Consider the following 52,348-nt stretch of genomic DNA (forward strand, 5'->3'; position numbering starts at 1 on the left):
GAGCGTGCTACATGTTTGGGAGGGGCTATGCACGACAGACAAATAATCCCTGGTGGGCAGTGTGGAACTGTTGTTCCTCCCTGTATCAATCCACTGCTGGGTGAAGGCCTTCACCCCCCTGTGGTAGTGATAGGGATTGTTTGAGCATACTTCACTACGCAGCTTAATGCATTTTGGTGAATGAGAGGGGGTGTGGGTGGGCTGTCGGAGGTGCGCCAGATGGAGGGGGTGGTAGGACCTGCTCTCAATGATGTAAAATGTGGCTGCGAATAGCAACAACGGTGCGCCCCACCGCTCCACAATATTTCACACGGTATAAATTTTCCGTACATGTAAATATAATTACATTTTAAGTAGGAGGCATTGTACATGTTCCGTTGCTTTGTGCACTCTCCGGGCTATGATGCTGGAATAGAACTAATCGGTGTGTTATGGTCATAAGAAGCACAGTTCCATCTCCTCACTGTAGCCTCTAAGCCTCGGTCAAAATAAAGAGACATACTGTCTTTTGTAAAGCTAGAAATGGTAAAAGTGGAGAACACAATCTGACCTAGCCAATTAGACCAACCCCACCTACACAATTGCTGTTCTCTTTCAGTCCCTCAAATTCACCATTCTAACAACACCAATTAAAACAAGAATGATCACGACGAGGTAGACTATGGAGCTGCACTTCATCGCATGCATAATACTTTGCTCACTTTGAATGAGTAATTGCTTTGTACCAAAGACGGCAGATGAATGTGTCGTGTATAATTTGCACAAAGGCTGTGAAGCTGCAGTAAAGACATCACGAAACTGTTAATTTGTTTCCAATATTCTAGCGAGAAAATTTGTATTAAATACCTGCCTAAGTTTCTATTTAAAGCTTTCGTGACTGCAGGGATTAATCTTCTTGGTTCTTTCGGTAAAGTCACGTAGAAGGGAAGTAATAAAATAATAAAAACTAAAACATAATAAAATAAAATTTCTCACGACGTTTCGGCCACAACACAAGCAGCCGTCCTCAGGTAACGAAACAGAGCTGTCGGAAAGACAGCACTCCAATGAACACCGCTAAGCTTGGCAGCGTATTGTTTCTTCACCTGAGGACGGCTGCTTATGTTGTGGCCGAAACGTCGTGAGAAATTTTATTCTATTATTTTTATTTTTATTATTTTATTATTTCCCTTCTACGTGACTTTACCTGAAAGAACCAAGAAGATGAATACCCGCATAAGATTAATGTATATGAGCATAGCACAAAATGCTCTTAGCCTCATATATATTCACACCTCCGGTGCGACAGAAGTTCAACAACATACATACAAAGTACACACACCAAAAAGAACCACTTCTTATTTAAGTCACCCACTTTCACAATGCGTTATTCTTGTAATTCCTGAAGTTTTTTTTTTATACCCTCCAAAAATAACTTTTCCTTCTTCCCATTCAGGTTTCCTTGCACAAGCCTCCTTCAGCTTATCATCACCCTCATCAAAAAAAGCGATCCACACAGATGCTCATTCAATTTGGGAAACAGGCAAAAGTCACTAGGTGTTAGATCCTGAGAAAACATAGCATGCAGAAGTACCTTTGAGTGGCATTCTACCGACTTGCCTGGTGTCGTAGGCAAGAGTCACTCATGGAAATCGCAAGTCATTAGAGTACAAAATAACAATCTACTAAGACAGTGCATATTAACTATAATTCAAGACGGTCGCGAATTAATATGAATGCCAGGAATGTGACTGTACTTCACGCTGGTCCGCAAGGTTTTGTGAAGATACTTGCCATACAAGTTAGCCCACCACGACCACCGCAGCAGCCCCCAGGATGGCAGCCAGAGTAGAACGAAACACAAAGGACACAATCACCGTGGAGATGGAGTGATGGAATAAGCTCAAATACGGGAGTTGGTTGGATTGTGGCATCTTGGGACCAAGTGATATTTTAATGACATGGCGAGGTCTTCATCTAGAGGTGGGTTGATAATTTAAATTATCCGTAAAAATGATTATTGAGGATGACAATGTGGAGTTGCTTATGTGCTGAGCTGTGCTTGAACAAAACTGCAGCAAGGCATTAACCAAGAGCATGATAAAGATCTCAGCGATTCAAAAACGTCTGTCTGTCCTATCAGCGAAATATTGATCAAATGACCATCGAGGCAGTTTTCATCTCCTGTATACACCCCTGAGCGAGTGGTACAAACTCCATATTCCTGACAAATGCGAGTCTCTTCCAAAGGATACCAATTGACTGTTCCAGTCAACTGGAGCAGTCATTTTTATCAACCCCAGAGAGATGATGAGCAGTTAACTTGCAACCAGGATTTGAACTCAACTCTGATTGCGAGCCACCCACTGAGGTTGAAACGCCTGCCACTGTAACACGTGCAATGCATCTGAACTCAAAATGTAATAAGGGAATAAATCACGAATGAAGAAGGAATTTCATGCCCTTGACCCAAAATGTATTTGTAAAATCTAAGCCGCACCTTGCATAACAAATATATATATACCCTTTCTCTAAAATGTAATCTTTTTAGGATTTTATGCACACCATTAATATAATGTATTGGGACAATACCGAATGTATTTCATAATGAAGATGCACTTTTATATGAATGATTAAGAGTAAGTGGCAGGATAACGTATGATGGGGGAAATTTTTTTTTTCCAAAAAATATATTTTTTGAGGCGAAGCTAAAATGTAGGTCAATAAGAACGGAGGATTGCTGCATTAAACATTGTAGGTATCTGGTAACCGCTGATAACACTAATTACATGCCAAAACGAATCTCTTTTTATTGTTAGCATAGTTTACACATTACACCAATAAAAAACGGAACACAGAAACATCAGTTGAAACGCAATGTATCTCTTTGTGTTGACATGTTTTATTGGTTTTATTACATGCACACACAAAAACAAACACCCCTACTCTTGCATATGTATCATACGAAATATCGACAATGGGTGCAACTCTCATGTCTGATGTTATTTGGGTTTGTGCGACACCAAATACTGGTTAAAACATTTTAATTGCCCTGATATCCATGAGGTGAACGCAAACTCAATGTGTTTCACAGCTCTGCCAGTGGAGGCGAAAGGATGTTTGTGATCCGCCAACTGTGTTGCTACCGCAAAGGGCATGCCCTCATCCAAACTCAAATCTTCATTTATGGCTTGCAAATCTTAAAATAATGTTTCAAAGCATCACTTGGCTGAAAATATAGCATTCTCAGGGTAGAATGATGCAAGTCAAGCTGCAATTTAAATCATGAAAAGCCATAAGGTGGCTGACAGACCACGGTACTCAGGTGTAATTTTAAGCTTAAATAGTAAGCCGTAACTAGCTATCCAGCAGAAAAGTAGCAGTGTTAGACCACTGTGAGGAGAGAGCAGTGAAAATAGAACACAGGGCAGTGAACAGAAAGACTACTCGTAGAGAGAGCACACGAATAGCAGACAGCGAGAGTAAATATACCAGAGAAGCAAAACAAAAGATGAAGACGGCAACGAGAATTGCATTAAAAAAACCCATGTTTGTCCTTCATATACAGATTCACAATAATATGGTAAAGGAGTTGCTCTGCAATTCTTGCCCACATCACTGACAGAAAAGCCTCCCTCCACGACAACCCCTATAGGGGGTATGTTGGCCTACTCTTCCATGATGGCCATGCGTTTGGGAGTATCCACACTTTGTCCTACCACACATTTATACTGAGTGAACAGAAAGGGTGGGGGGGGTAAAAACCTGCTCCATTGTTTCAGCTGTCACGCTGAGAGATGACGCCAGCAACCACTAAATTCAGCACAGTGTACTAACCATTACCCCCACAGGAATAAATAGATGTAATTGCGATAAATATGGTATCGTAGTGACGGTGAAATGGCTTCCCTGATGAGGCACATTACCCAAAACGGCTTGTTTTGCACCTCTCTCGTGGGCTTCTTCCAATGTGAAGTGTCGGCACCCTCCGACTCTAATCCTGTCCAACCCACAGCCCTTGACGGTTGCAGTTTTGCAAATCTCTAGTGGATATCCGAGATGCGAACTTGATAAAGTAGCCTCGATAGGAATCAGCCTATTTATGCTAAGTATTTGTTATAGCCACTAGAAAGTGAATCTTACGCAATTTCAATAACTATTAGATTCACTTTCTCTTGTTCAACCTTTTACCATGTATTGCAGTCAAACACTTTAGAGGATTCCGCTAAAGTTATTCATGGAATTTAGAAAAAACACATCTCACGAATGCAAAATAATAATTGTATTCAAACTCCGCAAAAGGGGTCATTCACACAAGACACTAAAAAGCAGTGAAACTGTGAAGGTTTATCTTCTACAATCTTTTGCATAAGACTAATCCACACAACTGGAACACTTGTACCGAACCTGAACTGTAATGATTATGAAAATAAGATGTGAGGTGCTAAAGCACCGACTGCATAAAAGGGATATTTGGAGGGAGGCAAGGACGGTCACAAATCACGAGGGCACTAATCACTGTTACATACCTGTTAACTCAAACGGTTTATCCGTATTCTTGTACAGGGAAATTGAGTGTTCAGGTCTATACGGCGTGTGGTCGCTCCTCAACGAGGCCTACCAACCTGTCCCGGATCTTCCTCTTCACGAGGTAGCCGTTCTGGGAAACGTGCATTTTTCAGGGACATTAAGTCTCGGTTTTGAGTGAGCTGCTTAAAAATACACGACTCAATTAAATGCATTTACATGTAGTTATTTCCTATTTTAGTGCTGCGAGATGTCTTCCCGTGACGTTATTCAACACGAGCAGAACCCTTGGCGTGTCCCATCGGTTTCATAAACACAAACTTCCCATTTATTTCCATATTCCGTTGAAGTGTTGTAATACACGAATGTATACCCAAATTGGTAGTCAAATATAATTGCATTCACTTCAGCTAAATTGTTCTAAAACTGCTACCACGGCGACCTTGCCATGTATTTGTGATCTAGAGATATGCTTCAATAAAATCATTTGTCACCGTGGGTGGTAACGTTGTTATTCTTGGGCTAATGCTCAAGGGCCATTGATTCTAGGCTGGCCGCCCCTATTACCCATTGTTCATGGTACAAGCGGTCCATGCAGACTCTGATCATGGGTCTCCGCATTTTCTGAAGCTGCCCTGTTTGCCCAGCGGTCTCTGGTGTTTGTGGTTGCTGCGTTTGCTCCACCCTGGGCTATGCCGTGGCGTTGACATCTCGACTCTCTCCCATTGTTGCTTGCCTCGTCCCCCCATCCCCCTCCAATCCTTGAGATAATCCGAGTCGATTTGGGCTGCGATTTATTTAATATTTAGCTTTGATTTATCATTGCTGTAAGTCTGCAATATTTTTGATTCGTAATATTATTTTTGTTCTGCTTACTTTATTAATTGCTGTATTGTTTTTGCTTTTGTCGTTTTGGTGACCCAGGTGACGCTTGCAAATGAGATTAACCTGGTTTCTTGAGTTTTTACCTGCTTGAACAAAATAAACTCGAAACTTAAACTTGATCCACCCACTAGCCACCTTCTTCCCATGCTTTTGGATAGCATCGTAAGATTTGGTTGGTTTAGACGCAACAAATTTTTATTTCAGTTGTAGACTGGTAGTTTTCAGGGAAAATAAAGCTGAGTGGAGCAAACAGAAACCCCACATAATCTGTGTATTTCTCTTTGTAAGGATGTTACAATAATCTAAGATACTTCACCTTTTTCGAAAACTAAATCATGAATTATGCCATGAGTGAAAACCTTTGGCCAATTAGAATTTATAACAGCGCCATTCCGCTTATATAGAGCTGTTTCATCGCTACATTAGCATTTAGGTCTGGTGGAAAATGGCTTATAAAAAATTTAAACGGTGTAAAATTACCTGACACACAGGAGAAATAATCATTTTCTGTTCTCCAGCATGGTTGCCTACAACCACTCTGCGGTGCGATAACTGATGACATGTTCTCTCTTCATTCCCTTTCCTCTGTTTCTCTTCCCTGGAGGTTAAAAATCAAGTTTTCCTATCTATCCACTGGTTTATGCTGGCCATCGTGATCCTTTTGAAACCGTTTTTTCGCAATTGTTTTTGTTTATCAAATATATTATTTTCGGTGCATCAGCTTTTTCCCTATAAAACATTGACAATTATGTATTCTATCACCAATTTGATTTTACTATTAAAACCTAACCCCATATTCTGATGAGCATGTTTAATAAAAACATACAACTTTTTTTAATGCAGGTACTTACCCACATGCACGAAAAAACATTTATGAGTAACTTCGGCTCACAGATACAACACAACCAAAGCCCACTCACTCATATAGCTGATGAATAAAACCATAAGCCTAGGGCCACACTCAAAATTAGTAGTTTTCTTTCCAGTTTCCTTCCATTGCATGCAGTACAACCTTACCGGTGACTGAAATCCAAAGCATTTTCCTCACTCAAGCTACGAAATAACTCAGCTAATGTGCTGCCTCTCCCACACATCTCTCCCAGGAGAGCCTCAGACAGTGAAGCGCCACAAAATTGGAGGAAGGGATGTTAAGCTGTACGTTTCAAGTTGTGTCACGTACAATGTTGCAGAGAAGCATTTGGGAGGGATGTGCCTGGTCTCCCCAACACAACATGAATGTGAAATGTGGGACAAACTCTGTCAGAGAACATTCTGCGTTTCAGTTGAAGATGCAAAAATGGGAGGATTTGCACTGGAATCGAAAGACAAACAAAAACACTGCCAATGTCAATCTGGTTACGTTACACAGGATGATAATTCCTATTGGTTCAAAAAAATAATCTATAATACCAAGCACTTCATCAATTCACTGCTGGATCAAGGACTCCCATGCCATGTCAATCATGGGAGATGTTTGACCAAACAAACTTCACTATATTGGTCAGTGCTGGTTGTTGAGCAGGGGCCCATGACCTGTTCAGATATCACTCAGCACCGATGTTAGCTGTGCCCAGTAAATTGACTCAAGTTGCCGGATTGATAATGCAGTGCACTAACCACAGTATCGCTAATCACCCCCCTCATGTCCCTCTACATTTTTTGTTACCACAAATCTATTCTCCCATATACATCGATTTAAAACGTTGTTTTTTACACGAATATCAAGATAAAGAAACGATCTGCAGCATATTTCATATTCACAGGAAATTGAGCTAAACATCAGCGGCATTTAATTAACCATATTCCTATTTTGTAACGTACGCCATAGATCCAAATGGCAGCCAACATCTCTTGAAGAAGGGTCATTTCATTGAGTTTTTGCTAGCCCACGCCACCTAAAATATCAAATAGGCAACCAAGTCCACCCTTGGCTCCATCTGTCCACCTTAGGCTCCCGTGTGTCCACCCTCAGGTCCAAGTGTCTATTCTGGCTTCAATGGGCATGCTGAAGTGCCGCCATATCCGCCGTTGTGGCACTGGTCTTGCGCTTGCCCATGTTCAGAACTGCACGGCATCGGGGGGGACATTGAACATTCCTGGCTCGAACTTTTGGCCTTTGAAGGGAGAGCCTTCTGCATCCCAGCCCTTTTTCAGCATCTCATGCACTTTCTGGGAGGGAGAGAGAGATAGAGAGAATGCATTAATTAGGTACAGCAGATGGTGGTAACAAGTTCCCAGAATATTCCTAGAATGGTGATGCTGTCGTCTAAAAGGTGTCTTTGCCAACATGGAATACGCTACCAGATGGAGTTTGTGTTATTAATATTATTCATATTTAAAGCAGCCCAATTTTTATTATTTTTTTTCCATTATAACAGGACCCTGCGGGGTGGGCTGGTAGGAATAATACTTAGTACCGGTACAGGGATATCGACCGGGTATAGAGGAGTTAAAGAAAAAATTACTGTATTCTAGTGTAACGTTAATTAAAAGTGTTTGTTTTGACAAGAAACGCTGTGAGATTTAAAGACTCGTAGTCTTTCATTTCCAAACGATCACATCTGAGATTAATTGACCTTAGATGGGGAAACTCGAATGCATTTACTAGTATAAAGGTGAAATAAAATAGAGGGAATAAACGGCACCTTGGTGCATTTTATGTCGTCTACATAGAGTTGAATAAACGGGCGTTTGGCATATTCATATAACAGTACTACATTGAGCAGTGTTTGTTTGGCACTTCGAGTTTTTATTTGCGCGCACGACATGGATACCGAAAACAACCACGACTTTAAAGACCCCAATGGTTGTCTGGACGCCCACGTTGAAAAGATGCTTGCTGAAACAGAGACCGCATTTGCTGCTGGAACCCTTTACAAACTCGCAGTGAAAAGCGTCGTTTCCATGGACCCAGAACCAACCGCAGTTGGTGCTGCTATAACGGTAGCATCGCCACCAAACATGCAGCCAGCAGCTAAATAATCAAAGATTGCAGCACAAGTAGAAATACTTGCGTGTGAATACGATGTAGTGAACACGACAGAGATGTGGTGAACACGACAGAGATGTGGTGAACACGGCAGAGATGTGGTGAACACGGCAGAGATGTGGTGAACACGGCAGAGATGCGGTGAACACGACAGAGATGTAGAGATGATAGTGAACACGACAGAGATAGTGAACACGACAGAGATGTAGAGATGATAGTGAACACGACAGAGATGTAGTGAACACGACAGAGATGTAGAGATGATAGTGAACACGACAGAGATGTAGAGATGATAGTGAACACGACAGAGATGTAGAGATGATAGTGAACACAGCAGAGATGTAGTGAACACAGCAGATGTAGTGAACACGACAGAGATGTAGTGAACACGGTAGAACTATAAGCGAGTGAATAGCAGCAGCGACGAGGCCTCTCGCTGCCTCTGCTCTGCCGCTGCCGGGCTGCAGATTCAGCCGAGTCAGGCACCACTGCCAATATGCACATCAACAATAAACGTGCTGCGTTTCATCTCTGTGTTAATAAGCCTCCCGCACTAGGCCCCGCGAAGCCTGCCGCACTAGGCCTCGCGCCGTGCTTTTCGTGCACAAATAAGGCGATTAAATGTATCTCGTCTCTGTGTTAATAAATGTTTCTTGTCTCTGTGTTAAAAAAACGTGCTGCGTTTCAGTAAAGTAATTTTTTTTTTAATAAACGTGCTGCGTTTCATCTCTGTGTTAATGAGCCTGCCGCACTAGGCCTCGCGAAGCCTGCCGCACTAGGCCTCGCGCCGTGCTTTTCGTGCACAAATAAGGCGATTAAATGTATCTCGTCTCTGTGTTAATAAATGTTTCTTGTCTCTGTGTTATAAAAACGTGCTGCGTTTCAGTAAAGTAATTTTTTTTAAATAAACGCGCTGCGTTTCATCTGTGTTAATAAGCTTGCCGCACTAGGCCTCGCGAAGCCTGCCGCACTAGGCCTCGCGCCGTGCTTTTCGTGCACAAATAAGGCGATTAAATGTATCTCGTCTCTGTGTTAATAAATGTTTCTTGTCTCTGTGTTAAAAAAAACGTGCTGCGTTTCAGTAAAGTAATTTTTTAAATAAACGTGCTGCGTTTCAGTAAAGTAATTTTGAAGCGAAGTTTAAAGTTTTGCCGTGATGCGCCGGAAGCGACGGCCATCTTTTTTAATTCACATCGCAGGGGGAGCGGGCGGCCATCTTGTCGGACAGGGTCATGCCAAGTGTTTGCAGTAGGGGGCGATGTTGATACACGGACGGACGGACGGACAAACGCGGACGGACGGACGGACAAACGCGGACGGACGGACAAACGCGGACGGACGGACGGACAAACGCGGACGGACGGACGGACGATATAATCTATTGGTGGTCTGGTCCACTTCGTTCCTACCAGTATAAACAAAACTATATTCAAAGGGCAGTCAAAGGATTTATAGAACCAGATCCTAAAACGTTACATAAATGTAACATCTGGTGGCTGTCCCACCTGGTGACGGATGCTTGTGTTGCGTCCAAAACGTCGTAATTTAATTTAATTTTATATTATTTTTTTACCTACGTGACTTTACCAAAAGAACCAAAGAGTATGGATCCTTGCAGTCACGACAACTTCAAATCTAGAATGATGTCATTGCGTGCGATGTTATATTTCTACGTCGCAATCGCCGCACTTTTCAATGACGTCAATATGGATAAAACGACATCTCCACATGCATTTCGGAACATAATGACATCGTCACTAATACTGCCGAAATAAACGCATGCTGGGAAGCGTTACAGACTCAATGGCTATGCGCGATTTTTCTTCCTTGCTTCGTCCAATTTATTTTAAACAAAACCAAAATACGCGAGCAGGTGCAGCTGATAAGCACAGGATTTCACTTCACCAGGTGAACAATGTTTAGGAAGGCAAGCCGAGGTCATACCATCTCATGGCTCTGTGGCCTCCCGTGCATTTTCTGATGGTAGTCGAAGGTGAGGCGGTCCAGCACGGCGTGCTCCTCCTCGTCCACCGTTGCCATGGAGCGCTCCTTGTTAATGCGGTCGATGTCTATTGGCTCCTCACCCTCCAGCACTGCGTTCCACCAATACTCACCCACTTTGCTCAGGTTCACCTGCACACGAGCGTGGACAACGACCCGCTCAAAACAATCCTTTGGCTGCTCTGGAGGACACATCGCCAGACTCCGTGGCATCGTATACATAGGAAAGGCCAGCAGTGTCGCATTCCCAATGTAAAAATACAGTGAATATGTACAGTCCCCTTGTCAATCCACTGATGGATGATGGCCTCCCCACTGTTGTACAGATAGTTGGGGCTATTCAACCACACTTCGCCACGCTAGTCAGTGTGAGTTAGTGAAGATGGGGAGCATAAAGTCCCCCACACTTCCGATTACCACGGTTGGCTTCCCCCACACCTCTGATTAGCACAGTTGGCTATAATCGGTACAAAAGACGTTCAACGTACATACAGATGTGGCAGCATAAGAGCCAAGGCAATAACACATTTTTTGCTGTACCCTGCTGACAACCATGTCACCACGAGCCCAATGACAACTTGTTAGTGCATGGTGATCACCCATCCAAACACGATCCACTCAACTCTGCTTCACTTCTAAGAGCGCATTCCGGGACATTTTGTCAAAGGCTCCGTCAACTAATAAGCATTAACTTTACCACAGTGGACTATTATAAGCCTCGACGCAGGTTCAGAGTTAAAAGAATATTCATGATTCATAATTCATCATCATCAGCCATGCTCTATCCACTTCTACACGAAGGAAAAAGGTGGACGATTGGCAATTTGCCACAGAATATTAAAATGGGAAGAATTTTATGCAAATAAATACTTATATTGATGAATACAGATCGAACACATCACAGTTTCCACATACCCGATGTCACCTAGTTCAGACTATGGTTGTTCAGTAAACTTGCAACAATGCTTTGCTGAATGCCATTGTTGTGTGCGTGCAAGATACCTGTATGCATTTTCCCGGCTCCAGACTCCACATGGAGCTTTCTATATTGATGGTGTGTGTTAATTTCCCCTCCATCAGCACCACCTCTTCTGCTTGTTCCCGGATGGCCACACGCAGCGAGTTCTTTTGAATGTCAATCGAAACCTAAAGGACAAAGATATTACTGTAGAAAATGTTCCCCTTTTCGAAAATAATTTCACTGTAAAGGAGCAATGCAATACAATGATTCGCATTTACATTTGGAGAAAGAGGTAAACAAATATCAAAAATACAGGGTTAATTACACCTATTTGGACAATTACATTGATGAACTGGCTGGGTAACCAGTTTAGAGAAAATTCTTTATTTTAGATTAATGTTGAATAGCCAGAATTCACTTAGCTTGGCCATGAACATAAATCTTTGTAAAAAAAATTCTTACCCCGCATTCTCACCTGTTTGCCCCTGACAATAGTTTTCGGCACAAACACCTTTATCTCCAGGTCGGTGAAGTCCTGTGACCAGACGTAATTTTCCCGTACAGCTCCATTGTAGCTGTCTGGGCTGTCTTGGAAGGAGAGCTGAGCTTTCTTTTCCAGTGCCTTTTCAGTCTTCTCAGCCTCCACAGGTGTCAGCGCGGCACTCACTGGATGGCATGGAGGATTTCCAGCCTCCGAGTGCATGGCAGCTTCTGGCAGCTCTGCTCCGGCATCTAATGCTTGATCGCCGTCTGCTTCTTCTGAATGCTACGAGCCATGACAGGAATAATAATAATTTAATAATAATTTCAACTTGTAATGCGCCACACAATATTCGTTCACTCTGAAAGAGAGAGACAACTCAGAGGCGCGAGGAACCACAGACAAACGGGAAGGCAGCCAGGTGGTAAGCCGGTAATTGTCCAAGCTCTGCAATCCTGTATTAAGATGTTTTCAGCCAATTAATGAGTATTTAAATGTGGGGGGAAACCGGAGCACCCAGAGAAAACCCTTTTGTGCGAGGGAGCTACACTAACCCGTGTAATACCGTTGAGGACTCTTGGACACCCGGGGTTGAGGCACACGTATTTATTCCGCAACAGTTGTCACAACCGCGGACATACAATACTGGAGGGGGAATCGGCCCCCTCACCCGGCTAGCTGGGAATACACTGCTAGCTATCTCTGACCTACCTCCTAGTCCTCCACTAACGGGCTAGGGGAGGCTGTCTGGCCCGACACTGGTAAGTCGGGCTACGGTACCCGGAGTCCCAGAGCACTAGCTCTGGTTCTCGGGACCACGCCGCTGGCTCGGTCCTGCGCGGCCCTGACAAGGGCGGCGTCCCAGGGGAGTCCAGGGCTCTAGCTAGACGATCTTCGGTCTTCACTGGTTTAGCTTTAACATTCTGCCCCGAGCCCTCTGACACATCCCCCTTTATACTCAACCCCCGCTGAGGGGTGGGGCCCCGGGCTGCCTGGTGCGGACGTCGTTGAGAGCACCCCCCCCGTGCACTCACGTAGCCCCGCCCACTGTTTGTTTCCCATAAGCTGCCATGCATAACGGCTCTCTCTCTAACACCCCTACACCCGTACAGATACAGTTGTTTGCTATACCGCCTTTTCCTGGCAACCCAGGCTATAGCACAAGGACACCCATGGGAAGAGAGTTTCACAACATGTGTGATACACCAAACCTCTTCTCCACAAAGCTGGATTGCAGGCCTTCGTCAAGTATACTAATATATTTTTTCAGCATGGTGTCAGTATCTGAATCTCAACCTACAAAATGTCCAAGCTCATCCACATTCCACTTCTCGAATTAACCCATTCCATTATCATGATGTAATGCTAGACTTACACTGTGCATTTGTTATCATGACATTTGTATATAAAACAATATAAAATTCTGAACACAACATTCACGTACACACCTTTTATGCCTGTAATTGTCAATATTTACCAAACTTACAACGATTGTAATCTAATAAACTACCAAAGAGGTGTTTAGGAAAACATAACCTCAAATATCTAGAAATGCAACTACTCAGAATATTAAAAGTTAGTTTGTTTTATAATACAGTAATTTGTACCTGTAAAATTGAAACTTAAGGCTAAAGTGCCTCCTTGCTTAGAAATAAGGATGGGGCAGTGTACATCTCTTATACTTTGCCTGCGATGGTTTACGTGTTCATGAAAGGCCTTCTTTTCCTCTCAGGCCTGCATCCTTAACACCTCTACTCTCCTCCCCTCTGAAAAAAACATTTTCCTTGCTGTACACCCCCCAACTTGTTTGTACAAGGTCTTGTATTAACAATGATCAGACATCGTGCCCAACACAATGCAAGCCAAAATCCATCGTAGAGCTATACAGGACAACCATGAAAAAATACAAGGTATGCTTTGAATTATGGATATATTTTTTTTGTATTGTATCTCTATTGGCAGCTCTAAGCCAGTTTTGTAAATTGACGAACACGTGTACCTGCAAAAAGAAAACCCAACACATTCTTCAGCTATGCTCTTAAGATGAGTGCATCGCACCTGGGAGCCAGGTTCCTCTGATACGATCTCCACCTCCTCCACATGTGCGACCATGTCCGACAAGTCGCCCGACACCTCGACCTCATGCACGGCCTCCACCTCCAGCTTGTGGTCCAGCTTCTCCTGCAGACTCTGCAACCGCCGCTTGTGGTCCTTGTCGGCCAACCGCTGGAACTTGAAGAACGCCTGTAAATTCAAATACGCTGCTCTTACACGAGACAAAAGTAGTGGCCTCTGCATCGAAACAAAAGGGCAACAGCTCATGATGTACAGGAGGCTTATCTCCTTTTATTAAATAATTTCCAGCTTGACCGACTCACCCCATTATATGCTTTACTGCCCATCATTATTCTCTTTTCTATCTTTTCCTATTTTTCCCTTTCTCTTTCCTTCCTCTTGTTCCTCTTTTGTTTTCCAGATCACAATGAAGGGCACCTACTGTTACATGGTTATGCAAAATGTTTGGACACGGTGTACCCTGGTTCTGTGCTTTCCTGTATCTGTTGTGTTGAATATATATAAAAGTAAAAAATTGTCTGTTTGTGGGTTTGCCTCTCAACGCCGTAGGCCCCGCGGTGAGCAAGCGCTATTCCTTTTTCACATCCGTCAACTGTTAATTAGTTTAATTAGCGATTTAGTAAGATTTTTGTGCGCTTCACCTTTATTTATTTATTTATGACACGTGCATGACCCACGCACCTTTGGTGGGGGGGACGGCCCATGCCAAGTCGCACGCCTTCGGTGGGAGTGAGGGGGACATTTTCTTTTGCGTAAAAAATGTATGAAAAATACACTAAACACTGACGCTAATTCTTCACTGTGTGATGTCCCCCCCACCTCGATGCGTGCATTTATTACTACTATACAGTCGCTAGATGCTACCACTAGAGGCCGTAGATATTACTCCAGAGCGGCCGGGGAGATCGTGGCTGGGGGGGGGGGGGGGTCAGGGGTAGCAGCCCAGCCCCAGCCTGCCAAGGTGCCACCTCGGCCGGCTGGACAATCTAGGCGAGGCCGGAGGCTCTGCACGGGACTAGGCCTCACCACGCCACTCTGTCAGGTGAGTACTTTGTGCTATAGAGTCGATAAATACTGCTATAGAGTCAGCATGTACTACTGTAGTGATAGCAGGTACCACCACAGTCGGTATGCACTGCTGTAATCATAGCAGGCACCACCAGTCAGTATGCACTGCTGTTAGATTTTTTTAGAGTAGGTTTGAATTATTTTTTTGACCCGGGCCACACCAGGTACTTCTCGCTAGTATATATTAAATGACTGAAAATAAGTAAAAAAAATAATAAAAAGGTGTTTCAATCTACAACTACTGACGAGTTGTATGAATGTTATCATTTTGATAATGAACCCTGTTAGATGGATTACTGACATTTGTTTCAATGGGTATATTGGATGGATGATGTGAGATGTTATATCTAGAGACACGAAGACTTTCGAGATAGCTAAATGGAGCCAAGGAATTGTGTTGGTACGACAGTTGTTGCAATGGGAGACATTGTGTATGTTGGTGCTGTTTTAACGGATGGCATGGAGGAAGCTTCTTGCATGCTGTTACATGTGAGGAAATTAGAGAGTTGTGCTAATTGATACAATTGATGGTACAACATGGGAGACTGTTCATGTAGTTACATATGTAGGGATGTTGATAGTGGCAATATTGAAGGACATGGAAGTTTACTGGTGCTTATTATATTAGAAACAGTGATGTCCATAACAGTTAGACAAGATGACATGAAGGGTTGGAGTTGTTATTGAATGGATAACATTGGAGACTGCTGGCAGTTATAACATGTGCATATCTCTGGCTGCTGCTGAAAGTTATTTTAAAAGGTGACTTTAATTGGTTGTTGACATAACAAGGAAAGAGATTGACTTTTGCCAAAGCAGTTTCTCCAGAGACATAGCATTTCTGACAGTTGTTATATAGAGACCTGGAGAACGATTGCTCACCACTGGACTCGAGAACATCGAATGTTACGGGCATGTGTTTTGATGGGTGATGCACACAGCTGGCATTATAAGGACAAAAATAGAGGGCTGTGGGTGGTGTTGACAAAATGTGCAGCTGGCAATTATTGTCCAATGCTGGAACCAATTTCAAAGCGTGACCAAATGTACTATTGCCATAAGTTACACGGACAATACGGGCATGAAAGTCGAGCGATGGCAGGTATTTTAAAGGCTGCCATGACACTTTTTATATTTTTTATTGGTCATTGTTAAATTTAAGGATGACAGAAAGTGTTCCTGGTTACCATTATCAACAGTAAATGTCTGTCCATTGTTAGATGAAGGCCATCTCATGTCGTGGCCAACCCCATTGTTTTATCTTCCTGTGCTTGACCTAATATAATTGCCCCATCTCCATGGTAGTCATCCTCTATATTCCTTTTTTTTGCAGACATTCCATCATCCAATCTATCAATGTCCTTCAAGCCAATTAACTATTTTATGACTCAATAGATCTCTGGTTTGCATTTTTTCTCACATCCGTATGTACCTTTATCACTCAGTGCAATTCCAAACATACACCTTTCTATGCCTCTGTGTACTTTTAGTTACATATTCTTTGTAGATGCCCATGTGTCAGATCAATAAGCTGTTTCTCAGTGGATGTCTGTTCCCCTAGTGGCCTAGTGCGATTATTGTTGTTAATCCCTGGGTTTGTGATGTATTTCACTCGTTGTTCTTTTATATCTTGTTCTTAACTTTATTCCCTGCCACATTTTCCCTTTTTTCCTCCCGTTGACTTTGTATTTTCCTTGCTTGTTCTCTGAAGCTCTATGAGTTGCTATGGTTTATAAACAAATGAAAATCTTTAACTCTATAGCAGGTTATATGTCATTATTTATACATGCAATTATGAATCCATTAATCAAAAACTGACTTGGATGTATATATTTTAGTATTTTCCTTTTACATCCCTTCAACAATTATTGCCTTTTGTTAAACAAACTAATTTTAGGCTAATTTAGTTTTGCCCCTAATTATTTGTATCTCAAAATGTGTAGCCATTGCTAAGTTCTTCAACCTTTATTTTATTTGTTATAATTACTATGGCATCAACAACCGTGTTAATCGGAGGTGTGGGGAAGGACTAGAAACGAAACGGATTGCTATGTATCCCCGATTGATACATTTGCGCATAATTTTCGTATTTGGAAAATGTGGACCATTGATGCAGGCTTGCAAATGACGTCAAGGGCCCTTTAACGTCCACTGTGAAGCAGTTGGTGCGTATTATAGTTTACACCCGCAGTATTAATCAGGGCGACGGCTGGAAGTGAACCGTGAACCTCTTAAACAAGTGGCCAAAGCACTGCCGATCGGCCACGTCACCACCCTATGATCATGATTGATGAATGTGGGAGACGAACGATTGAGAACGAACACACGGCGTGTGCGACGCATGCCACCCGTGATGTACATTTCATACGGCGAGACCTCACACTTAAAAAAATTAATCCGTCACTGCATGACGTAGGAGAAGATTCAACGTGGCAACACTGCAGTTCACCTTCTTTGCATGTTCAGTAAAATCTACCAATGCAATTGGAACTTTTTCAAAGCTCAAAAGAAGACGCAGAAGAAGAACAGCAAGCGAGGTGTGTACCTCTGGCAGCTCCCCGCGTTAGCATGAGGCTTAGAGGAATGCCTAAGCCTATGGCTCTCCATGCAAGTCCGTGCAAGTGTATGGGTCTGTATGCAGTCTATTGATCTCTGATATCAGTGGCCGCGACTCAAGTGGAACATACATAAATTACCAGGGCAGCAACGTACACGGAGACAGCAGTGTAAAGCTCAGGGGACGCAGAAGCCGGAGGGAAAGAGGCGGCAGTAACTGGAAGCTTCGAGCATAAGGCTTAGTCTTCTTGGTTCTTTCGGTAAAGTCACGTAGAAGGGAAATAATAAAATAAAATAAACATAACAAAATACAATTCTCACGACGTTTCGGTCACAACGCAAGCAGCCGTTCTCAGGTGAAGAACAGGTCTGTCGGAAAGACAGCGTCTGAATGAGAATGTCTTTCCGACAGACCTGTTCTTCACCTGAGGACGGCTGCTTGGGTTGTGGCTGAAACGTCGTGAGAATTGTATTTTATTATTTTTATTATTTTATTATTTCCCTTCTACGTGACTTTACCTAAAGAACCAAGAAGATGAATCCCTGCAGTCATGAAAGCTTTACATCGAGGCTTAGCTTAAGTTACAAGTCTGTGTTTCCAAGTATACGCAAGTCTATAGACCACGTGCGTGGATGAACATATATGGGTCGCTTTTTAATTATATGTAGATGTATGGGTCTGTATATATGTACATGCACGTCTATGGGTCTCTAATGAATGGGAATGGGCCTGAATGCACTGATTGTCTAAGACTAAGATGCGCTCTGCAAGTCAACTGATACCTAAATACAAAGTAACTAAATACATTTGTCAATAATACTGCCTTAATTATTTTTTTTAAAAATGTAACAGGCGACGTTTTGGATAATACCCCTTCATCATAGCACATGATATGAAGAAAGTGCACTGGCAAAATTTGTTTTCTATGCAAGAACAGTGGGGATGTGACTCGAGAAGTACATACATGTACGTGAAATGAGACAACAGTGGGACTTTTGGCTCCGAAAAATCATACGGAAAAGAAGAAACGATACGCTGGACCATGCCGGGTGGGGTCAGCCCATGCGGTCACCATGGGGCGAGCATGAGGTTTATAGAATGCCCAAGTCTCTGGCTGTCGATGCAAGCGTACGGGCTTGTATGCAATGCTACGGTACCCGATCTAAGTGGCTCTCGACGCATCTATAATTCACATCAGTCGCCGTGACTATCCCACTGGGATTTTTGCACACAGTGTTGGTGTACGGTGCTTTTTCTGCAATATTTTGCTGTCTTTTCTTGGATTATCTGTTTGTACATAGTCACTTTAAGATGTTTTCTTGTTCATGTTTTTGTTTGTTGCGGTTGCACCCGATTCAAGAGCCGAATGGCTCCCAGGGCTATACCTTATAGTAATAGGGTTTTGCCCTTTCAACTGGTACAAAAACTGACAACTTTATACAAAGGATCATATTTGCAATAACCACAACACAAGCAGTCAAAATGCAAACAAAAATAAACAATTTACACCATTGGAACCTCATTTGCCAGTAAAAAATATGATAATTGTTTTTTTACCCTTTTATCTGGCAACAAAACTGACACCTTTTTTACGAGGAGTCATGTTTGCATAGACCACAATACCTGCAGTCATAATGCAAACAAAAATAAACAACTCTGATAATGATATGCACTGTCCTTGAAGTTGATTAGTCCACACCCGAGACAGCTTTTCTTAGAGCCTAGTCTCCATTGGAGTTGGACCAGATGACGCCAAAACGCGTATAAAGGTGTCAGTTTTTATACCAGTTGAAAGGGTACAAACCTAATACTATATATTGCCACTGGTAAAGGAGATCTCATAGGGCTCTACCTAATAAATTAACTTGACTAAAGCGAGCACGAAATAGGCCACTACCTGCAGTGCACTGTACACGGAGACAACACAAACATAGCAGCAGCCCCCCAATGCAATACAACAATAGTACGTCTTCTTGGTTCTTTCGGTAAAGTCACGTAGAAGGGAAGTAATACAATAATAAAAACAAAACATAATAAAACAATTCTCACGACGTTTCGGCCACAACGCAAGCAGCCGTCCTCATGTGAAAACCAGGTCTGTCGAGGCGACAGCGTCTAAAACAATGGTACGTTCACAAAGCTCGGAGAGAGAAAGAGAGAAAAGGGTAGAGAGAAGGGAAGAGGAGGGAGGAGGAGGCGACCAGGACCCGCTGGGCGATGCGTTCGGCCACGCCGGGCGGGAATCCGAGGCGGTCGCCCTGGGTCAGCATGAGGCGATAGAAGTCGGTGCGGCGGTAGAGAAAGCCGAAGATGACGTCCAGGAACGCCTCGATGTTCTCCTCGTGCTGCAGCACGCCCAGCAGCGCCTGGTCGTACAGCGGGGTCATCCTCGGCTCGCCCTCCATTGCCTTATTATGAACAATTAAATCGGAATAGTAATTATTGATGGTTGTGATATCGAGTGACACAGCAGCGGGCTACGTGTTGGAACCTTCTCGCGAATTGTATAAACCACCAACGCAACGAATGTCGTCAAACAGGCCTTGATGATCAGCGAGAGTCGTAATAATCGATAATTGTTAAGTAATTGTGAATGATAATGAACAATAACGAACGGCACAGGCTGCGGGCCCGAAGTTCACAGCCAATCGCTTTCACTGTAACACCAACTGTGCCGCACGCGCGCGATTCGATTCGTCGCGATTCGCTGATAATCGATTCGCAGACACGGTTCCGATTATTTTCGTTTGGTGTCTCGTTCGCTTTGTAAACCTAATTGCCGTCGCGCAGTCGTTAATTTCCAGCGTTTACTTTAAGGGAAAAAAGCGACAGCGTGCAACGTGTGCGTACTTTGCATCGTTTGCGTATCGTTGCGCTTGGGAATCGGATACACGAATAATAATAAGCTACGCGAATCGATATCACGGGAAGATTGCCCCTTTCCCCACGACCTCGCGGGATGACGTCCCGGCGCGCGACAACCGATGACGTCGGAGGGCCTCCCAACCATCGAGTAACATCGGTGATTGCGTCATTTGACTGGTGTGATGACGTCACTCTTAATGTTCAGTGCATTGGTGTGATGACGTCACTCTTAATGTTCAGTGCATTGCGGTTATTACGACATTAATATGTTCGATGCATTTGGAGTTTAGAGGTTTTAAACTAAACTATTTTTTATTTGTGCAAGCTAAGGGCCCACTGAACTGTATAGCTCTTTTTCAGAAGCTACCTGGCCACTAATGATAGTTCAACGAAGTGGCTTATCATCATCACGTGGAAATTTATAGCAGCCAAATACTCCAAACGTGTGATGCCGACTTTAAACGTGGAGAGAAAAACCGGAGGATCCGGAGAAAATCCACGCCACCATGGAGAGAGACATGCAATTGCCGAATATACAACAGGCTTCGGGGTCAGGATCGAACCCACGACCTTTTGGGTTAACTACCTCGCCTCGAATACAAACTAAAGACAAAAACATAAACATTGCAGAGCACGAGTACAGGGCCCTAAGGGATATTGCACCAGTAACAAACGAGGTATTTATTCGTAAAAAACACACGCGAATTGAAAAACAGTGCAGACATGTTGGGAGAGTAAGAGGCATCAGATCCAAATGTTAGGTACAGGTGCAGGTTGGCGTTTCAACCCACAATTACTTTCTATTCCAGCAACGTGCAATAGCAACGCACAGAAGTGTGGTCACCACGAGCACAGAAGTGTGGTCACCACATCTACGCCTGATTAAGCTAGTTGTAATTACTGGCGAAACGTCGTACTGAGATTGTAAATGTAGTAGCTTGGTTTTCCAACACACCGGTGTGCTGTACTAGTAACGAATTCGCCACGTTCTGTTTACGTGAAAACCCTTACTAGTTGGCTGTGTCGGGTGGTGGCGGGTTTTTTAACGACACATTTATATATATTTACGCGATCTAACCCAAAAAAACCTATTATGGATGATATTGGTCCAGAAAACCTGCTACGTGTTTTGTGTAAGAAGAATGGATATTCAGACTCCACAATCCATAAAGCTGTCACCCCAACCGTTGGGAAAGAACCATCTGAGGACCCAATCAAAACCATCACCTTGCCATTCATAGCAGGGGTCACCAAAAATATTTCCAAAATCATGAGCAAACACAAGATCCAGGTACGGTTCAACAGAGTACATAAAATTCGTGATTTGATCTCATCTGTGAAGGATGTGATCCCTGAAATGCAATACCCCGGTGTCTACAAACTAAGCTGTGTCTGCGGCAGCAGTTACATTGGGGAAACGAAGCGACATGTCTCAGACCGTGTTCGTGAACATAAGGCAGATCTAAAACACGGTAGGACCAATGCCTCAGCCGTGGCTGATCATTATTTTAACGCGGTGGGCACACATTACATTTATTTTGCCAAGACGAAGGTACTCTGAAAACCCACTGGCTTCCAGTAAAGATTCGTTCATGAAGCCATCCAGATATATAAACAGACACAATTTCAACCGAGAAGATGGGTACAGAACTGAGCAATCATTGGAAGGACGTTATTAACCAGTTTCGGTCATAACTGGCTTTGATGTTCCTGTCCTACCTACCGATGTTAGCAGTTATTTTGGACTCTCTGAGTTACATTCACGAACACAGCCAACCTTTAGGTGTGTTAGTAATTGGCGGTTTGCCACTGCGTCGTCCGAGCCCTAGCCGAGCTTACATTTACATGCAAATTTCTCTCTCCTCTTTGTTCCTACATTAACATTAGCTGCCCTGTCCATCTCTAAACCTTTATAAACAGCCTGCCTCCGCAGATCGAAACGTCGTGATTTAGATTTTTGTTATTTTTTTCTATCTACGTGGCTTTACCGAAAGACCCAAAGATTATGAATTTCTGCATTCACGAAAGCTTTAAGTCAAGATTTGTGTAACCAAAATAATAATAGAAATAAAAGAATAATAAATGAAAATAACTCAATTAAATCACGACGTTTCGGAGGCAACACAAGTCTCCGTCTTCAGGTGGGACCGTCACAGCTATAAATTTACTGCATCAAGTGAAGAGAAATCCAAGAGACAAGATCTTAAATACTGGTTAAGGGGAGGGGGGAGGAGCTTATCTAAATGTGGCTCCTCCCCTTGTATTTAAGAGCTTGTCACTTGATACAGTAAATTTAGCTGTGACGGTCCCACCTGAAGACGGAGACTTGTGTTGCCTCCGAAACGTCGTGATTTAATTGATTTATTTTCATGCATTATTATTTTATTTCGATATATATTTTTTTTCTGTTTTACCTACGTGACTTTACCGAAAAAACCTAAGAGTATGAATCATTGCAGTCACGAAACTTCAAATCTAGAATTTGTGTAACAAGTTGGGAAATCAAGAGACAAGGGGCGGGGTGGGGGTGGGGTGGGGGCGGGGCGTGGGGCAGGGGTTTGCGGGGCGGGCGTGGGCCGAGCACCGAACTGCACAACATGACGTCACCCACCCAGGTGACGTCATTTACCACAAGTTGAGGGAGAGTGAGGCTCTCACCACGTTGCTCACGGAGACGGAGACATGGCGAGCGGTAGCAGCAGCGGTAGCGGCCTGCCCAGCGACCTTTTCCCCTTCATCTACAGCTTCTTGCTGGAGAACAAATTCGTGAAGGCGGCCGCGGAGTTCGTGAAGAAAGCCAAAGTGGTGGGCCCCTGGGCGGTGGTGGGGAGCGTGAGGGTGGTGGTGGTTTGCAGCGATGGAGACACGTGGTCGCCGAGGCCTGCGTGACTGGGCCCTCGTAAAAATTGGCGTTAAATTGTAACATTTTAAGTGGCTTTGACGTTTCATATGTCGGTGGTAATTGCACGTGCAATGTTTCTTAGTGTGCCGTCTTCGGCACGGGTGATGAAAAGCGAGAGATGCGAGTCTCCGTACTATGCCCTGCTTAGTTTGCAGCGTGGTGATATTAAAAAAGACTAACGGTTATGATTCTAGATGTAACGTTATGGTCAAGCGCGTCAGTATGGCACCAGACGGTGATTTTTTTTACAGTCGTTAAATGGCTATTGGCGCAATTACCATTACCTCGTTTCAACAATTTCATGCCAAATGCGGTGAAGATTACCACACTTTATCGGTTATAAGACGGTGGTGAGGCATTTACGCATTTGATAGAGTTCGCTTGATTTTAGATTTAAAGTTTCGGCCCAAATTGACTAAAGGCCAATTTTAGTGGGTCTTTAGCGGACAATAAGACCTTGGTTCAAATAGTTGTAATTGTTTAATCCGTAAGTAAATGACATTGATTATAATTTCAATGTACTCAATTAAGTTGTAAAAATGCTCTTGAATATTGATGCAATGGCAGTACCTTGTGTGATTTATTTTTCCATTATTTTACAGAAGGTGCCAGACCCTGATGGTCCCAAGCTGTTGGATGTGTACAATGTGTGGGTCAAGTAAGTAACTTACGCTTACTTTGTGTCCTAACTGCATGTGTGTATTGCACAGTCCATGTAACCTAGTTTAGTTAACATTTTCCAAAATTGAGGACCAATTTCAATCAAAATACCTATGGTGGGTCACACGTGACCACACGGCAACACATGTCCTCTCACTTCTGTTTTGCAGTGACACGTGAGTGCGCTAATATTAGAAACGCACTTGGAAAATACAACTTTCTAATACCCGATTAGTGCAGTGGCTGAGGTGTTTTCATGGATGGATAAGAATCGTGTATATGCCGTTTCAAATTGGAAGACCTAGTGTGGCCAAAGGCCTTGTCAAGTGTAGTTGGCCCGTGGGTTTTAGTATCCCCCACCTGATTGAAGATATATGAAGTTAATGTAGTTAATAACAGGTTACAGAGAAAGGGTATTTTACAGTGACTAAGAGGAAAACTAGGTCCGAGAGCAGGGGTGTATGCTTTGTGTAGAGTATTGACTAATATGCAGAAGCGGCGAACCACAGGCAATTTAGTTTGCAGATGTCTTCAAAATAAATGTAAAGGATATTTTTTAAAATAGAGATATTGGAAACAAATTCACGTAAATAATATGGTTAGCGTATGCAAAACCTAGATATGAATAATATGTAATCGGTCGATGTGACAAAAGTGTGTGTAAAAATAAAGGGTCAATCACTTACGGAAGCTGCTGTCGCCCCCACATACCTCTCTCTACACTTATCACTGCAGAGACGTAAGGTGGTTTACTAAATACATTCAGTCTTCTGAAAGGTTTACTTCAATATTGAAATTTAAAAGCCCATGGTGGGTCATTTTCAATGCCAAGATGGTGATCCCAAGTCAAACTCGGCCTGCGTGTGATAAGTTGGGAAAACTTGTCCGAGAGGGACGTAGTTAATTGGTCACGGCAGAAACTGGTGTCACTTAATGTGGCACGACGCTAGTGGTACCGTTTTCTTCATGGAGACAATTTTAGATTTCTCACATTCAACTTCAATTCACCATATACAAGTGTTTACACTTAAGTTTCCCTTGTACAGGCTAAGAGCAAAAGCTATCCCTACAACCACTTGATGAGCGATGATGGCTCAATTAAATTAACACAACTGATTTATTTTTCTCGCCAATATTACTGCTTTGTTAAATATTCTATTTAAGATCCTTTACCACCTGGTTTTTGGTATTTCACCAGTACCACTGCTTTGTTCAAGCTCAATTCTAGATTCTTGTCCTCTGCATTTTCTAACCTGGATTTCTGTCTTGTCATAGTATTTCCTTGCACACAGCTATATTATTGTTAGCACAGTCCACTGAAAGGATGTTATTAACATGGTAATAACGTAATTACTTTGGCGTTGGCAATGCAGTGGTTGTAGCCCCCCCTACCCCCCCCTGCATCTCCTCCCTGGCTCCTCCCCCCTCTTGCCTTATATAATATCTTGTTACGAGCGACTTTTGCCCACTACACTAATTTGTTTCTTACTGTGGTTGTCCCACCTGATGACAGAAGCTTGTGCTGCTTCCGAAACGTCGTGATTTAATTTTTATTCTTTTTATTTTTTATCTACGTGACTTTACCAAAAGAACTAAAGAGTATAGCTATATTATTGTGTTTTTAACTCGCATAATGAATCACAACTGCGGTGTTTCTACCCATGACGTGAAATTGTACTCTGTGGGCGCAGAATGATTGTTCCTGACGGTTGCGTCACACTTGTTCACAGGTCACCCGAGTCGCGCAAGAGAAAGGCGCAGTCCGTTATGACGGAGCAGCCGACCGCCAGCAAGCGGCAACGCACTGCCGATCCCTCCAGCTCGTCGGAGAGCTCCGACACAGAGGATGAAAAACCAGCGACAGCCAGTGGTGCCAAAGGTTTGTGGACTTTAATAGGATGTGGTGGTGACCAGCATGTTTGTAATTTCTTGAGAACTGTTTTTTGTGTTTAGTTGTCCTTCCCTGCATACGGTGCAAAAGAAGTTCATCTGCCTCGAGTGCCAATGTATGTCAGAAAAAAGTGGCAACAAGATTGATGTCATCATGGCCACCACTACACTTTGCTTTCTATCAGCTAGATTCCACAGCTGATGCATAATAGACAACCCAAAAATATGCCCTTGCAGTCTGGCGACCGACTAGTCTTAAGATCTTCCTGTTGGTTGACAGATTTGTGGAGACCAACATATTCCTCAGGGGAAAAATTGTGCAATTTATATGGAATGGTGTTGCTGTCTCAAGACAAGAACTATGTTTCTTTGATTGATTGGCAACTAAAGTGGATTTTGCCCATGGTAAATATAGCTATTGTTATTGAAGCAATTGCTTTTTAACCCCAGCCTATTGTTTGAAGAAAACATTTACAAGGTTTGGTAGTCATAAAATGCTGTATTTTTTGTCAAAGCCTATTCTAATAGGTTTATTTTATAATTGTGCTTGAATGATATGTATTTTACTGACTTGTACGTCTTATGCACTGGCTTGCGGTTTTATTTTTTATTTAAGTTGTACATATGTCCCTTTTGTTGCCTACACAATGCACATATTTTGATCTGGTTGCACACACCCTAATAGACAATACACCATAACCTTGCCTATCGCGGGGGTAAGTTCTTAAAAATAGAAAAATGTCGTGTACATTACTGTACACGTATACATAAAAGGAAACCTGTAAATAACGGTAAGGGTAATGACATGTACAGTAAATATTGTGCAGCTTAAAAAAAACTAAAATCATTTACTTAGCATGGATGATGATCGCGTGTTCTTCCAAGGCAGCATCATCGCGAGCAGATTTCAGTCAGAGTACAGTACTTCTTTACAATGTGTACAAGGATTTTGCTGTCAATAGTCGAGCCACAGGGGTGCGATAGGCGATCTAGTCCTCCGTAAATTTGGTCAATTCTGTGATTAAACTTGCGATGGGCGAAGTTTGAGTGTAGAGCATTATTTTAATGAAATGCAACCATTTCTCTGTTCGATAGATGGAAAACCGAGCAATGGTATGGCTGTTAAGAAAGAAGCAGCATCTCTTGTCAAAGGTAACGGCGCGCCAAAGCAGAAAGACGTTTCAAGCAGCGACAGTTCGGACGACTCTGAAGACGAGAAGCCAGCAGCAAAGAAACAAGCAAAATCTGGTGTGTGCATGTGTACACGGATGTCTGTGTGTTGGTGTAGTGGTGTAGTGGTACGAGGGAAACGGTAGTGTTGTGGCTGGCACGCTGGTAAAAATTTGGGGGTGAATATCTGAACCAATCCTGGGCCTCTCCTTGGTCGACGCAGCCTGACTGACGTGTGCACAGTGCGATTTTTAAATATAAATTCTGGAGAGTCTTGTTGGGTGGGGGGGGGCCCTCCTTGTGCGCCATGCCAACCTTCATAGATACTCGTTAACGGCAAGCAATGTGCCCCAGCATATTCTCAAGGCTGCACAGGGGATCTTTGTTTTGTGCAGTCGTACATAACGGACATCAAAACAGCACTTCAGGAGTGAATTGGATGGGTTTTATCTGTGAAAACAGTTGTAGCTGTGAAGACATGTGATGTTAGGTAAACGGCAATAAAATGATTGCTTAAGTTTATAGAGTAGTGGTCCTATGGAATTTTGTGCCACATCCACATGAATGGTTTCATTTTTTTATCACTTAAAACAAGCTGTAAATGAAGTCCAATTTGAGGCTATTTTCTGAGGTATGTTCGAAAACCGATACCAATGCACATGAGCGTGCAAAGTTCAACCTATAGCTTCACATTTAACATCCACACAATTACCGCACTGGTACACAGCATAACACTACATTTCACGAATGTATGCTTATTTTGGCAATTTATAGATTTTGGATCCGTTAGCAATAATAGTTTCAATATTTTTCTTTAAATTTGTGTAAAGTGTTGCCATTATTGCTAATCTGTGGTAATTTTTGAAGTGATTGGCTTGTATATATATTGTTATTGTCTTTAAAACGTGGCTCTCTTGGGTGGACGGAGGCAACATTTCCCGGGATAGCAATAAGTAGGCTATTGGCTGTGCGTAGTCCAATTTTCACCCTTTGTTCATGCCTAAACAGGAGATTGATTGCCTCCCCATGTTTGGGTGAGAAACACATTGTGTATGTGCTGTTAGAGCAAGGCTTTCATATGCCGCATGAGGACGGGAGAAAATCGTCTTATTTGAAAAACTAGGTTGTCTTTTACCACAATCCTGTGTTTATTGTTTTTCGAATTTGACGCAGGAGCCTATAGCGCAGTGCCTCCTCCCTCTGTATTGAACAAGTCTTCGAGTGCAACTCCGGCCTCCAAGGCACCACCACCCCCCGCCTCTTCTGCCAAGGGAAAGGCCTCTTCGTCCAGTTCGGATAGTGACTCCGGTAAGTGCCTTGTAATTTTATCTCCAGCATTTTTTTCTCAAAACCTCTTTGTGCGGCATGTTTTTGTTGCCAACAGTTCTTGCAGCCAACAGTTCTTGCAGTGAATTGCTTTCAATCGTAAAGTATTGACATGTCCATTGTACGTAACTCTTGGAATGAAAGATATGGGTCCAATTGGACAAAAATGGTTCTTGATTTGAGGGAAAAATTCGTCAATATTTGTGCCTTTTATTCTGAATGTACACTTAGATGAAAACAACTTGATAACTTTTCCCAACAAAAGAAATACCTTTCCTGAGATCCTCTTTAATGTAATTGAAATGATAGCCCCATTAGTCATCACATGGATTACGGTTATGCTTGTTTTATTGACCACACTTGCAAACAGGGTTACCCAAAAATGCAATGTGCTAGGAACATTTTGTAAATGTCCAGTACTTTTTTTTTTACACAAATAGGTTCATGTATACTTTTTTCATTATTTTAAGCGTTTGTCTATTACTCTTATCTAATCATAGGTAATGTTTCATATGCCAATTTAAAAATTGTTAATGAAGATGTATTGTAAAAATATTTTGGATCGGGCCCAATAATGTATAGTGCAATCTTGGAATCGAATTATCCACTTTCTCCATTGCTTCTTTGTGCTATGAAGACAGTCATTTGCCCAAAACACCGACTATATATTTTTCCTTTTATGGCAGTGTTCTTGACAAAAGTGAGGTTTTATCCCAATAAAAGGTTGCTTATGTAATAACAAACTCGGTGAGTTAAATTGAGAATAACAATATTTATATATTCGACATTCAGAAACGTCAAATCTATATTGCTTTTCTGTAATTTTGAAACAAAAAAATCACATAGATTTTTATGCAATACTTGTTATGCAAGGTGTGGTGCCAAAGGGTTTGTCAATGCCTGCTTTGCAAAAGCCACTGTCTCAATGTGCTCATGTTATTATAAATCAGGGTTTAATATATTGTGGAATTCAGCACAAGTTTAATAACATACTTTACATTTAAGCGGACACACTTATGTTTGCACCATGTGCATTTGCTTGAAATGTACTTTATCGTTGGAACAAAAATAACTCTGCTGCTATTATCTAGTGGCTGATTCATCCTTGAAAAAATATATATATAGATTAATGCGTTTTACTCAAACTTTGGATTCTTTTATTCGATGCAAGTATGGAATGATTAACCTCAATGACAGCAGTGCATTACGTGGTACATTTTCATTTTTAGACTCTAGCAGCTCCGATGATGAAAAGAAAAAGAAATCTCCCACAGCTGGCGTGGCACCGGCCGCGGCAGCAGTGAAAGTGACTCCGGCGAAGGCGGCGAAGAGCAATTCGAGCTCTGACGAAGAGAGCAACGAGCCCGATGAAAAAAAGAAAACCGTCGAAAAGGTGACCAAGAAAGCAAAAAAAACCCCAGGTAAAGCAAAATGCCCTGAAAAAAAGGATGTCGTTGCTAAGTCTCAGAAGAAAAAAGCTGCAGCAACTCCAGTAGCAAAAGCATCGAATGAAAGCAAAAAAACGCCACAGAAAACAAAAACAAAACCCCAGAGCAGTAGTTCGGACAGCTCCAGCAGTGACGAAGAAGATGAGAAGGCCAAAAAACCTGCAGCTGTTACAACCCCCAAACCTCCTTCAGCTAAGGCAGAGGTAGTGGGCCCTGCCAGTGCAGTCAAAGCCAGCAGCAGCGATTCTTCTGATAGCTCCAGTAGTGATGAGGAGCCGAAAAAAAAGACCACAACCCCTGCCTCAACGCCGACTGTGAAAAAACCAGCAGCAAAAACTCCAGCTGCAGCAAAGACCACACCTGCAGCGAAAAGCCCAGCAGCCAAGAAAGACAGCCGCTCTGATTCCGATGATAGTTCCGACAGTGACGAGGAGCCAAAGAAACCGGCCACTCCAGCAACAAAAGCGGTAGCTGTGAAAAACACGCCTTCAAAAGCAGCAAAGACACCAGCAGCATCGAAGACCGCACCTGCAGCGAAAAGCCCAGCAGCCAAGAAAGACAGCAGCTCTGATTCTGACGATAGTTCCGACAGTGACGAGGAGCCAAAGAAACCCGCCACTCCAGCAACAAAAGCGGTAGCGGAGAAAAACACGCCTTCAAAAGCAGCAAAGACACCAGCAGTAGCAAAGACCGCACCTGCAGCGAAAAGCCCAGCAGCCAAGAAAGACAGCAGCTCTGATTCCGACGATAGTTCTGACAGTGATGAGGAGCCAAAGAAACCGGCCACTCCGGCAACAAAAGCGGTAGCGGAGAAAAACACGCCTTCAAAAGCAGCAAAGACACCAGCAGTAGCAAAGACCGCACCTGCAGCGAAAAGCCCAGCAGCCAAGAAAGAGAGCAGCTCTGATTCCGACGATAGTTCTGACAGCGATGAGGAGCCAAAGAAACTGGCCACTCCGGCAACAAAAGCGGTAGCGGAGAAAAACACGCCTTCAAAAGCAGCAAATACACCAGCAGTAGCGAAGACACCACCTGCAGCGAAAAATCCAGCCGCCAAGAAAGACAGCAGCTCTGATTCCGACGATAGTTCCGACAGTGATGAGGAACCTAAGAAAGTGGCCACTCCAGCAACAAAAGCGGTAGCGGAGAAAAACACTCCTTCAAAGGCAGAAAAGACACCAGCAGCAGAAAAGACACCAGCAGCAGCGAAGACACCACCTGCAGCAAAAAATCCAGCCGCCAAGAAAGACAGCAGCTCTGATTCCGACGATAGTTCCGACAGTGATGAGGAACCTAAGAAAGTGGCCACTCCAGCAACAAAAGCGGTAGCGGAGAAAAACACTCCTTCAAAGGCAGCAAAGACACCAGCAGCAGCGAAGACACCACCTGCAGCAAAAAGTGCAGCAGCCAAGAAAGACAGCAGCTCCGATTCCGACGACAGTTCTGACAGTGACGAGGAGCCAAAAAAGACGACTACACCAGGATCAAAGGCAGCAAAGAAAGCTCCCGTGAAAAAGACTGCAAAGTCTGCGACGACTCCTGCAAAGAAAGGCAAGTTGAGTTCAAGCAGTGAAAAGAAGACCAAAAAAAAAGCTGCAACAACGCCAGCTGATAACTCTGTAGTGGAGAAAAAAACTCCAAAAAAGAATGCTGTGCAGACTCCTGCAGCTGACAAGAAAGACAGCAGTTCTGATTCAGATAGTTCTGATGATGAGGCAGAGCCAAAGAAAGTCACTCCTCCCACAGAACAATCTATCTCCGCTTCTGCAACAAAGCCAGCCAAATCACCGGCCACAGCAAAGAAGCCAGTAGCTGAGAAGAAGGAAAGCAGCTCAGATTCCGACAGCTCTGACAGTGACGAAGATGAAAATAAATCGAAGAAAGAGGTAAAACCTTCCATGAATACATCGGTTTCGGCCCAGGCCACCCCAGCAAAGCCCAAAGTGGCTCCTGCCAAGAAGCAAGAGAGCAGCTCGGACTCTGACAGCTCAAGCAGTGAGGACAAAAGTCCCGCAAATAGCAAATCGGCCGTAAAGGGTACCCCTGTTGCTACTCCTGTGGCGACGAAGCCAAATGGGAAGTCTCCAGCCAGCAAGACCACCAAGGCGGATGGCAGCAGCTCTGACAGCTCCTCTTCGGTGAGTGGCGGCAAGGTTCGATAAAATGTAGGACCGGCTGTGCCATGACCACCACTGCCTTGTGTGCAAAATATTTTTTTTTTTCCAAAAATAAAAAGTTAAATGGTTGTCATACATAGCCCTCAAAATTTGTAGACAACTGTGTATGACAACACCTTAATCATTTGAGCGTTAGGAAATTAAGCCGACAGCTGTCAAATGAAATTACTTGCCAAAAATAACTTGAGTTTTTGTTCGAACTATCAGAATTAAAGAATGGTGAAGCAGCTTTGTGTTGACTCCTTTGGTTAGCAGGCTTGAATCCTTAGCTTTTTATTAAAGGTATACTTTTTTTGTTTAAACCAATACTTTGCTTATACGTACCTGAGAATTATCGGTGAAGGAGACTTATTTGTGTGGTTTTGAATGAGTAACAATTTGAAAACTTTTACCAGTCGGAGGATGAAGATGACAAAGCAAAGGCTGCGGCAACTCCCAAGCCAGTCGCGGCAGATACTGCCAAGACTTTGTCGGGTAAGGAAAAGGGCAGCAGTTCCTCCAAGATACGGCATGAACAATGTTGCACCTTAGCTGTACATGTGTAGCCGATTGTTTGAATCCACTGCTGCATGAGAGCTCTCCCCCATACTGTTGTTTGTGTGGGTAATTTCATCATCCTGCAACCCACACTGGTTTGTGCGGGTTCGTGATGTTGGGTGACAGACCACGGGGGCATAGTGGCAGTACTAACAATTGAGTTGTACCGCTAAGTAATGTCCTTGATGTGTTATTCACCAAATAAAATTAACCACTTACAAAATCTTTCGCATAGTCTTGCCTCAACAGATTCTTCTTTAAACGGTGTTCATTTCAAGCTGCTGCGGTTGTGAACAAGTGAATCTCCCCTGTGAAATGTACAGGGAGTGTGAATGGAAAAAGGAAACGAAATAGCATCTCTGCTTCAGAAGACGCAGATGAAAAGAATTTGTTGGGTGCGATGTCTACCCCGTTAAAAAAGGAGAAGCTGAAGACACCACAGACCGTCCCCAAGGCTTCGAAAAAGGTGTCGACTCGTTACTTGTCCATAGCTACTTGATTGTTTGGCCTTTGGAGATTGAGAAACGGAAGAATGGGCGTCTGATCGGTGGCTGCTGCTAGCTAGGATTGCCGTGAAATCGGTTGTTTCACAACATGATACGATATCAAAGTTCACCGTATGTCGATTATCGCGATTTCGGTTTTCCAGAAATTGGTTGTTTTGCATTAAATGGTATCGTTTAAGATTACTTATGTGCCATTGGAACCTCATTTGCCAGTAAAAAATATGATAATTGGTTTTTTACCCTTCTATCTGGCAACAAAACTGACACCTTTTTTTACAAGGAGTCATGTTTGCATAGACCACAATACCTGCAGCCATAATGCAAACAAAAAACACAACAGGACAGTGCATATATTATCAGAGTTATGTTTTTTGTTTGCATTATGGCTGCAGGTATTGTGGTCTATGCAAACATGACTCCTTGTAAAACAGGTGTCAGTTTTGTTGCCAGATAGAAGGGTAAAAAAACAATTATCATTACTTACGTAATTAAATTGCAGTTCACTCAACCAACCTGCCAATAATGTTCTAACCATTGCTAGTTTACAACCTATAAAAATGCACATGCTGTCAGTCACAATAAATAAATAATTAGATCGACTGAAATTGACTTATGATCACCATGCTTTCAGCTACTCTGGAAAACATTTAGCAAATTACTAATGTAATGTATATCTATATACAACTTTAATGATTGAGTTTTGTAAATACTCCGTCAGAAGTAAAATGAGAACATCGCAATATCGATATTTTGAAAAGCAAACGATACGAATATCTTGGATCTTATATCGCACAATGTACCGCAGCAAGTCTAGATGATGTGCACAATCGTAGCCGGGGGACATTTGAGCCCTCCGTTGCATCGATCGCTTTCTGTTTAGCCCCTGCTTCAATGGCTCTTCGCCTGTGCGTGTGCTAAGTGGCTGCGAACCGCAGTCGTTCGTCATTTGTCGGTTTCACATGTGTAAAGGTTGAGTTTTATTCGCCAATCAGCTGACATGCGTTTTGCTTTGGTGTGTGCAGCAGAAGGCAAATGGCAACACTCCATTCAGGCGTGTGAATGACGACGACGTGGAGATTGACCCACGTCTCAGCAACAACTCATTTGACGCGAAGGTCCGCACCTTATACAAACCTGCCCATTAAAGTCATTTCCCAGTCATTTACAAATCTCTTTTACCAATCATATTCTACTCCTTTAATAGTTTTCACCACTTTGCCTACTTCTGTGTCTGTGGTGGTGGTTGTTGATTATACACAACCACACTGGTCAGTGGATGAGGACCGGTTCAGGTATCACTCGCCACCGATGTCAGCTGTGTCTGGATCGCCGGGTTCTCAGCGCATTGCCACTGTGCCACTGCTCTTGCCCACGTTATAATGGGTCGCATTTTTTTTTTATTGTACCACACACCCATCTAGCTGTTTCGTATAATGGCAGTTTAAACTAAAAAATGTTTTGTAAAAAGCATAGCCATTCAAATGTCTTCATTACTCAGGCCAACTTGACAATGTTAGTGGATCCATGACCTAGTGGTTGTTCTTCGCACCGTCTGTCAGATGGGACGTTAGAGGAACCTCTGGACGTTATTCACAAGAGTTAAGCCATTGTGTTGTCTTGGTGCAACATTTTCTCAATTCGAAAAACTACTTAAATTATGAATATGTATAGCAATCAATCTCCTATTGGCATACTAATGCCCCAGCTAACCTTTGCAAATGAGACTAACATGGTCTCTCGTTCTCACCTGGTTAAACAAAATTAACTTGACAACTATTCCAGTGCACATTAACAACTTGTGTACTACTAGCATTGGGCATGCAGTGTGGGTATAACATAGGGCCTTCAACCTAATTGTTTTATTTTGCCCTTGTGAATTCAGGCTGGTGCTAAAGGTGACTGGGGTGAGAAGGCATTTCATGACCTCAAAGTGACCAAGGGCAAGTCCTTTAAACACGAGAAGACTAAGAAGAAGCGAGGCAGCTACAGGGGAGGGCAAATCAACATGACTGCCGTCAACTCTGTCAAATTTGACAGCGAATAAATCGGCGCGCGCAGAGATTTCAGGAGAAACTGCAAATGTGATGTCGCTCCATTAATCCAGCGAATTCCTTGTTTTTAACCCCCAGTCTCGGAGTCTATTTCCTAATTTCAGAATAGTGTGCATTAATTAAACATGCTTCTATGTGAATGGGAGGAAAACCTAAACGTTTAAAATTTAACTTTTGGGAGGTAGAACTAAAGTTTGAGAAACCCTGCTGTCATTTTTCTGAAAAGTAGTGTTACATTTCCTTAAATGAATGTGGTGGTTTTATTAAATTTTTACAGTAGTGGTCAACTGCCTTAAATAATTATATCATGTTTTTTGGAAGTTTAGTCTTGTCATTCAGAGAATGAATTTGTTTCCAATGTGTATTTTTTTGAAATGTTAGAATCAGTCACAGCAAGTTCATGTATTGGTTTCTTAAAATAAATATTTGACAAAATAGCTTTGAATGTGCTTCCAGTGAATATGAAAGGGCATTGCTACGTGTTCTCTGGGAGGACACTAATCACTGTTAAGATGTAGCTTTTTAGTAGTTTTTGCAGTGGTTGTAAGCTATAGCACCGTCTATGACTACTTTGACACCAATGTTTTTGACGTGGATAAAGAGGCCAGCACTTGGCTGACACCACACTCAATGGGTTGGTTGAAATCTTGACTTTCAGTCACTGACAACCTGGTTATCTAAGCATCAGGATTTAATGGTCCAAGACTGGTTACCATTTGGCCACATTCCAGCTCCAGAAAGCATATTAGCTTGACAAATGACATGCAAATAAGTATTGCGCGTGGGAAATTGGTTAATATTGTAATTATGAATTGGCCCCTTAAAGGGATTCTGAATTCCTGTTAAAAGTCTGCAGAGCACGATTCACAAATTTTCTGAATTGACTGGTGGACCAGAAATTAAGTGGGGGGGGCAGGGTGGTTTGGTTGGGCAAACAGTTTTGTAAAAAAATGCCCAACCAATCGCTATTAAGCTACTGAAAAGTTCTCCAATACTAATGCCCAGATCTTTGTTCTTTGGGCAAAACTGGAAACGAAATGCATTTTTAAATCCTTTATATTAAGTTCGCATGCTTGCTTGCTTGCGTGCTTGCTTGCTTACGACCGTGCAAATCTTTCGGTCGTTTTTTAACCCACTTCCCGTGATCCAATCGAGCTGACATTTTCCACACAGACTCGTTGTGCGAGACAATGTTCGTGAAAAAAAATTCCCAAAATTTTACACTTTTTAGGCAAAAAAAAAATATTTTACATATATTCAAATAGAACTCATTCATGGCTTTGGCTGAACGTCACAGTGTAAGAGCCCAGAGCGTAACCCCTCCGCAGGCCGTGGCGGAGTAGCGCAGTTGGTAGCGCCCTCGCTTCCCATGCCGAAGGTCGCGGGATCGATCCCCGCGTCCTCCACAGGCGAATATATTTTTAAATCCTTTATTTTAAGTTCGCTGCCACGCATATAAAGGATTTATAGTGAAAAACTTTGTTTTTTACGGGTTATACTTATTACGTGTTTTTGATGTTGCTATGCTGCATACCAGTGCGATCAGCCTTGGTATGAGCATAGCCTCGGAGTCGTCTTCCAATGTAGAAATCTACCTCATTGACTTTTCAACGTTCAAACTCATTTCCTCTGTGTGTGCATAAAAGTAATGCAGTAAAATGCAGTTACTTTGTGGGAGGCAAAAACGTAACCTTTTCTTATGATTTGGGACATGTACAGCAGAATAAGTCGAAGTTAATCACCTGATTGAAGCTTCGTTTAATGCTGGGGGCTCAGAGTTAGGCTAGAATTGTATTTGTATGTCAACGTGTAATATGTACACAAAGCACAGAGGATAACACTGGGCATCATGGGGGTGTAATTGTTAAAATCTGAGGTTATGGGCCATTAGGACATCATGCTTTGGGTTCGCTGCTATTGGTACGGCTTTACAATACAATGGCAATTATTTACCTCGGAAAACCATTCAAACCGAGGCTTTCAAAGAGGGATGTTTGGCCTCTTCATTCATGGATGTTTGGAATGTGGAAGGAAACGAGTTCCCGGAGAAAACCCATGTATATGTAATGTAGGAACTTGGCGGGAGACGACCTTACGGGTAGCACACTCTTTTATTAACACCAACGTATATTACACGGGTGGCTAACTCCAGCCTTAACCCACGGGGTTCCCCAGGCTACACCCACACGGGCTCTTACGCCCCGTAGCCTCTCGGAACACACCCAGCCGGGGTGTCCGTCTCGACTCTGGGTCCCACAGTCTCGGTCCACAGGGACGTCAGACCACGGGTCCCACAGTCTCGCCTCCGAGCCACACAGGGCCCCGGCCCTCACAAGGACAGCGGGACTAGGGGTCTCAGGGCCTACCTCTGAACTCCGTCTTCGGTCTTCGACTGGTTAATAACTTCCCGAGTGTTCCCGCGCGTCCCCCTTTATAGTCCTTCATGCGGACGTCGCTGAGAGCACCCACCCCAGTTGACCAATCACTGCGCGCTGCCCACGATCCTCTTTCCCACCTTGTGTCAGCGCGCACAACCACGCACCCCGCGCCGCCCCGTAATCTCTCACTCCCGGCGCGCGCGTCAACACCACGCCTACATCGCGTGCCCAACCACGCACCCCGCGCCGCCCCGTGATCTCTCACTGCGGGCGCGCGTCTGCACCACCACTACATATACAATAAGATAACACTTAACGCCCTGCAGAGACCACCGAATGGACCACATCTATGTACAACACCCATTTCTGTGCTTGCATCTAACTGACACCTCGCAACGCTGCATCTTCCACACTGCAAGCATTGGTTTTTACACATTATTTCGTATGGCGGATGTAGATGGAGAGCAACAACTACAATTTCACATTTAGGTGGTTAAGCGAGACAACCGCGTCAGTAGCAGCAATGTAAGCGCTGCTATGTCTCCGTATTTGTGGATAGGGCATTGCGTCGTTATATGTTGTACGGTCTGTTCCGGATGACCACAGTCGCACACTGGAGATATTTATTTTTTAGTTTATATTTGTGCATCAGGTATCCGCATCCGCCATGGTTTGTGTGGATGCAGTTTAAGGTAGACCACGAGTTTCACGGTCGATCAAAACCAGGGATCCATGCAATCACATCAGCCTCAGTGCTCAGCTTCAAGATATATTAAAGAGATTGGGTTCACCGTAACCTGGTCAGAGGCATAGAATGTTTCAAATGACAGTATCTGAAGTGAATAACTTTGAGTTAATGGTTGTCCATTGAGATAGGTATCTACTGCAAACCTGCGCTCGTAAAACATGCATTATCTGTTCCTATAATGATCTCGACTGCATAAAAAGGCCACTTTGCCAAGTATAAGACACTTTTTTACTTGAATAAGTGGAAATTTGAATTAATGTTACTTGGAAAAACAATTGCCGACAGAACAAATCTCAGTCCTTCGAAAAAAACGTATTCTGAATAATACCAATGTCTTATATTTCTTTGAATAAATGCATGTTTAACGCAGAAAATACATTTGCGTGGAAATAAGCCAATCGGTAACAGAATAATCACAGCACACTGCCCCAGAATGGGCAACTGCAGAGAAATAACTTCCATTTTGTAATACTGTAAGTTGCTCAACTGCTTTGAGTAACCTTCGGTTCAATGAAGCCAAGTTATTTCTTCAAATCTGAAAATTACATGAAAACCAATCACAACAGACAAATTAGTGCAGGGCGAATAACAACAACACGCATTTCACTACAACATGTCTCAAACTTGCTCTCCAGCATACCGGTCTGCCAACGCAAAAACAAATTGGCACGTTTGTTCACTTCATTAATCGGCTGCGTCCGGTGGAGGAGGGTTTACAACACATTTTATTTTTCCGATCCGACCCAAAAATCTATTATGAATCGCAATTGTGTCAACCGGTTAACACAGTTCACAAGAACTGCGTAGTGATAATTTTGAGTTGTTTCTTAGAATTTTCATTGAAACTTTTTAAACAAAAAACTTACACCGTGTGCACAAAAATCTCAAGCATTATCGAAAGCCACTCGTTCCTGAAGAATTGCACTGGTCATCTTGTCTTAATTCGCCATCAATTAAGTTGAGCAAACGTGAGTAACAGACCGGCGGATTGTATAATGCACACTTTATGCGTTGTTGAAACGTTTTGGAAATGTTACTGTGATACGATTTCTCGTCGTTTCCAGATTTGTTGAAATATTCCATTGTATTGAAGGGCAGGAGGTCAATTAAAAAATACACTTGCCTCTCGGACAGCATGGCCCTGAATGTTGCAAGCGTTTTACGCTTTACTGAATTGACGTTCTCGTCTTAAATTCCAAAAGCATTTGTCCAAGGTCAAAGTTATTCTTTTGATCACAAAAAATGTAACTATTTGCTTGGAAGGAATGTACTAAGGTTGTAAACAAATAAAAATGCAACAATGGGCACTCAAACTTTCCACCTTTTCACTCGATAATACAGGAATAATTGTTATTTTCAACCGTTTTGTCAACCTCATTCTGGATTAAAGCTTTCCAATGCCATGTTGCCCGTAGACACAGTTTGACCATACTTCAACTACGCTGCTATAATTGCGGGTTTTAGTAAGGGGGTGTGAGCCGTGCCTGAGAAACGACCCTGGTTCGTTATCCACTACATCACCGATGTACTACCCCGCCGCATAGAATAAGCACGCGTGCCTTCATTTTTGAACACATGACCTTCAATGGAAGAGGGTGACGCGTTTCTCCCTGGGTAATGTGTGTCCAGCCGTGTCCTTTAGTACGATTTCAATGGCCTTGATAATGGCCAATGATTTCTTGTCAATGTCGGTCCTGACAGCTCCAGCAAATTGATGCCTTTCAAATAATAAAATGCGTTTTTTTTATATAACAGAAAGCTTTTTTTTTCAACAGAAAGCTTTTATGTGCATGTCCAATGTCACACTCATGAAAACACAGGCATTGTTCGCACCGAAAGCAACATTTCGGGAGTGCTCACCTTCACTGAGATTGAGAGGACCGCTATACAACCATCACATGAACTTGCACCTGAAGTATTTCTCCTTTGCAATATGTTCATGAAAGGTTTTCATCGACAGGACACGTGATCCGGAGTTAAAGTGGAGCACTTAAAGGACGATTCAGGTTCTCCTTCGCGTGCATATCAAGTGCAATATGCGCCACCTGTGGTTGGTTGAAGGCGACCTGCACTGCGTGGTTGCGTTGTGCACACCTTAATGGACTGCTTGATATCGGCAATCTACGTTACGTAACGCGTTACAGCAATTTCGATTTCACTTGTCTTTACTCTATGTGACAGTACCTTTGTGCTGTATACAAATGCAAGGTATGGCCCTGGCGCTGTTGCCGTGGCTGGATTCTTTTTCGGTTCATTGGTTTGTATGAATAATTTGAAACAAGTATAACCCGTAAAAACAAAGTTTTTCACTATAAATCCTTTATATGCGTGTGGGCTAGAGTCCTCTCGTCCTCTGGCTTGAGATGGCTGCCACCTATGGGTCAGATGATTGCATGGCAGCATTAAACAATTGGTAATGAAATATAATATTTTTGTCCTAAAAAGTGTAAAATTTAGGAAAAATGTTTTCACGAACATTAATTGTCACGCACAACGAGTCTGTGTGGAAAATGTCAGCTCGATTGGATCACGGGAAGTGGGTTAAAAAACGACCGAAAGATTTGCACGGTCGTAAGCAAGCAAGCAAGTAAACTTAATATAAAGGATTGAAAAAAGAAACTACCACGGCAGCATTACAGAGGTTGTATATATGCATCCTGTCAAAGCAGTGCTATTGAAGAATGTGTTGGGCTTTTTTGACATCCCTACGACTATTGATAGTGCAGTGGTTATGGCACTAACATTCGGGGTACTTGAGCGCAATTCCCAGACATAGATGACTCGCATCGGTGGCGAGGGGTCCTACTAATAACTTCAAAATACCGAAAACTACCGAACATTTACAGCAAATCGCACAATCACCCCAAAGCACCAGGGGCCGCATGACTGGGCGTGGGCTTCGCACAGGTAGGCCGTGGAAGGTGTACGGATGGGGTAGGGGTGCTAAGAATGGTGAGCGAGAGGGATTAGAGCAGTGGTTCTTAACCTGGGTTTGATCGAACCCCAGGGGTTCGGTGAGTCAGTCTCAGGGGTTCGGCGGAGGTTAAGACAAACACCCGACTCATATGATTCGTGATGACACGTCCGGCTTGGCCATCATTGGCTGCAAGTGATCACGCTACATCGCTTGGCCTATCTGTGCTGCAGGGAATTTGGTGCGCTCGGTAGTAGACTTGTGACTGTCGTGATGGTACGTCGTGTGATTTCTTTCTTAATATTTTAATCCCTTCATTCTAACTATGTCGAGCAAAAAAAGAAAGTGGTCGGACGAATATGTACAATATGGATTCACATGTATAACGGAACGTGATGGGAGTCAGCGTCCTAACTGCATGATTTGCAATGCCAAGTTGAGCAATTCTAGTCTAGCACCGGCAAAACTAAGGGAACACTTCCTTAAGCTGCATGGAGATGGGGAATACAAGAACACCACGCTCGCTGAATTCAAGGTGAAGAGAGCCAGATTCGATGAAAAGGCTACTCTGCCTGTTCTCGGCTTTGTACCCATCAACAAACCGATCCTCACAGCATCGTACGAAGTTGCTTACCTGATCGCAAAGCAGGGGAAACCACACACCATTGGTGAAACACTCATAAAACCAGCTGTCTTGAAGATGGCGAATATCATACTGGGAAAAGCGGCTGAAGTTAAGTTATCCCAAATTCCTCTTTCAAATGACACCATCAGCGACAGAATAGAGGACATGAGCAAAGACATATTGGCTCAAGTAGTTGCAGATCTGATTTCAAGCCCGGCAAAATTCAGCCTGCAACTCGACGAGACCACAGACGTTTCCAATCGAAGCCAGCTTGCTGTACTCGTGCGCTATGTGAAAGACGACGTGATAAAGGAAGATTTTTATTTTGTAAGCCTCTTACAACAACAACTAAGGCAGCCGATGTGAAAAAAACTTTTTGGATGACTTCTTCAAAGACAACAATCTTTCGTGGGATATGGTTTCTGCAGTTTGTTCGGACGGAGCTCCAGTCATGCTGGGAAGAAAGTCTGGTTTTGGTGCGCTAGTGAAAGCCGATGCACCACACATCATTGTTACGCATTGTATTCTGCACAGGCATGCGTTGGCAACAAAAACCTTGCCTCCAAAACTGACAGAAGTATTCAAAATTGTAGTGGAATGCGTGAACTATGTGCGAAATAGTGCTCTGAGGCACCGCATCTTCAGTGAGCTGTGTAAAGAAATGGGCTCTGAATTCGAGGTACTTCTGTACCATTCTAACGTTCGGTGGTTATCCCGGGGACAGGTGCTGAATCGTGTTTTTGCCATGCGTGTGGAATTAGCTCTGTTTTTGCAAGAGCACCAACATTGTTATGCAGATTGCTTCAAAAATGCTGAGTTCATTCTCATTTTAGCGTACATGGCTGATATCTTCGCAGCTCTCAATCATCTCAATCAGCAGATGCAGGGCGGTGGAGTCAACATCATTGAAGCGGAAGAAAACCTGAAGGCTTTTCAAAAAAAGCTACCGTTATGGAAACGACGAACAGAGAACGAGAACTTCGCAAACTTTCCCCTGCTGGACGACTATGTAAGTAAGATCGAAGATGTATCTGGAATCGGAGACATTTCTGTACCCATGGAACTGCAAGCAATTGCCACGCACTTAGATGAGCTTACAAAGTCTCTCGATTGATACTTCCCTACAAGAGAGTCATATCCAGCATGGGTGAGACAGCCGTTCACGTTTAGTGTTGAGACAGCAGATGTCAATGACGAATACCTCGACGAAATCATTGAAATTCAGCAGAGCCAGGCTCAACAGCAACTCTTCAGAACAACAACGCTCTCAACGTTTCGGTGTCAACAAATGGTAACGTACCCTGTTATTGCTAAGAAAGCCCTGGAGATTTTCATACCGTTTGTTACAACATATCTTTGCGAGCAATCCTTTTCGAGGATGCTGGACATAAAAACGAAGAAAAGGAACAGACTTTGTTGCAATAATGACATGAGAGTGGCACTTGCCAAGGTGAAGCCGCGCATTTCTGATCTGGTCTCTGAAAGGCAACAGCAGAAGTCACACTGATTTGCAGTAAGTATTCATTATTATGTTTTTGTGTGAAAATCATGTTTTGCTGGTTTTGGTCTTTGAACACAGTGATGTTGATGCACGGTTCATTTTGTGCACCAGTAAAACATATGTTTTAAATTAGAAAAAATCATATTTTATTTTTCCAATTAAGAAGGGTTCGGTGAATGCGCATATGAAACTGGTGGGGTTCAGTACCTCCAACAAGGTTAAGAACCACTGGATTCGAGGGAGGGGTGGAGGGGAGGCGGTGCTGTGGATAACATGGCCATTTGTCGTGTTTTGCGGTGACGCTGCTGTAGTTCGTGGGGTGCTTTGTGGTAATTAGAACCAGTGGCAAGTGATATCTGAAGTGGTCGAGCGCCACCGTCCCCTCCGTCACTCTAATAACTTCACTTGCAATTGATTTTGACACATACCCTTGTTTGTTCACTTATCAGTACGTACTATAGTTTACATATATATCTTTCGTATTTCCGTAGCTTATTTTTTGCATATGTGCCATGCTCAGTCTGGAGGTAATCTGCCCGGTTACATTTGCGCTGCAGGGCATTTGCCTCCTACCTGTATTCCTGATTCCTCATGTCCTCGTGTTTTTTTATGTTTTAATTTATATTTGCTCCGTTGCTGTATGTTGTTGAATTTTCGTTTGCTTTTGTAACTCCGGTGACCCGTGTCACTCTTGCAAATCAAACTATTCCGGTCTCCTGAGTCATCACGTGGTAAAGCAGAATCGGCTTGAACTTCACCGACTCGCGCAAAAAGGAATCTCCCACACCTCGTTAGGGCCTCTTCATGCCCAAAAATGACTTGGTGGTCGGCAGGCAAATACATTGAATCTAATTTTGTGTCGGCTGCGATTGCCTGCTGCAGACACCGATCCATCCGCACAAACCATGGCAGATGCGAATACCTGATGCACAAATGGAAAACTCTCCAGTCGTGTGCCACTGTGGTCATCCAGAACAAACCGTACATCACAGCGATTACACTCCGCTGCCCCTAACGCGGTTATTATCTGGCTTGACCACCTGAATATGAAATTGTAGCTGTTGCTCTGCATCTACATCAGCCGTACGAAAGAAGAAGATTACAGTGCTGGTACTCAATTGGGATTACGCATGGCAATCAGCGCCCCCGATTGTGAAAACGTTGTTCCACCCTCGTGAGTAACGAGACTCAGTGAGGCTTTCCTGGCTGGGTAAGCAAGCACAATAATGATTATTAATGGATGGCTTAATTGCAGTACTTTGCAAATTGTGTAATTTGCTATTTGATATGATCATTCGATGCTAAACAAAACTTCACGCTACGAATGTTGATTTACTGCAATATGTTTTCATAATCAGCATCACAATACTGCCATTCATGTGTTGAAAGGTGTGTGTTAGCAGCAGCATTATAGCGTTGTGGATTTAATATTATAATTATCACTATTATTAATCATCAGGATTGTCCCAGATGCAAGGATTTCAGCACTTCGTAACCTGATGTCTGCTGGCCGAGTCACCCGTGAAAGCGAGATTCTTAGTTCAATGGGTCGTTACTCGGGAAATAAACTTCTCATTATTTTTTTTTTATTATGAAACAATATGACAACAGGAAAAAAGAAAAGCGGGAGCAGCAGAAGGTATTGCGGTCGCAGACTGATTTAACAACCCAGGCACCATCCCATCTCTCTTGAAAACACGCGACTCCACAGTCTGTCGATCAAGGATAATCGGCCCCATCCACCGTCTTCGGACCCACAGAGAAGACGTTGATGGAAGACAAGCATTCTCGATGCGAGAGATGCCGAAGAGGTCATCGCTGACGTATTGAAGAAATATTTGTGCATCTTTGGGTTTTGAACTCAAAATCAAAATTTTGTACGAGGATAAGCCCCCCCCTCGGGCATGAAAGTCGCATTCCTGTATACACACAGCTGTTTTTGTATTGTTTGTTGTAACCTTCTGACCCGCTCCTACTGGACATCTGTGGAAAATGAGCCTCATAGTTCATCGGAATTCTCCATGAGAAATCAAGATTCTGATTCATTGGCCGAGATGGTGCCAAATGCATTGCCAGAGCTCGTATCTCACTGCAGATGGACATAACAAGATTAAACAAGCAGTCTTGTTTTTATGCTTTCATGTCATAAAGCACACTCTGTTCTATAGATTTTCACAATTTTTACTCTATGAAACAGCTATTCGAAACAAAACTTTTAAACCTCTAAAATACGTATATATAAACAATACTTTTTTATTTTGTCATGAAGTGAAATAACGATTATTATGAAATCCACAATGGATCCTTGAAAATTGCATTAACATTGAGAAAACACAGTACACACATTGACAACATGATTAAATGTAAAGTCCTGCTACTAACCTACAGTCTAGTACCTGCCTAAATCAGCACCATGCTCTTTCCCTACATCCCTGCCTGCAATTTACACTGCCTTGATTGTGATCGACTTGGTATCCCAATCTTCAAGAGGCGTAGTACAGTAGGGGACCATGCCTTTTGTTGTTATGCACCAAGTCTGTGGGACGGTATTCCCAAACGCATCAGGAACCGACTCCATCGGTTCTTGTAAATGAAACAGAAAACATTTATTTTTTGTAATCAATAACTTTTCTTTACGGTTGATTCGATTTCATGGAGATCGTGACATTTTTTAAACCAGTTTTTACATTCCACCGATAGATATAGTCAGTTGCCTATGTTTCTATTTAGGTTTTATCTTTGGTTTTATTGTATTGTCATTGGGTTTTAACTGGCATTTCAGTGTTTTATCATTTGGTTTTTTTCAATCTGTTATATACAGCTCTTTGATATTACCAATTTAAAAGGCACTTTATAAAACCGAGGTTTTTTTTATTATTACGAGTCTTCCTTGACATTGCCTTGGCATACCTCGCTCCAGCAACCAAAGCCTCCTGCCCAAAGCTCCAGCCAACGTCCCCTCAAAAAGCAGTCGCTCCTTCTCTGTCATTGCCTTTGATGTAAGCAATTTGCTCCCCTTGTTTGTCCTCATCGACAATCGTCTCCCTCTGTTAAATTGCTGCCTCGAGGCTTTGGTGGCGTGCGCCTGTAATCTAAAACTATGGAGGCGCGGGATCATTGATCACACACATTTTGAAACTCCCTTCTGGTGTGCATGAAGGTGCCCACTTCCTTTACCAGGAGAAGGCGGTAACAACAAAGGGAGGACGAATATCATGGCCCTTCTCTATGGGATACAAGTGTTACCCCTCGCGCGATTGTGGGTTTTCTCCCACGCCTATGAACAAACTAACGTGCTTTCAACTATTTTTATTTTACCAGGTAAGGCCCACTCAGATATATATAACTCTTTTTCAGAAGCCACAAATGAGAGCTCATCTAAATGGCTTGTCACGTGTACATTTATAGCAGCCAATTAATCTAAACGCATTTTCTAAATGTGGAAGGAAAAACCGGAGGACCTGGAGAAAAATCCACGCGACTATGGGAAGAACTTGCAGATTTCAAATATGCAGGCGTCAGGGTCAGGATCGAACCTACGACTTGCTGCACGTCAGGCCAGGTAGTTAACATCTTGCCACTGTGGCACTCTTTAATTGGCTGAAAACATCTGAATCTTTGCGCACATCCACGTGTTTGCAGGTTGTGCAGCATTGCTAGATGCAGTGTACGTAAACGACGATACTATATTTAAAATGTTCATGATTACTATTTCCTCTTTTCTGTCTGTGACTGTCCCACGCTACGAATAGTTTTGATTGCCACTTCTATGACAGCTGACTCCCTTCCTGCTGTGTTCTACACCTCGTTTGCTTTGAAAGAAATGTTTTTTAACGTACATTTAGTTCAAATTATATCAATGCTAGGCATGATGATATTTGATATTCACGTACCCTCTCGAAAATGTAATTGTGTTTGATGGAAGACACCCTTTTCCTAAATCTGACTTTCTCACGAGTTTAGTTGGCCGAGAATTTTTGAAAGACACAAGAGGGCTGTAGAAATATAAGAGAGCGAGGAAACATCACATTCAGCATTGGAAAGTAGACTGCACGGGCACAAGGAATGCGTGTGTGCAGGGGGAATCGATCCGTGTGGTGCTTTGCACGCACGTGTTTTACAAGTGTTGCTAATTTTGCATTTAGTTGCTGCAATCAAACGCCAAAAAAATATCAAAACTGCAGCTGTGTCATATGAAATGGTGCATGGTCTATCAGTCACAGGTTGCGCGCTTTGCAACAATCACTTGTGTTCCTATCGAGAGGGGGTTCGGTGCTGAGCTGAAGTCAGCAGGGGACACAAATCAGCGACGGGGATTGGAAGCATCTCACCTCGAGTGTTGCCATTCGCCGTGATGAAATAACGAATGCATGGTGTTTATGCTTAAATTACTCATCAGTGTGCAAAGTACACGTTTTCACTTTAGTCGATTTACTTTTTCTTTAACTGATAATTTCCCTGCAGAATCAATGACCATCTAAATGATTGTCAATTTCAATCTCGACGGCCAAGGTCAGCTTCGAGTCGTTCACGCCCCCGGGATCAGCAGAAAAGTGCTGACCGCTGAAGCTTTCGCTTAAATTGGAAATGCGTGTCACTAGCGGAGACCGCTCCTCGCAACACAATTCGGTTATTAGCACACCCGTTGCCGCAGGGCTGCCAGTAGAGATTTGCACCACTCGACAATCAGACGAGCACAGGGAAAACTTTGATGTTGACGAATTGCCAAGTCGTCTTCAGCATTCATGGAGATTGGTCATGCGGTCCCACCACCCGTGAAGTGGTGAATTGCGTGTGCATTAAATCTTGACTTAAAGCTTTCGCTTGTGTTGTGATCGAAACGTCGTAGTTTTTTTGTTATTTTCTTTGAACCTATCTACGTGACTTTACCGAAAGACCCAAAGAATATGTGTGTGCATTGTGAAACTGTTGCTACTTCGTGGCCCCTAGCTTCTCTAGTGAGGCCATTACAAATGCAATTTATATTTCCATATGTATTTTTTGCTGATCCAGGAAACAAGGGTCGGTGAATCTCATGATAATAATTATTTATCCAGGAAAGTCACAGGGAGTCCAAATACTTTCTTTTTTAAGGAGGGTCCTGCATTGGGATGTTTGGTGAACACTTAATCAGCAATCTAACCCAGGTCTTTCTTGCTGTGGGGCACACGTATTACCACGACACCACTTTGCCACCCAATGTGTGAAACTCCCAAATGTACTATGCTGCGAGGTGGTCAGGAGATTTAAGTACAGCATGTGGGTTCTAAAACCATCTGTGTGGAGTTTTGAGTGTTACCCTCTCAAAGCGTGGGTTTATTTTCTGCGTACCTCAGTTTTTCGTCTCGCGCGCAAAACATGGATGCATGAAGCTGTTCAAACGTCCCAATGGAGGGCCCCTCCTGAAAAGGACCGCGCTGGCTTGGTAAGGCTCTTACATATACATAAACCATTTTTAAATCCTTTATATTAAGTTCGCTTGCTTGCTTAGGACCGTGCAAATCTTTCGGTCGTTTTTTACCCCACTTCCCGTGATCCAATCGAGCTGACATTTTCCACACAGACTCGTTGTGCGTGACAATTAATGTTCCAAAATGTTACACTTTTTAGGACAAAAATATTAGATTTAATTACCAATTGCTTAATGGTGCAATGCAATCATCTGACCCATAGGTGGCAGCCATCTCAAGCCAGAGGACGAGTGGACTCTAGCCGCCACGCATATAAAGGATTTATAGTGAAAAACTTAGTTTTTACGGGTTATACTTATTATATGTGTCCTGGCAGCCGCTATGGTTTAAACAGATGTATTTTATTTAATCTTTGTTCATAACATCTAAAACGAAGGCGAGAAAGAGCAACTGGAATGCTTTTATCAATGAATGACACTTCTATTTTTCGAGTAATTATGGAAAACTGCCCGTCCGAATTTCCAGTGGAAACGACTAATAGCCATTCCGACTGAGCAGAACATTCATTATCCATCACACCTGCTCCAGACTCACATTCACATTTTGTTTGATAAACAACAAAGTGCATTCCTGCTGAATGTACCATTGAGTGGGCTCTAACCAGGCGATACGGCATTGAATGAGTTACTTCTCCTACAAAGGAGAGATGTCATGGACTGTAGTCACGCAAAATGTCTGCTGGTCAGATATGTTACTTGTGTAAAGTGGCTTAAAATTTGAATTATGGCTGTAAAAGAGTTACATAGAGGCTTAGCTTGGCAATCAGACTATAAATGTGTGTTAGCCGACTCTCTGTGTTGCATTACATTACATTTACAAAAGACTTGCTACATTTAGTTTTCTCAAACGATTTCTCTCTCTAAAATTTACCAGGCTCTCATTAGGGCCATTCAATCTTCTTTCCTTCGGTTGTATGTCTATGTTGTGTGTCTCTCTCTTCTTGTGTGTCTGTCTGTGTGTCTCCGTGTCTGTGTTTTGTCTCTAAAATTTTGTTCTACCTGATGACGGTTGCTTGTGTTGCAATCGAAACGTCGTATTCTATTATTTAATTTATTTCCTTTCTACGTGACTTTACCGAAAGAACCAAAGAGTAACAATAACTAATTATAAAAATATTGGTCTAGCTATAGGTGACGGTTGGGAGGACAGGTGGGAGTGGTCAAGTCGAGGTTTGGGTAGTGATTGGGGTAGTTCTAGGGATTGGGGTAAGCCCTGTCGTAACTGGGGGGCCGGGGCATGGAGTAGCAGTAGGATAGGCAAGGGAGAAGAGATGGGTTGTTTTAAGGGAGGAACTGAAGCAGGTGAGTGAAGATCATTGTTTTATGTGCAGTGGGAGTTAGTTCCAGTGAAGGGAAGCAAGAAGGGAGAAGGAACGAGAGTGAGACTGGGTGTAGCGCGAGGGTGGCACAGAGAGAGAGACGGTAGACTGAGAGCGATGGGACAGGAGTAAGAGACTATAGAAGCAAGCCAGCTCTAGTGGGGCAAGACCACGGAGGGATGTATGGACTAGAGTGAGACAATTTCAAAAGACAGTGATAGTAGATCGAGAGCCAGTGGACTTGGGAAAGTAGAGCACAAGTGTGGCCATTGTGGGAAAGGTAAAAAAATTATTATGATACCTGCCTTGGAGATGGCAGGAAAACACCAGAGGTGAGGTAAGAGTGGAAGAGAGAGACTCGGTAAGGAGAATAAGAGGGAGGAGAGGAGGTAAAATAGAAGCAGGGATGGGGTCCAAGGGAGAGGAGGTAGGATGGGCTTTGAATATGATGGAGGAGAGTTCAGAGAATGATGTGGGAGATAACTCAATGAAAAGGGAGTTGTTACCACGTGATCGTGGGTGGGAAGACTGGTGGGGGGAGGACTAGAAGATGAGACTGGCAGGAGAGTTAAGCGAATTGTCTCAATTTTAGCAGTGAAGAGTGTAGTTGTGGGCGAATTCAAGGGCTTTGGGGTTGAGGGGAAAAGGAAGGCATGGCTGAGAGGGGCGGATTGAGTAGCTTATTAAGGGTGACGAGCTTGTGGGGATGAAGAGGAAGGGAAGAAACTGGAGCTAAGAAATAGTCCTGCTTAGCTACTTCTAGGGTGGCTAGAAAGTGGGCGATAAGGGAGTGAGTGATAGGATGACAGCTCAGCTTTGCAGAGAGAACGGTCAGATTTCATGGAGGGAGTTGACCATGGTTGGGGCGGAGAGAGGCTTAGGTGATGGGGAGGGGAGAGTAGGCGTAGGGGGACTAGGTAGTTAAAGAGGATAGTGCCATGGGGAGGGAAGGAGAGGCATGTACATCAGGGTGGAGGGAGGAAAAGTCAGCGTTTGGAGCAAGGAGGGAAGAGATGTGGGAGGTCATTGTCCATGGAGTGAAGGTTGCGCAGAGGGTAGAGTGGCTAGAGAGGGGAGGAGAGGAAGCAGCAAGGGAAGGTAAAGACATTGTGCATTGCATGTTATAGGATAGTTGAGAATTAATTTCTATATACAGTATACAGCATCTCTAATGACCAAATCAGCTCAAAGGTGGCGATGGTAGTAAACATCGGGGGTCAGCAGAAAGGTTATTATGCTCCTTCTGATGTTCCAATTAAGGCAAATTCATAAATATTGAGTAGCCTAGACAACCCATTTTCTATAACCATGATTCACACAATGCTCCACAATAGCACATGGTGGGTTGGTATACACTTACGCAAATATGCATCTCAGAATCGTCGCTCCACGTTTAGTCATTTTAAAATAATCCATATAAATATTGGATTTTAAATCAATTCAAGCTCTGCTGCTTAGGGTTTCGGTGGTTGTCATGGGCTCTCCAATGTCTCGATTTAAAAATGTCTTTTCGAGTTGTACTGCCGCTTGTTCGACATGACGTCTGACGTTCCGAACCACATGCTGGGATTCATACTCTTAGGTTTTTTCGGTAAAGTCACGTAGGTTACATTTTTTTTTAATTAAAGTAAAATAAAAATCACGACGTTTCGGAGGCAACACACGCTTCCGTCTTCCGGTGGAACAGTCACAGCACGCTTGCTGTAAAGTAAATTTTTATTTATTTTTAAAAAAAATTACCTACGTGACTTTACCGAAAAAACCTAAAAGTATGAATCCTTGCAGTCACGAAAGCTTCAAATCTAGAACACATGCTGGGAGTTTATTCTGAATATTGTTCAGTCCCCGCGTGAGTAAAACCCACACGGACCCGCGTGGTGAGGTATATTAAAACAAACCCAATGACCTGCACAGCGTGGAAAGGGGCCTTCATTCAGCAATGGAATTACAATTGATTCCAAGTATGTTTTGTTTATGTTGTACGTATACAACATGCATCAATAAACAAGGTTGTTTCTTTGTACAGCACCCGTTATATTCCAAATTTAAGAAGGGAACGTGCCATTGTAGAGAGGTTGTATGCACGCGTTTAGAATATGTAGCCTTGTTATTTTTCCAATCTAAGTCGAGTCACGACATTTATATATACAGACTACAACCACAAGGTTTTGAATATGGGCTTTACAAATGTTTTAATCTGTAGCTGTCAATCCATTATTGAATCATCTAGGCCTCCCCATGCCATGTCGTTTCAGAGGGTTGTTTGACCATACTTCACCACACTCGGTGTGTGGGGTGGCACGAGGAGTGGCGTAGGTGGGTGCAGACCGGCCCACT

The 52,348-nt window shown here is 43.1% G+C and overlaps 2 protein-coding genes across 2 annotated transcripts; one reads left to right on the plus strand and one right to left on the minus strand.

The window, feature by feature from the left end:
- Positions 1-2,798: 2,798 nt before the first annotated feature.
- On the minus strand, positions 2,799-20,187 carry NUDCD3 (NudC domain containing 3). The gene is made up of 6 exons (XM_078859824.1): positions 19,732-20,187; positions 13,882-14,067; positions 11,818-12,108; positions 11,384-11,527; positions 10,325-10,513; positions 2,799-7,560 (listed from the first exon to the last, which is right to left on the minus strand). The coding sequence occupies exons 1-6, from the start codon at positions 19,927-19,929 to the stop codon at positions 7,450-7,452; spliced, it is 1,119 nt and encodes a 372-aa protein (XP_078715950.1). The 5' UTR covers positions 19,930-20,187; the 3' UTR covers positions 2,799-7,449.
- Positions 20,188-23,018: 2,831 nt separating this feature from the next.
- On the plus strand, positions 23,019-35,493 carry LOC144934220 (uncharacterized). Its single transcript, XM_078859825.1, has 10 exons — positions 23,019-23,194; positions 23,894-23,949; positions 25,682-25,830; positions 26,937-27,089; positions 28,185-28,319; positions 29,567-31,923; positions 32,358-32,436; positions 32,823-32,965; positions 34,028-34,120; positions 34,888-35,493. The coding sequence occupies exons 1-10, from the start codon at positions 23,072-23,074 to the stop codon at positions 35,047-35,049; spliced, it is 3,450 nt and encodes a 1,149-aa protein (XP_078715951.1). The 5' UTR covers positions 23,019-23,071; the 3' UTR covers positions 35,050-35,493.
- The last annotated feature ends 16,855 nt before the right edge of the window (positions 35,494-52,348 follow it).

Source organism: Lampetra fluviatilis, chromosome 9 (assembly GCF_964198595.1).
Source record: "Lampetra fluviatilis chromosome 9, kcLamFluv1.1, whole genome shotgun sequence".
Taxonomy (NCBI): domain Eukaryota; kingdom Metazoa; phylum Chordata; class Hyperoartia; order Petromyzontiformes; family Petromyzontidae; genus Lampetra; species Lampetra fluviatilis.

Bases quoted from the DNA above. Each gene is read 5' to 3' on its own strand.
- NUDCD3 (XM_078859824.1), bottom strand. From the start codon at position 19,929: ATGGAGGGCGAGCCGAGGATGACCCCGCTGTACGACCAGGCGCTGCTG. The intron at 14,068-19,731 runs GTCCTGGTCGCC...TTGAATTTACAG, and splicing joins CCGAACGCATCGCCCAGCGG to GCGTTCTTCAAGTTCCAGCG. The intron at 10,514-11,383 runs GTATCTTGCACG...GCTCGTGTGCAG, and splicing joins AGCCGGGAAAATGCATACAG to GTGAACCTGAGCAAAGTGGG.
- LOC144934220 (XM_078859825.1), top strand. From the start codon at position 23,072: ATGGCGAGCGGTAGCAGCAGCGGTAGCGGCCTGCCCAGCGACCTTTTC. The intron at 23,195-23,893 runs GTGGGCCCCTGG...ATTATTTTACAG, and splicing joins TCGTGAAGAAAGCCAAAGTG to AAGGTGCCAGACCCTGATGG. The intron at 32,966-34,027 runs GTGTCGACTCGT...TGGTGTGTGCAG, and splicing joins TCCCCAAGGCTTCGAAAAAG to CAGAAGGCAAATGGCAACAC.